Source organism: Apus apus, chromosome 2 (assembly GCF_020740795.1).
Source record: "Apus apus isolate bApuApu2 chromosome 2, bApuApu2.pri.cur, whole genome shotgun sequence".
Classification (NCBI taxonomy): Eukaryota; Metazoa; Chordata; class Aves; order Apodiformes; family Apodidae; genus Apus; species Apus apus.
Window position 1 is genome coordinate 117,996,094 of NC_067283.1, and position 72,089 is coordinate 118,068,182.

The following is a 72,089-nucleotide window of genomic DNA, read 5'->3' on the forward strand; positions in this document are numbered from 1 at the left end:
CATCAGTTCTTTCGTATGTTAATCGCTGAGGTGCATCTATTGTCCCTCTAATGGCTCCTTGGCTGGGTTTGGAGCAGCGGGAGCTTCTCAGCTTCTTACCTGAGCTACTCCTTGGGTCCCTCTGCCACTACCAAAAAACCCACCAAACCAGAACAATATGTAAAGACTAATTTCAGAGTAGACTTTCCTGAGTTTCTGCTAACGTGAACACATGAAAAGACCTTTGGTTGGAAAAGACCTTCAAGATTGAGCCCACCTGTCAACCAAACACTGAAAAGTCCTTAACTAAACCATATCCCTAGTTACTGTGTCTATAGATTCTTAGATACCTCCGGGGTGGTGACTCCACTGCCCTGGGCAGCCTGTTCCAATGTCTGATAACCCTTTTGGTGAAGAAATTCTTCTTCCAACCTAAATCTTCCCTGGTGCAACCTGAGGCCATTACCTCTTGCCTTACCACCTGTAACTTCATTGAACAAACCAATCCCCACCTCTTCACAACCTCCTTTCAGGTAGTTGGTGAGAGTGATAAGGTCTCCTCTCAGCCTCATTTAATCTAAACATGTTAAAAAAATTCTACTTGAGGTTTCATATAGGGTTGAGGTGTTGTTTTTTTTTATTATTTCTCCCAAGCCAGGAAATGCTAGGGGTTTTTCTTTAGAGTAGCATGTTTCAGTATTTTTAACCCATATACCCTCTCCCTGAAGGTATTATCTACAGTTTGCCTTGATGTGCTTTACTTGGGTTTTAGGGCTACTTGAAATAGTTCTTTTAACACCTTGGTTTTTTTACCTCAGGTGCTAAAAATTCATAATTGATAAAAAGTTGAAAACTAATGGGGTCACAAAAGAAGGAAAAAAATCTGCTATAGAGATCCTAGCATTGCTGGTCTATTTCTCCAGCTATATATAGACTCTGATGTGTGGCAAAAGAATTGCAAGCTAATTGCACGAGGAGATACACAGCTTTACCCTAAGTCTGTTTTGATCCAGTTGTTCAGCTTTCTTGTTAAAACAGCATAGGATTTACCCCTTTGAGTAAAGCTTTGATGTTATGCTTGTGTCACTTTTTAATGCCTAGAGATCTAAATAGAACAGATTTCCCCATTTCCTAACTTTAGCATTAATTATGACAGTCTCGAGGACATCTAGAAACAGACTGAAATTTCAAAAATGCCTCTTAGGGAGCAGAGGTAATTGGCAACTCCTGTCTGGTTGGTATTACGTAAGAGAATGGCTAACATATAAGGGTTGTGTGTTCTGTTGCTGGTCTCCTCTAAGGAAGAACTTATTTTCTCCCCCCACCTTTTTTTTCCCCTCCCTCTTTTGTAGGGTATATTTGTCCAGTTAGTTCAAGCAAACTCTCCAGCATCCCTTGCTGGTCTACGGTTTGGGGACCAAGTTCTGCAGATCAATGGTGAGAACTGTGCAGGATGGAGTTCTGACAAAGCACATAAAGTTCTGAAGCAGGCTTCTGGAGAGAGGATTTCAATGATTATTCGGGACAGGTAAAGCCAACTGCAGACACAGGTTGTAATTAATGATCCATCGCAGAGTAATTCCCTGGGGTTTGGGTCTCCCCTTGCTTGAGCAGTACTGCAGGTGTAAGTAAATCTGTTTGTCTGTGTACTTCAATAGTAAAGTTCCTCAGAAAAGTTCCCTTTTGTGGGGAGCAGACAAAATAGCTATTAACTTGTAAATTTGTAGTGCACAATTGCCTGGGTGTGATGAGGCATAAAATTTTCCAAGGTAAATTAATGAGGGATAGCAAAAGCCAAATTTAAACTCTGAATTCAAGAGTTCTGTGTTTTTTGGGGGATACAGCTTGACTTTTGCTTCTAGTAATTGAAAAAGCAATAGAAGATGGTATCAAAATAGTTACTGAATTAATGAATACATTTGCATTTTTTGTTTGGCATCATAGTTTTCTTGTGAACTCTGCTTTTGTCTGAATGCCAATTTTGCTAGAAGTATGCTTGATGACCCAATAAAATTTTTTAATCATATTAAACAAGGAGCTTGTAGCTAATTGTATGTAGTAGTAATGGGTCAGAATCAACATAAGGTTTGTAGGCTATAAGTTGACAGATAATACCTGATAAGACTAGGTGTCAGTCTTGAAGCTTTTTCAATGCTCCTTCCTGTTCAAGAACCAAGTCTGACCTAGTGGAGCCCACGCTGCTTGTATCAGGGCAGCTACTTCTGTCATATATTGAATCAAAATACTGTGGTAGCAAATTCCCTGTACTGTTGACCACTTCTGTGCCCAACTCCCCAACCCTTTGCTGGATTTACTCACATTTTAATACACAACTTAAAGGTCTATTGTCTATAAGGCACTGTAATTGTTCTCAGGAAGTCTTGGGTTCTAGAATCCTGTGGTTTGCCTACAAATGTTAAAACTGCCTGCACTATTTTAGCTACTTTATAACATTTGTAGATAAAACTAAATTGTTAGTGGCTGTTTGTGTGGATGTTGTGTGAGGTTTTTGTATTAATAATAATCAGGTTGGTGGAATATCTGGTGAACAGGGAAAAACATCTAAAATTTAGAAACAAGGTTACAAATGCACTGCAACTTCAGGCTGGAAATAATAGGTTAAACTAGCAAATATTAACACAATGAAGTTAAAGCCAAACTACTTTTCATTGTAGTTGATGTATGAGTCTCCTGCAGTACAATTAATTTTTGTAAATCAAAGATGCTGAAATAGTTTGTGGTCCTTTTTGTGGCTAGCAGTCTGAAAACATGGGGGTTTTTTATATTTTAAATGTCTTTTACTTCTTCATAGGCCTTTTGAACGAATCATTACTATGCATAAGGACAGCACAGGGCATGTTGGTTTCATATTCAAGAATGGAAAAATAACCTCAATAGTGAAAGACAGTTCTGCTGCAAGAAATGGACTTCTTACGGAGCACAACATCTGTGAAATTAATGGCCAGAATGTAATTGGATTGAAGGTAAAATAAGTAGTATGAGGTGGGTGTGGACAGCTTTGAGGTCTTTGTGTGCATATAGTAATTGTGTTTTGGAGAGGAATAAAGGTAGTAATATGTTTAATGTTCATACAATAAGAAAGTAAGTACTGAGAGGTAACTGAATTTGATTGGAAACGCATGTATGTTTTGAGTTTTCTTTGCAGTTTTGTATCTGTAGGCAGGACAACTCATTCTCCTCCTTTCTGTCTGGCTAAGCTGACCCTAACAGTCTAACTTTGCTGGCAAAACATAAAGAATAAGCTCCCCCTGCCAGCTTGTGTCAAATCCTAGTAGCAGTTCTGTGTATAGTATCTGTATCCCTTCTCTAGCCAGTTTGTGTAAGGTACTGATAACCAAGCATCTATGAAGTGGTACTGCAGGTTCAGTGGTGAGGCCTGCAGGTTAAATACGCCAAGCAAGGAGTTGTGGGGCTCTTAATCTGCATTAATCTGCTCTTGAATTGCTGCTTTATCAGTCAGTTCAAGTAATGTTGCTCATATGACTTGTTGTTTAATAACAGGACCCCCAGATTGCAGACATCTTGGCAACAGCTGGAAATGTAGTGACCATTACTGTCATGCCTTCCAGTATTTATGAGTATATAATAAAGAGGTAGGTAATAAACAAAGCAGCCATGGTGTGAATTATCATCAAGTTGACAGTGACTTTTTTTGTATGTTAACGTACTTATGATAAGACCTAATTGTGAACTTAACATGGAGGCTGGAGAGGGTTTGGGGGAAGTCTAAAATATTGCTTAATCCAATGCTTTAGTTAAAATGGTGTGTTCTGGTTTTGTTTTTAAACTATTCATATGTTAGTGATGCTTCTTTGCCTTTTATTCTCTTGAAAAACCCTTTTCTAATAATAATTTAACAAAACTGGAGTTTCTGAGAACAGAAATGTGTGTGTTATCTTCTAGTTAAAATGTTTTCAGTGCAACTAATTCTGGTGACCTAGACATGATTCTTGGCAGGATATAGTTGTTGTTTTTTCCTAATCCTTTGGCAGCCCTGGCTTCCTACAGCTAAATGTCTCCTACAGAAATGTTTTTGAAGTTGCTAGAAATTAATAATGCTTTGGGTAGAACTGACTTTTTCTCCTGCAGTTGGTATGCTTGTTCTACAAAGCAGAGTTCAGTCTAACAGCCTCCTTTCCCCCTGCCCTCCTTCCCTCACACTTACAGTACTACTCTGCTTGCAGACATACCTGCAGCATGAAAGATGCAGATAGCAAAGCTCAGTTAACTACTAAAGATGTTGAGTATTGAGGGCTTCTCTTCTGTGTATGCCATTTGGCACAGCTGCTCTTTTATACCAACAGACTTGAGTAAAAGGCCAATTTTTAAACTGTATTGAAGAACTAGCAATGATGAAGTTAGTGATCAGTAACATTAGCAGTCCTCTACAGTTGTCTTACAAAACTGGATGCCTTTTCCTTTCCTTTAGGATGGCAACTAGCATTATGAAGAGCCTGATGGATCACTCTGTTCCTGAAGTCTAAACTTGCATCGTGTATGCATGTACATATATATTATGATGATTCCACTAAACTTGGGCTATTAAACTCAGTGATTTCTTTCTTCTGCACATGAGCCTTTCTGGAGGCTAAGAGAAGATATGCTGCATCAAGCATCTGCATCTATAATGGCTGGAAATGTTCAATGTACCTTGTTTATTCACAAACTGTAAAAATTGCAGCCTTACATGCTTGACAAATGTGAAATTTCAGTTGTGTTATGACTTCTGTCGTAAGGTCTTTTACTTAGTTTACTACTACTCTAAGCCATTGCAACTAAAGGAACCAGGTATCACTTGCAAAGTTATGTGTCTTTACCTAGAATGATGCTGTGCTTTGTATGTTTAAGACAAATGAGTATTTTTACTGCTTTCTGTTTGCAAGAGTAGATATGAAATAGCATATTAGAAGTATGGCTAGTACTAGTTAGTTTTTTGTTCTAGTAAATACTGTTTACATGAGAATGCCAGCTAAGCTGAATGTAGCTACAGGCATCATTCAGTAAGTAACCATATTAAAAGTAGTGTACAGCTACTCAAATCTTTTTATTACTCATTATAAAAATTGTAAGTAATTTGCTTATCTCTTGCCTTAACCATGTTCTTACTGATTCAGAAATAACCAAATAAATGACTGAAACTTTAGATATCATGTGTGTGCATGGATGCTTCTTAAGATGAGCTAAGATAACCTTGTGTAGTTGAGGTCAGCTTCCACCACCACCAAAGACAAGATAGGAAATGTGTTTTAAAATAGACAAGATATGCTTAATTCTTTGTATATGTTCAGTTTAACATGTGGTGTAGCATGTTCTACAGGACATACTAGTTGCATAGTGGCAGTTTCATTTCCAAGCTGGTTGTAGCTTGCTGGCTGTACTGGGTCTGGCTGGGATAGAGTTAACTTTCTTCCTAGCAGCTGGTGTGGTGCTGTGTTGGCTTGTGACTGAAACAGTGCTGATAACACACCAGTGTGTGTTGCTATTGCTGAGCAGAGCTTGCACAGTGTCAAGGCCTTTTCTGCTGCTCACTGTGTCCCCTGCCAAGGGGCTGAGAGGGGACAGCTGGGACTGCTGACCTAAACTGACCAAAGGAAAATTTCACACCATTTGTCATTACGCTCAGCAATAAACTGGGGGAGTCTTTCCAGAGTAGCTGTTACTTGGAGACTGGCTGGGCAGCAGTCTGCTGGTGGGAGGTGGTATGTGATTGCCTTGGCATCACTTTTTTCCCCTTTTTCCCCCCCCCTTCCTCTGCACTTCATCACCTCTTATCTCAAGCCACACAGTTTCCTAGCTCTCTTGTCCTTCTGAATCTCTTATGTATCCTGCTGTGGGGCAGATGCATGAGAAACTCAATTGGGGCTCTGTTGCTGGCTGGGGGCAACTCACCAGACAAGTTATAGGTATGTTCAACTGAAGCTTTAAGTTGTTAAGTGATCTGAAGTTAAATACCAGTTTTGGTAAGTGACTTCCTTTTTTTTTTTTGTGCTCTGTTCCAGGTTTCAGCTGTGCAATCTAGCATTGCTGAACTTCAGTGTACTGTGAAGTTTAGCAATGTAAACTCAGCTGTGCCTGTCAAGAAGAGTTTGTCTTGTAGGTTCCTGTTTCTCAAGAGTTTCTCAGTTACAGTAACTGAGGGAAAACAATTACACTACTTCAGGCTGTAGTGGTGTTTAAATTCATCTTGGGAGCCATTTTAATTGGGTTGTTTGAGTACTAAATGATAGGTCTCTGGAACCACTGTGGCAAAGACCTACTGGCAGTAACTGGTGATTTCATTTAGCATTGGTATGATTCAGCCTTATGGTCACAGGACCTGTGGCCTGTAGCAGTCACCTCTAAGGTTGTTGGCAAGCTACTTTGCTTAGCTATGAAAGCCCTGGAGCCCTAAACAGTGTATTATTGAAATGCAGATCTCTGCATTTAACTAGTTTTTACTTGAGGAACAGCTGATTCAGCAGGAGCTAGTGGAAATGCACTGGAAATGAGGGGTAGAACTTCAGTGCAAGTTTACAGTATTTCCCTTCCACCTGTAGCATGTAGCAACCAGAAGTGAAAGAACTAATGAAAGCCCTCCTGTTTTCATGCAGAAACTAGCCTGCATTAAAAAATAAGCTACAGTTAAATGTATGTACACAGATAAACTTTAAATTAAGCTACAAGAAAATACTGGTCTATCTGTAATTCCTTGCATGTATTTGATTTAAAACCCCCAAACTAACATACTTAGGGCATAACAGGGTTAACATTTTTTGGTTTTTTAACCCCCTTAAAAAGTCAATGCTGCTTTAGGCACTGAAACAGCTGGCTGAGAACTGTTTTGTGAGCATGTTTTACAACAGAAAGGAAACCTCATATGCACTTAAGAGGTGTATGTTGTATGCAACCATATTTAACCAGAAGAAAGTGATGGGTAGCCCAAGTCAAATTTCAGTGTCATCTTCCTCTGGTTTAGTTCAGTAAAGGCCCTCTAGTGATAGAGGACAGCTGTGCCCAAAAATCAAGAAAACAGGTGTGAAGGTGTATAGTTCACTACTGTTCTGCTAGTTCCTTTGTGATTTCTCAAGCATGTTGGAGTATAACTTGAGTTGCAAAATTGCACACTAGCAAGAACAAAATACAAAAAAAGAAAGGTGAAACAAGTTACAGTGCAACTTTTAAACTCAGGCTGGTACTGTAATCCTGAAAAACTAAGCCTAAGGACAAAAGAAATAGGGTGGCAGCAAACACAAAATGACAGGCACACTTAACACACAAAAACTTTTAACACAGTCTATAAATCACCTAAGACATTTCCAGGCAAGTGTAGAATGTGATTTTCTATCTCTTTACCAACACACAGATATATTTGGGAAATAAATACAATGAAAGGTGAAGAAACAGGATACACACCAAACATTCTCATGCAAGATGAAGGCTGGTAACAGCAGGCATGCAGGATAGGGCTTAATCTATTGCCACATGAGCCTCCACCAAACAGACTCATTAATTACGTAAAAATTCTTACTTGCTAAGCTGAGTAATGCAGCTGAAATACCAGTTTTATTTAACATCATGCCATTACCTTATTGAAAAATTAGTTCCAACTCCAGCATAATAAAAAGAGGAATGAAAAACAGCCTCTACCCATAAACCACTTGTTTCACAGTGCTGAAGAATCAGCTGTGCCCTGGAATAGGTGTTAGCTGTTAAACCCCAGGCAGGATGCCTACAGGCAAAGGACTGACTGTAATTTAGAAGAATGCTTGTCCTGGACACATGGATAAGCCATCTTAATACCAATAGTTCGATAATACCATAAGAGAAATAGATCTTGATCTTGGGTCACACTGGGGCAACAATACAACTGCAGCTGCTTGTTGCTGTAATAAGCCGTTTAAAGACTATTTCAAGTCTTCAGATTCAGAACAGCCCCTTGCAGGAAATCACATCCATAAGCCCTGCAGAGAAAGTAAGCCTAGTGCCATACTGCTGCCTCACTGGGTTAAGACAACTAGGGACTGGATAAACTTGGGAGCAGTAGCTCTGTTTAAATGCTGTATTTAAATTCCATCTCAAAGATTACTCATGTTGAAAACATGAAGACACTGTAGATTATTAAAAGGACAGTCATAGAAATTATGAAAGGCAGTGAGTAATAGGCATAAGAACAACTTCAGGCACAGTATTAGGGGAAGATTTATATCAACAGGTCTAGATAACTGCCCTCTGTTAGGGAATCAGTTTTTTTATACTTCCTTTCAGGCTAAAACACTAGTGCTGTTTCTTAATAGGGAAAAGCTATATAGAATCTTGTTCTTCTGTATGCCTTTGCAAATAGCCCCACTTGTAGACTAGATAGTAGACTCAGGTGACCACTGCTCACCTGCCTTAGCATCTTCGCTAGGAAGAAGGGTTGACTACATGGAAGGCACACACATCATGTCATGGCACTAAGCTGCAACCATCCTTAAGGACCACTGAAGAATGTTTCTTCTTTGAAAGAAGATCAAAGAGCAAGCTATGATGCATTCTATGTAAATCAAACAATGACTGCAAATTAAGAACTCTTTAATTACAGAAAAATAGGTCTTTAATTTCATCTCATATTTTTAGACAAGCATTTTTAGAATGATAGTCAATGAAAAATAAATGCATACACTATGGAAGTTAAGAGCTCTCAGTGAAGTCACCACAACATAGAAAGTTGTAGTTGAACAAAGCTTCCTATCTGGTTGAACTTCAGTCACCTTCATTGCACACAGTTAAGTTTCTTTAAAAGGTTTGGTTTAAAATAAGAGTTCATGTATATGTTTGGAGGGAAAGGCAATCAGTATTGCAGTTTCCAGAACATGATTTGTTTGTCTTCCCCTCCTGTAATAACACTGTTGCACTGTTCATTCATCCACATGGATGTTACAGCACCTGGGGAAAAAAAAACAACCAACCAAACAAGTAAATGCAAATACAAGTGGTACTTGAGATGACTGAACAGATCTTTTTAAGGGTTAGGATTATCTCATCATTAGTTTGGATTACATTGACACCACATATACTCAGAAGACTTTCAATAGGCTTCCAGGTCTAATTCACAGTAATGATCTCATGCTACATTTCCTAAGAGCACTTTGGACATGGGAGACAGAACATCAGTTGCAGAAGGCACACTGGCAAAAGGATTCATGGGGATAAGGGGAGAAGGTTTCTCTAGAAAGTGAAATATTTTACTTTGCCACTTGGACTTCTCAGATTAAAAGCATATTCACATCTTCTAGCATATGCCTAGAAGCCCAGTTCTGAAGATTCCCCTAGCTATAGATGGATCTCTACACAGGTCCAAGTTCCAGAGTACAAGCTTAAAGTAGGGAAGTCTGAATTAACTTCTTCATTAAGGCAGCCTTAAAAACTAAACTGAGCAGGTAATAGCAAATAGGAACCTTCCAATCAATTTGAGAAGAGGAATAGTTCAGGCATACCTGTATGTCCTTTGATTCTTTCAATAATTTTTCCTCCAAGAAGGTCCCAAATCAGTAATTCACCAGACTGACTTCCAGATAAGATGGTATTTCCATCCCACTTGAAGCACCTGTAAGTAGGTCTGAAATCAGTTCACTTCAAGCTTTTGTACAATGAAAGCCAAACACTCCCCAACTGACTCAAACCAAAAATAATTGAAAATGGAGGTAAGAAACTGAAAGAAACTCAACCCTTTAGCACAGGCTTCCTGGAAAGGTTATTCCCAAATTATTTTAAAGGGTCATGACCCAAACTTGCTTCTCTGACTGCCCTAGACCAGGCCAAACCTTCCCCTGGCAGAAAGATGAACCATATCCCCATAACAAAAGAGGATCTTATCCAGCTGTACATGTATATGGCACCCAAGTGCTCTCATGAACCACCTCTTTCACTTCTGTCACTTCACACTCCTGAAACAATAACTTGAAGTGTAAAGAGGACTTTCAGAGAAATATAAATAAATGTATCTGGGTGTGTATATTTATGTGCACATACACACACAAAAAGCCAACAAGTGTGCTCCACATATGACTGTTACATTTTAATGCAGTAACTGCACATGCATTCCATCTTTGCCTGATAAACCATCTAGAACTGTGTGAATTTCAGGTTGTGAAAAAAAAGGATTCAGTCTTTAATTACAATAGCCAATCTTTTATTAGGTTATTGAAACAAAAAGGCAACATTGAAAAAAAAACAAACACAAAAAACCCCAACAAACCAAAACATCTCTTGAATGATCAAGAGATCTGTCTACTTGTTAGAAATTTCAGTAGCTCAGCTGCTGGAAGAGCTGCTTACCTACAGCTCATGTAATCTTTTATGGAAGTTAAAGTTGCTGTTGAAAAAATGTGAATTACCGACTTAGATACTCATTTGGTTTTGTCCCAGTTTGGAAAGCTTGACCATAATGCACAGAGCATGCTGGGATGTCAGCCTTTGCACTTCAAAAAGTAATTCAATAAAACAATGTTGCTGGTATTACTGTCCTTTCCACTCTGCTATCACCAACCATCAAACATTTCCACAGTTAAGTTGGCCATGCAGCTTCATACACTTCATGTTCTCAGAATTACCTCTGTGGCTCATCAGCAGTTACAGAAGATATAAGCATTCCAGTTTGTATGTCTATCACTTTAAAAGAACAGTCATCTCCAGTGCTGAGTAGATGTCTGCTGTCTGTGCGCAAGAAAAAAGCAAACAAAATAAAAACCAAAAAAGCATGTTTAGACATTCAGTTCTTGTTACCAGTCTGCAGTACATCACATTGGATGTGATACTGCCTGACCTGCTTACTTCAGTGTAAAATAAATGTCTAAGCAAGCAATGATAAGCAAAACTGGCTTAGAGTCTAGACGACTGGTCTACAGTCTACTATGGCCTTGTGAACCATTAATAAATGGAGATGTTTGTCAACCCAAAACATCTGGTTTGAGAAATATGGTCTAGTGGGAGGTGTCGCTGCCCATGCAGGGAGTTTGGAACTAGAGGATCTTTAAGGTCCCTTCCAACCCAAACCATTCTATGACTCAATGATCTCACCATCCCCCTTAAAGCAGTATGCCCAATGACAAAGGCATATGACATGAAATAGGGAATAAGATTCCTTTTGAAACTTTCAACAGCACATATTAAAAACTGAATTCCAACTTACCAGGACTAAAAGCAGCATCAAACACAGTCCCAGTATGACATGGCAACTGGTGCAACACTGTAGCTGTAGTAACATCCCAAACACTAATGGTACCCTCTTTGGTTCCAGATGCTAGAATAGTATTTGCAGCATTCAGATTGATTGTATTCACCTAGGAAGTTACACATTCCATGATTTCCATATTGCTTTATGTGAGCCATCTTGATACAGGTTTTTAGTATACACAAAGCAAGCCCGTTATCCATAAGTTGGTATTTTATTTACAAAAAGCTTTTACATTTAATTCTGCAACATCCTTAAGTACAATTATTAAAAATCCTGCCTATAGAAAGTAAAAGAAAGATCTCTGATGATACTTCATAATGTTTTTTTTCTTTGCAGGATCAGAAATGCAAATTGACACTTCAAACTACTTTCAGTACCCATACCCTCCATCTAAATGCAAGACTTCATGCATTAGGGCAAAAACTGTCTTTACTATTACAGAACTTCTAGCAATCAGTTGTTCCAAATTCTCCTGGGTACAGGTCTTAAATGTTACCAGAACTGTTTCAGTAATAGTTAGCTTTTTATCAGGTCTCAATGTTTACAACGGTTTAAAACACGTTAATTCTAAATATCACACTAGAATGACATTAGAGGCTATAAATAGAAGTGTGCAGCTACGCATTATGACTCACTACACGTGATGTATTTGTTCATCTATTTACAGTGAAATTCAGTAATTTATTTTATAGCATGGGAAACAACTCTCATTTGCTTGCCTTTGGCAAAGATACATTAAGAAGCTGTAACAATGTAAATACTTGAAAAACATGAACCTGTTTTCAAAAGCAAAGAAGCAAACAAAAAATACCCAGTACTCCCTGTTCCCCCTGGAACTTTGTGCATACAAGCTGAGCAAAAGAAATTAAGAAATAAACCAAACCAAAAATCTCCTATGAACACTTCCCAAAACAACACACCCCCTCAGCTCCCCAACCCAATCCTTGTGCTTTACCACTAGATCTTGAGTTTAATGAGCAATTAATTTTCATATTGTGAGATACTGTATCCACATACTTACACTAACATCATGTTCTAACTCCGCGAGCAGTTCAAAGTGGTGTTTTTTATTGCTCAAGGTCTTTCCAGGAACACAGTGCCACACCTACAAGACAGATACTTAACTTTGCTCAGGAAAGCAATAGAGTAACTCTGGAAGAGTTTCTTTAGTACTGAACTCTCACATTACAAGAAGGGCTGCCTGCATTACCCGTGGGCCTTGCCTACGTGGCAGAATCCAGCAACAGTAAATGGCACCTGAACTCATTTACCTTAAGTAGAGCCACGTATTACACATGACTGTGCTGCTTCCAGAGGCCTGCGTAAGTATGGGTGTATGACTGCACTGAATGTATACTTACCAAAAAGCCATACATAGAAGGCATTGGGAAATTCTTTCCTGTCTCTTAACTTCCAAATTATCTTTCCACCTAACTGGACACATGCTTTTCAGATGAGCAAGTTCCTGGTTCACTTAGCTGAGCAACATAAGCTACTAAATTATTAAACATTATAGAAGCCTGTTCCACTCAGCAAACAGAATCACTAGTCAAGGTCTCAAAACATTCCAGTTCCTCCAACAAATAGTTTGCCCCCAAAGTCTCCATGTTTGGTGTAAGTTAGAATGAATACAATTTCTTTAAAGAAACACTTCAGCTTTGAAACAGAATTGAGGTAAAGCTAAATTAAGATATTCCAGAAATAAACTTACTGTTATAATAACTTAGCTGTTACAACAGCTAAGTTCTTATGCTGGTACAGCAGGTACATACATTTCAAAGCATTGACTGTATGAATATTAAAAAGTGCTAGCTTTAAATAGTTACTGAAGTATAACAAACTCATATACAAACCTTCACAGTGGAATCCCAAGATGCTGAATATAAACGTCCATCACACCAACAGATCTTACTGACTGCATCATCATGTCCCATTAAGATGTCTTGCTGTCTTCCAAATGCAATTGAGTAAAAATATCTAGCAGGAAAAGGTTATAAAAGCATTAAGCCTTGAGAAAACTTAAATGTTTTTTTCTAAATACATGAAAGTAACCTTGCTTCTACCATTTCTAATAAAAATCTACAAACAAACAAACAAAGTAGAAACATAGAAACTGCATTTTAACAATTAACTACTGTATCATTATCTAAAACTAGAAACATAATGACCAAGGCACTCAATGTAATTCAATACAGTCAATAGGAAGTAAATACACACATATGATTGTCCCATGAAGAACTTATGACAGTGTTATCTCCTGGTAAGATCAGACAAGATGACAAAGCCTGTCAGAAAAAGGGAAAAGAAAGTTCCATTCAATTCCTTACCCCAAATCAAGCAGAAATACATTATCAGGATTTTGGAGAACAAGAAGCATTTTAATCTTATATACACAGAACATACAGGTGTTATATGAACACTACTCAAGGAAAATCCTATAGGTTGGATGCTGAACAGCAAGAACACTTAATCCCTGCTAAATACGAAGACAGCACTTCAGTTCAGAAACTCATGCAAGAACTGATGGATTTCCTTTTTCAAAATACTGGTCATTTCAAGGACATGATATGTCATTCCTCACCAGAATAAATTCGGTCAGCTCTTCATCTTGTCAGCTACTGCCAATTCTAAAAGAAAACAGCTAACAGCAACTAAAAATGAAGGTTTCTTTTAATGGTTGTTCTCCAAGACAGCTACTTATCAGCTCAGCTTTTTCCAACAAATGTAACTACCTAATTTCTACTATTGTTAACAAGAAACATGCTTTACAGACAGCTGCTCAGTTACGTTACCAACACTGCATGAGAAAGAAAAGAAAAGAAAAAAAAATCAGCCCAGTGCTTCTGCTAGTATCATTACTAGTCATGGTTTAGATCTGATGTAAAAAACAATAAGCTGCTGGACTGTAAGAAGAGTACTGCTTCTAGTATTGCTGCAACATATCAGCCCTAAAACTAGAGGAGATCAGAAAAAACAGTATAAAAAGCCTCCTCATGAAAAACTGACTTTTGGCTTAGGATTCAGCAAAGAGCTCCCTTTCTACAGTGCCAAGAAGCAACACAGAAAAGAAAGAATCACAAAAGAATCATGGCTAAAGCATTAGGAATTGCTGTATCTAGATACACCTGCTAATTTTGTGACATGGCAGCCTGCAGGTACTTCCTGAGACTTACTTGGGGACCTGTTAGAATATGCTGTGTCTTCTGTCTGGGCCACCCACTTGCCTCTTTTGTTCCCTCTAGAGATGAGGATACAGACAATACTGACATACCCGAGTGTCATGCCTCAATAAAGGACTTGCAATATGACAATTGGGAGTGAATCTCTAAGACCCAGGCTTGGCCAGTGCTCAAGCACAGAAAACATAATATACAGTATCTTTCCAAGTTCTGTTTCAGAAGTAGGGGGAAAATGTTGTTCAAAGGTTGCTTATTGAGGAAGGATGGCTCAAATTCACCCAGCATAGATTCCGCTGTGCTTGGCTTTCCTCTGTCAGCTGACTCACAGCTTTCAAAACCTGGGAACAGTAAGGCAATGCTGGATGTAAGCACATGGGTGGAATTTAAGCTTGGTGATTCCGGTCTCAATGGCAGTTCAAGGTTGTTCAGGAAGACTCTTCTGCTCATGCCAGACTATCTTTGTCTACTGCAAGCCCTTCCCTGGATAGCAGGGCAACTCAGAACAAAACTAGCACATAAGTGCAAGCATTTAATGACCCCTTCCCATGTTTGAGAATGTACTTAGTCTTTCTGGATGCCTGACATAGTCTCAATTCATCCTGCTAAATTATTCACACACAATACAGTCGAGTAAGCAGGGGAAGACAAAAGGCATTGATGTATGCTAAGAGCCCTTTCTGTGAGGAGTTTTCAGAAGGTTGCCAATACTTTTATTTTGAAAGCAACTTACCATGTTTGAAAAGGACACACTTCTCTGGATTGTTTTTGATTCTTTGGAAAGCATCTTCAAAGTTGAATCTGGGGATAATGGACAAAATAGAAGATAAAAGAACTGTTTTATACTATCAAAGGTATTAATTTTGCTCCTGTTTGAATATTCAAAGATCTTGCTATGAAAAGCAGGTATACATTTCTCATAGTCTTAGAGAAACTAGAAAGCTTGTGACTTGAGTCTTGAACCAGCCTGTTTTGCACCAGTTACAGATGGACTCCCCCATGCCCATCAAACTCTAACTCTGGTATCTAAAGGGAGAAATTACCACCTTCCCAAGCCTAGATAACATTGAAATCCTTGAATCAAAGTGATGCAAAACTTTAGAAATTCATGAACTTAAGTTATTTAATTACAGGAAAGATATCTTTAACTTGATTTCTAAAAGAGATGACTTGCAAAGGTGAAAATCCAAAAATCAAACAGAAGTAGCCTTCATATATGAATACTGAAATTCCCCCAAATAGTGAGCACAAAATGAAAATAAGAATCTCACATTTGGCAGATCAGGGCAGCTCCTTTCATGACTGTAAAAAAACCCAAAACTCTGACTCCAAAAACACCCCATTTAACGTAGTCTTCATTTTGGTGTCAGTGAAGCTAGTAATGGCATTCAATCTTAATTACATTTCAGAGTTTCATGCTGTTTTGTTCATAAAACATTGACCTGCATTTACACTGCAGATTCTAGTAAATACCTCTGCAATAATACTTACCCTGGGATGTAGTGAAAACAGAAGACCCATTGCAAGTGACTGCTATTCCAGTAATTGCCCTGTTTAATACAAGTAAGCTTATAGGTGATTTCATAGATTTGGAAATTTAGCCACCATACTCTAAATTAACTACAGTTGAAATTTGTTATTTGATCTCTGTAAAAGCCAAGACATTCAAGGAGATAAAAAGCACTACAGTGCTGTGTTATATGCCTAGAGACAATTATAAACCTTGATATATGAGAAACACTAGGAACAGGTTCCACATATTGTTCTGCAAGAACTTCATCCTTATCAGAAAGGACATGCCCATGTGAGAGGATAAATAGTTTCAGATTCAGTCATTCTAAATAGTTTCACATTCAGTCTCTTCCAATTTAGGATTAGCTACAAAAACAGTCAGGAACCTGCCTACAAGCAGATACTGAATACTTCAATTATCAGGAATCAGAACGTTCACATTTTTCTCCTCAGGTTTGAAATTGGTGAAGTTGCTATTGTATAGAAATGTAGACATAGAACTTATGTCAGGGAGTTAAGTTGTTAGGAATTACAGAGCATGTTGCACAGCCAAAATTCTGTTATACAGACCTGCTTCTATTTTTTTTCTCAGTAGTCTTCAGAATACAAACAAACAAGAAGTATCAGAAGCTGAAATCTGTCTGTTTTCAGAATAAAGATTTCCCCTAACCCTAACAGCCTTGTAACAGGGGCCCTTTCTCATGACAAATATTACCTTGTTTTCTGGACAAAAGAACGTTTCTTTTCTAGACTGGGTTACAGTCACCAAGAAGGTAATTGCACTCAAGGTAGTAAGAAATCCTCCTACTAGTCCAGCCACTAGGACAAGGGAGAGGGCAAAAGGAAAATCTGTCCTTTAAAATACAGCAGCTGTTTTTCATCTTTCAGTATTTCCAAAGTTCACCTGAAGTGCCCCTGCTGACTCATGGCTCTCCAGGATTCCATCAGAACAGTAGTTTGGTACCTGGATTCACTGAAAACCTGTAGCTGCAGACTCGGCAAACTGCTTATACAGCAGCAGCTCAAGGCTTACAGTAGTTGAACTTAACTGATTTAATCCTTAAAATCAAATTAGATGAAAAAGAAGATAGATCTTCTGGGAGTTATAAATTAATAAATGGAAGTCTTTACCTAGCTGCTGCTGTCACGGGTTTAGAAAAGGGTAAGCAATATCTGCTTCAGGTACTAAAAAGATAATTAACTTAGCTCTAGGTGTACATAAGAAACAAATGAAAAGAAAAAACAAATCTTCAAGCTGACAAATACCTTTTCTGGATCGATAACCCATCATCACACTCCAACTCATCTTGTGTAATCAACTCAGTGAGCTGTCTCACAAAAAAAAGTACATACCTTAAACCCTAACCCGTAATTCAGACTGACACACAGATACTTCTCCCTTTCCCCCCCAATTAAATAAAAAAGTTTTGACTGTGAAAAATAGTACCTACTCTTTGTGAATTTTATATTTCTCCTCTAATTTGAGTTTGGCAATATTGTTCCAAGCAAGTGTTATACTTTCTTCTGTCAAATCTTCAAATGATTCTTCATTTGGAGAAACTGCAATAAAATGTCACCATAAAGTTTAATCAAACACAAAATAGAAAGATAGATTTCAAATACCTAGGTAGCTGAAGTTGCAAAAATTGAAACTGCAATAAGAAAGTATAGAAATCATGCAGAATTCCAGGAATAGGAATTTTCAGTTAATGCAGAGGGTGACATGATTACTACCTTCTTTCCAAGTCTCTTCTTGAATGCATAGGCTTACACAGTCAAAAATACAATTTTTCTCCTAAAACTAGGGGTTTTAAACTGAAGACTTCACAAAATACGTTTCAGAAATTGAAAAAGCAAACAAAAAAACCTCCTGAAAAACAAACAAACAAACAAAAACTTTTCTGGAGCAATGTTTTGGTGTTCCATTGAGATGTCAAGAGCTTTCCAAATGGAAAAGTACCAGAAAAGCCATCTACTGCTGCAATACAGCATGTGCTTTTATATTGCATTCTGCTATAAATGCCATGACTTCATTTCACTGCACCGTTGTAAAGGTTAAGGCATAAAAAATGCAACTAAATTGAGATGATTACATGTCAATTGCACATTATTACCACCATATACAGCCTTCAAAGCCACTCTTGCCATTTGGATGCTACAAGTTGCCATGCTAAGTAGCACTCATTTTCATTTCTCTGCTTAAAAATGAAAGCTATCAAAAGGTAAGTGAACTGAAGACAACCAATTGAGAAAAATCTGTGTGATACCTGGGCTGAAGATTCAGTCCAATTTATAGTAGACCACTACACATATGATGAGGATCATAGCATCTTAAGTTTCAGAAGAATGGTCTAAGTTCCACATTGAACAGAAGCCTGTGATGGCATTACATGTCCTTTTCTTGAAGAAAGTTATTCAATCAACATTGTCCCTACAGTATGTAGGGAAAACAAAGTAATTTCTTTACAGATTTTCATTCAAGTCACAGAAAAGGAAAAAAAAATTCAGATTCTTAATTTAAGCTCATAGGGTTTATTTATACCAAGTTAATTCATCACCCCAAAGACATCCCTGTTCAGAAACTGAACAAATCTTTATATCACTTAGAATGCCTGCAGATACGGCCACTGAAGCTGCTGTCTTATCAGATTAATTTTGAAGCGTCATGATAGGCCAGGGACAAGAACCCTCCCACAGCTCCAAAAGCAGAGGTTGAATAGTCCCAGAGGAGACCACTGGAACAGAAGGCAAAAATTAAGGACAACGCCTGTTTTTTCAAATTTGAAACTGGTCTTGCCAGTTTTTCTTAAAAAAGTTAGTTTGTGCCTTTTTTGAGTTGGCTTGCAGGGAAAGTGGCCAAGGGAGCTGTATAATGAGATCCTGTGAGAAAAAGCTAGAGAACTTCTCAAAATTAGAAATCCATTACATCATCAGTTTATCTGTCATACGTTTACCTGGAGACTCAGTTATGGAAACACTGTGACTAGATGTTCGAGACAAGCTTTTCAACTTCGGCATAATCCTTCGGGGATGAGGAACTGTAAACAACTGCTTTGGCGTCTGTCCAAACTCCAAGATTTGTGTCAGCAGAGCTACTTTTTCATTGGGGTCCATAATACTTTACAAAAACAAGATACGTAATTAAGCCCAGTCGATGAGTACTTTCTTTTCCTCCCCTCCCCTGAAAGCATGGACCTGCATGTGTAGTTACTACACCATTACAGGCCATTACAAATTCTTACAGAAATTATTTACTGCAGACAGAATGGACAGTCATATGACAGCTTCATAATTTTGTTTATGTACGATGACACTTTGCTCATCAATTAAAAAAAAAAACAACAAGCAACAACACAACAAAGCAATTTCACAAAAGCCAGACTGAAGAAATGCTAAAGTAACAATTTTTCAGTACATGCTAAAAATGACACTCTGGTGCTGGTTCTCTGCATATTTGGGAGTATAACATGAAGAGCTACACTGTTCACATACAGAGTGCTTTTACAGCCAGCAGAGAACCTGGGGGGATACTGAGAAATTTAGCTAACTGCTTTAACCCAAACATTCTGATTCTTTTCAATTACCTGTTTAAATCCACTCCTCCTTCGTAAGTTAATGGGTGAAACACTGGAAAAAAATAAGTTTATTTGTAAAATGTAAATATACAAGGCTATTTTCTTTATCTTGCATTACTATTTTAAAAAGTTTAATTTTTTACTCAACTTGGCTATATTTAAGCAAATAAACAATTCAGCAGGCTATAGAATTTGAAATCTTGTGTTTTAATCCTGGGCTTCTTACCTGAAATAAATTTAGGATTTCTAAGAGATCCACTTAAAGTTTCAAAAGAAATCAGTTATTCTAGAAAGGAAGGATGACTTATTTAAGCTTCATCAAATACCTGCCCACCCCACCAGTCCCCAGTAAAGAATGAAAAAAAGCATAGTTGCATAATCAGGCATTACAGATATGTTGTTATTTACCACTCATGCTTAATTAAAGCTTCTTTTTTGTTTTGCTGTTTCTGTAAATAGTATATATTTACCATTGTGAGCTGCAACTGCTTCACTGCCTTTCTGCTTGTAGCCAAATATTATGTCAATCCATTCATGAAGATGTTCTGATACATACTGACTTTCTAAAGCCTCTTGGCTCTTCTGAAGAAAGTCATCAGGACCTGGTAAGAGAAAGGTAAATTAAAGGAAAAGTTATCCCATTCAGTATTAGTGTCCATCTCTGCTCCTCTTCTTTCCTGAAAAAGCAGCTAAACAAAAAAAAAAACAAAACAACAAACCCCAACCCCAACACTCCACACCAAAGCTCAAATGTGCTGAAAAAATGAAATGCAATTATTAATTGTTAATGGTTTGAAGTAAAAATTCCTTCAGAAGAAACTAGAAGTGGCACTTTTGAGAGAAGAACTGCCATCCCACGAATCTAGATCCTCTTGAACTATTCATAACACAGGAAGTTTGATTATTATTACCTGATGCCCAAGGAGGAAGCTCTACATCTTCAACCATTTTTCCACCCTGCCGTTTTCCCAAGTCCAACTTCAAACTGTTTACTAGAAAACTAGAATCATTTTCATAAAATTCTGGAATCAACTGGAAGAAAAAAAAAAAAAAAGAAGAAAGGAAGTTTTGAGATTAGTTTTGATCACCTAAGTAGAATACAGTCAGTAAAAACTGATAAGTTATACAAGTTCCTATGTCAAGCCCTAAAGTCGAGTAGTAAAATTTTCTAGGCTTTCTTCTCTGCCAGTAAAGAGGCACTGGAAACTTCTTCCCATTATGCTTCCAACTACTTTTAGGCTTCTTTACTACCTACAAGGCAATTTTCTGAGCTAAACTGAGAATGACATAAACATTTTTAACATGTTAATGTGTGACATAAGAATCTACTTTACAGAGTATCGTCAGAACACTAATTGCATAGCTACCTTTGCATTTTGAACATATCAGTTAAGTGTCAAGAAGAAGAAATTAGAATAAAACTAGAATGATGGCAAAAGTTTCAGAAGTCTATTATTTAAAGACGACCATAGCTAACCAATCTTAATACTACTACCATTAACTATAGATTTTTTTTAAGGTATCACTATATTAAACTCCTTTATCAATGAAGCATTATTTAACAGCACCCATTATTTGCAATTAATAGTTCTCAATATATTCTACAAGATATGGATTCTACAGCACTCAAAAAACTAAGATAAAACTTCTAGAGTTTAACCTCTCCAGATGTACTGTTGTAATACAGCCAAATCCTTATGACATTCCAGCAGACGATACATAAAATTGCATCTTTTCAGCCTTAATCCACTCTGACAATTCCCACTTATTTCAATAACATTTTCACGATGACACTTCTGTTAAACTAAAGTCAGAAAGCAGACACAGACAAGTAATCATGGAATTACAGAGAAGGAAGTTAAAAATGTTGAAGGATTAATAAAACATATCTAACAGCCTTGAAAAACCCACACACAACTAAAAACCACAAACAGCAAAACAGAAACCCAACCAAATACACCCCACCACTACCCAAAAATTCTAAAATCAGCATAAAACATCAGGGAACGGAAAGCTTAGCACAGACACCAAGGATGACTTGAGTAATTTTCCAGTCACTTACCTCTTTGAAATCTGTTGCACCATCCAAACAGTTTTTCCAGGTTTCTGCAAGACTAGATACCATATGTTAATCACACATTTGTTAAAAAACTATTTAAGACTTTACACTCCCCTGATGCACATTTTAAAACAACACCAACCTAGTTATAGAAACAAACCTGTTGAACATTCTGTCAGCGTGATCAAACTTTCCATTCTGCAGACAGAGCATGTATTCTGGAGCTAAGGAGACAGAAAAAAAATCATCAGCTTGTTCCATACCTTGACCACACCAGAGGTAACTGTCTGCTCAGAGAGAATGTAGAAGCTGCCTTACCAACTCTAACGAGATAAAACAAAACATAACCCGGAGATGAATAATGGCTCCCATACATGAACTTGGGCTCTGGCATTTCCTGATAACGTGTCTGCAACATAGGAAGAAATAAGAGAGGTCTGTTTAAAAATCAGCACTCCTACTTTACTTCAATATTGACTACACTTTTTTTTAGGGACCACTCTCAATTTTTTTTGTGCATTTTTTTTTTCTTCTAACAATAAAATAAACTCTAAGTTCTAAAAACCATGAAGCTTTAATCAGATCTGTAAATTAATAAGGCAAAAAAGTTGTTACATCCTAACATCCTGAATTAATCAGGTTTTCAGCTTTTTTTCCTCTCACTTTCACATGTAACTGCAATGACTCACCTTCAGAGGAGTGCAAACAAAAACTTCCTTTTTCTTTCTCACATGAAGTTTAATAAGAGTACAGAAGAACATACTGAGTTAACTAATCTGGAAGATCCCGTTCTGTCTGAACACTACCCCTAAAATCTACCATTATCTAAATAAAATTACTTTTTCTGCAGTAGTATGAGGCAGGTAATAGCTCGAGGAAACAGTCAGATATTAGAGACAAAACTTTATTTACTGTTCTTGAAAACATAATATTATGGTCTCACCTTAGGAAGCTTTATGGTTTTGAAATATTTAATCTTTCCTTTTTTTTTTTTTTTTCAAGATAATGCAGTTACTCTGGCAATATTATTTTTTTCCTCATTCTTCATTAAGAACTAATAAAGGTTCCAAAACATTAAATACAGCTAGGTTGTGTAAATTATTTTAGAATAATCAACTACCATAGGAGACAATTATTTCATACAAAGTATTAGAAGCCAAGAAACTGAGGACATTCTAATCCTGTAACTATGTGCCTGATTGCTTACAAAAAGAAAGCCTGACTACTTTAGAAAATTGAAAAAGTGTGTGCACTTCTAGCTGCACGTGGAAATTTCAAGTTGATGCACTGATCTCCATGGATCCAGATTTCCTCCCTTTGAAGTACTTTCCCTAAAATTGAGCATTTTTATTAAATGGAAGCAGTTCTCTACTACTTTGTCTTGTTTAATTCATACACGTATTTATGCATTATGCATTTAAAATCACTGGTCTTGAAGTTTTGTATTTCCATGTATTTTTACAGCATCTCAGTGCCTGCCATACAAATGCAGTTAAAGTAGTTAAATGGATTTGGGGGTTTTATTTTAAAAGTGAATTAAAACATTTAAAAGCATATAGATATGAAATGGTATTAAGAGGAAACTGATTCAAATAATTTTAAACTAATACTGACAAAATCAATACTGATGAAATCAAGCTGCAAATAAACGTTGTATGTTTATAGTTAAGATTGCTTCTGATAAGGTTAATAGTTAGCTTTAGACAGCCACATAATTCTCAAAGCTTGCTTGACAAAATTCCTCTTCTTCCCAGTACATACAAGGCACAAAACGAGCAGCACATAAAAAACAAGATATACATACCAATAGCCTATCCAGCCTTTCCTTATTCAGGGCACCAATTGGTTTACTAAGGTCACGGAATGTTTCGGGCTTTGTCAGATCTAAAAAAACCATAGTTAGACTCTGTGCATTCTACTACACAGAAAAGTACTCTAATCAATATTTAAAAACAAAAGAAAAAACATCCTCCATAAAGCACTTACTAAATCAAAAACCAGAATCCCTCCAGTAATTTCCTCTAGAAATGAATAATTTCTTAAGAATTAGTAGTTACATGTACATGACAGTGATTATAGCTACCATCACCTAGTGAATTCAGGTTCTGTTACCTGAAGCACAAAAGCAGCTGGTATTGTCTTCTTCCTACTCACTAACTATTCTGTCAGGCTACAGTTAAGTCCCATCAAACAATCAGGATTCAAGTGTTTGAGTGGGTGCTGATGAACACCATGAGATTTCTCTACTCCTTGTAGAGGGACACAATCCTCAAAAGGACAAACTTTTCAACACAAACTTGATTAAGGCCCTTAACAAAATTTAGGCACAAGCAAGCCTTGTTAGCCTCTTCCTTTCAATTTGCAATGCTAAGAATTGTAAAGAACACCTGGATTCTATACATTTCAATGCATCTACTGTTTCTATAAAAAGCCATTTTCCTGGCTCTTTTGCATTTATTGGAATCACAGGAAGTCTTTGATTTTCAAAGTTATCAAGCAGATGCTTGGTACATACTCTGTATGTGAAGAGTGAAATATTTAACAGAAAAAGGTCGGTATTTTGTCCACTGAACGCCAGAGGAAGGGTAAAGTGCAGAAGAAAACATCCAATACCACTAATGCCAGGTGCATACTGTCATATCATGAACTTTAAGCAGCATGAGACCCCCCCCACCCCTGAGAAATTTCAGGTTGGACATTATGATGCACTAAGATGCCTTTTCATATACACATACCTAATACTGAACTAGAGTAGTCTGCTATGATCCAGGGAAACACAGGATACTGGGAGAGATCATTGCAGCTTCTATCAGCCAAATTGTTGAGATGAAGAAGATACTGGTAATTTGATATATGTCCTCGCTGCCATTGCAACATATAACTTTCAGCTGTATGCTCTGTTATATGATTTTCTAAAAGAAAAGCAAACATTTAGAATTTTAAGGTTTGGAGTTCCACCTCCAAGTTATACTGTGATTAACATTGTGCTAGGTACTATAAAATAATTAAGGGCAAAAGAACAAGTCAGAATTAAGTGGTAACTTCGTGTTTCAATAACTACCATACTTTATACGTTTTTAAGGATCTGTTCAAACAGGCCTAAATTGCATTGGGCAAAAAAGAAAACAAAATACAAAAAGAACATGGCAAAGGAGTGCTGAAAGCACACACAGAAATAATGGATGGGAAAGAATTTAAACATTTTTGGAGGTATACAGAAATATTTACAGACCATGAACAACTCATCTGGCAATCAGGAAACCTTTAAGATTTAAAATTTCTAGAAGCAGTTCTGCTAGATTAAAGAAAAGAATAAATAAATGTTCCTGCTGGACAACTAAGGATGTCCACTAACAATGACTTGTGGAAAGAAGTCATACATGTATGTAAACAGAACCACTGAAATAGAGAGAATAGAGGAAAATGAAACTTGACAATAACTCAGGAAAGTAGGAATTACACCTCTGAGGTTTCTGTATGAAGCATTAGGCAGGGGCTCAAGAAATTCAAAACTGCACTACTCTTCAGTTGACAGCTATAATGCAAAGGTATGCTGCTGGACAACAACATGACCTGGGAATATTGATTTCATTCTGTCTCTCCAGCCTAAATTGAAACTAAAGAGTCTTGTTATCTTACACTGTCCTCTGTATGGCAGGTCTATCAAGAGAAATGGGGTAGTTTTGCACTGCTTGTTGTTTCTTGTTGTTTTTTGTTTAGTTGGTTTTTTATATGGTTTGTTTTTTTCTAAATTGTTCCTTCCATTGCTTCAGTGTACAACTCCTTGGCAAGTGCCTGAAAGCAGAATTGAAGGACTGCAACTGTAGCACAACAGCAAGAAAACATCCAATCATCAAATAATCACAGTGAAACCACATCCTTACCATACAAAGCATTACACAACACACTTCCGTGTCCTTGTTTTACTACATCTCTGTTACAGGCCTATTTAAAAGTCTTTAAATAGCTTTTAACACCACTTGCTGCTGAAGGCTGCAACACAAAGCTAAAGAATTAGGACTTCTATGGAACATCTAATTCTTCCAATATTATCACTAAAATTATTAACTAGAAATGAAGAAATTCAGATTAGGATATGGTGAACCTCTATTTTAGTTCAGCATAGGGTGGAAAAACATACTCCAGTCCTCCCTTCACCTTAGTACCTTAAATTCTGCAAGTAAAATGTGTTAGCATTTTCGTAGAGAGGATTTTCTGCTGTCAGAGACAACTACTGAGGTGCTCCAAATATATATAGAGAAAGGGCTAATCCCTTTTTATTTCTAAGCTCTAACAACATCATCATCATCTGCATCTTGAGTTTTCATCTTTGAAAGTTATCCAGAAAACAAAGTCTGGAGCAGGGCAACAGCATTCATTTTATTCAATAACAAAGAATATCAAAAGAATATCACATCAGAATCTATTTCCTTTTCAAAAGGAAAATCTAACAGTTTAAATGCTTCTCAGGGGAAGTGATTGTTCCTCTGTGGCCTTTGCTTTGTGAAGTGGGGAAAATGTCAACTGATACTTAGGTAAATTAATTAAAATAGAACTAGAAGTCTGGCACAGTAACAAGCTAGTTCAAAATTTACATAAACACTTTAAATATTGTCAGTAAACATGAGTTTCAACGCTTCAGTTGTAGTAACATTACAGAAAAACTATCAGCTTTTCCCCCTTGTTTTTCCAGCACACACTGTAGGGTCTTGAAAAAATTTCTGTTCATGATCTGCAAAATATATGTATAATTTTCCAGCAATTAATGCATACAAGATTTAATAAAATTGAGAATTTAACCATTTCAGAATAGTAATTTTTATCAATCACTGCTAAGACTGAGAAAAGGTCAAATGTTGGTGTCTGCACTGGAAATCCATCTACAAGAACTTTCTTGATAGGATTTTTACTTGGACTTAACCCGGGATCAGGGGGATCCACCCACAAATTGGTGTATATTCTTTCAGCTGAGTGGATCTTACCTTCTCTTTGCTTTGAAGACCAAGCATTTAATGTTTTTTTGGAGGGTTTGTGGTTTGTTGTTTCGTTTTTTTTTTTAAACTTGTTTGCTTTCAGGGTTGTTTTTTTCGGGTGTGTGGGGGGGTGGGGTTGGTCACTTTTTAAATATGAAGTTTCAAATCAGAAGATTCAGTTTCACCTTAATAATGGTATCTTAGCATTCACACTCAGGTCTTCAAGCAAAACCAGAATATACGCGATTTTGCAACATTCATTCTGAACTTTGCTTACATTTATAAAAAAAATTTAGGGCTAGTTCATCTTCCCACAAATCAAGAGAGCAACACCCAAACAAGTTTCCTCTCACAAGGCACTATGGTCTAAATTAATAAATATATACTGCAAACCTATATATGTTGCAATAAGGAAATAGAGCTCATCTCGGTCTTGATAGTTGTAGAATTTCAAGTAGATGTCAGAACATAAATCATTTTCTGTGCAAAATACTTCAAGTCCCTTAGAAGTTAAAGGAGAAGAAAAAGTAAATTAGTGCAATTATTGACAAGCTGTAGTATTTATTTTTTAATGGAATGTTTCATATCTAAAACTTAAGGCTCTGAACTAGGTAGCAGTTTTGCCCACAAAGTCTAATATTTTCATCTTTCCCATTTTCAATCATAAAAGCATTCAGCTTACACCTAACTGAGCAAATAGCTTTATAACTGTCCATAGATTGGCTCTGTCTGGATTGATTAAGCACAGGTAACATACTTTTTTTGTCCCAAGTGAATGAACTGAGGCAAGGAGTTAAACACCTTTTTAGTTTAAATGTGCTTTGAGGCAAAAATTCTGCTCAAGACTGAAATTCCAGTGGAAACACCAAAAGCATACCACTGAGGTTCCACTGCAGCACTCTCATCATCCCTCAGTCATGTACTGGGACTCATCACTCCACATTAGTCTCAATCTGAAACAGTGATCAAGCTCCCTCCATGAATCAATCCAGAGAGAAAAAACACCAGGAGAGAGCAATTCATTCTATCGCAAGATAGGTGTTTGAAATAAATGGAATTAATTGCCCCCTGGAGGTAGTCCTTTCTCCCTTCCCCTACACTGACTGCTTATGAAAGAAATTTTTCATCTTTGACAGGGTTCACTTTTCCTGTTTTTATCTTTTCAACAACACAGGGAACCAAACCACTTAAAAACCAGAAAGGATCTTTGAGTGCTGTTCATTACTTAATCCAGAGTTTTCAAAACCATGTAACTTTTACTTAATGATGCACACAATTTCAGCTGGTCATTTTCAGAAACAATATATACAGCAAGACATAAAAAAAAATAATAATAAAAACTTGAGCTTACCAGTGGCATTAGCCCGTGTCTTCTTTTGTAGATGCGACGCACATTTTGCAGTGTTATTTGGACTACTGGTTTCTGTGGGGCACAAGGGAGGGGAAAGAAAAGATGGAGATATTCTAGAAGGTGTATGTTCTTCTACATTAGCCTCCCCATTCAGTTCGAAGTTTCTTTTGACTAGAGATACTAGCAATATGAATATCCAACCATGTCATTTTGGCAGTGGAACAGTGGTGCTAAGCACTTATGTTAAAAAAAGGAAGCTTATCTTTGCTGTCTGTTCTTGTCTGAGTAGCCAAGCAGTTTAAGAATAAATAAGGAATAGTGTATTATCACCCGAGTCTGTCGCCAGTTACAATAATTATGCAAGAGAGCGGCAGCGACCAAGAAACCCTATGAAAAATAACGAAGTCGTTGGGCTGCTGGGCAAACTGTTTGCCAATGGTGCCACCCGGTGGATGAAAATTGAATGGCATTTTGTCATCAGCTGTGAAAACATTTTCCGTGTCTGGACGTACTTTTAGCATATCAGTGTCTTTGCTAAGACTATCGCTGCTATTTCTGTGACAAAGTTCTAAAGCAGTCTGCGACATGCACTCAGTTTTCCCCTGGAGAAAGAAATGTTAAGCTTAACAGAAAACCTGTTTAAGATCTTTCAGTATAAACTAAATGTATATTAAGCTCTCATTAGGTCAGAAGAGCATCACACAGTAAGATTATGAAATTTATCTTAAACGAAATGTAACAAAAAAGTGATCTTTAAACATTAATAGTGAATGAGCAAAGGACATTTTGTGCTTTGGCAGCAGGAGGTCAACTTCAAGCAAGTTAGCATAGAATAAAGCCTCAGAAGTAGAGATGCATTAAATGCGGCAGAGCAGCACAGATCAAAGGAACACTAAGGAGTTTTGGACTGTAACTGAAAATAGTCCATGTGCATTTAGGAGGAATAATACAGAAAATGAAAACTGTCCACTAGAGGGGCAGTGTGCTCACATCGAATGCAAGACCATCTATGAGGCACTTACAGGATATCCATTAAGAGGCTGGAAGTACAAGTTAGCATCAGTAACACACACATGCCCTGGATTAGTCACCAGTGGTGTCACCATTTCTGCTTTACATTCCATTTGCTGCGTTTCAGAAATGCTTTGAAATCTACAAGTGAAAAAAGGGAGTAAGTTTACCTCCAGCTCTTTTTTAGGTAGACCTACCCAATACTCTTTAGAAAGGTTTTAGGTTAGCATATAACCTCGGGACATCAGAATGGGGAGTTCACTTAGCCTATTTTAGACATTAAGAAAATTCTTTGTTAAGACCTTTAGTTTAATAGGCACTCCAGAAAGGAAAATTGATACATTCTGCACCAGTCTGAGCAGTAAGCCAGTTAGCTTTTCTATACAGACCTTTATTTGGCATATACTGATGCCCAATTTGCAACAAATTCATAGATAAACAGAACAGTTTGCAGAGAAATAAAAAAATTAACACTATCATCTTCACAACACAGAGTTTCCTGTTTTCCATTCCAGATGGTTTAGAATACAAAGAAGCTAATTGTCTGAATTAGAGAGCTTATGCTGCCCCCAAAAGCACCTATTAAGTACTGATGCAGTAATCAACCAACAAGCTGAAAGTAATTTCCCCGTAGAAAGTGATTAGAAAGATACCTGTTTTTATCAAATGAAGTTCTAGCCAAGCGCGATTGCAATATAGCAGTTATCTAATGTGGGGGAGAAAAAAGTTCACATGGTCTATGATTCAAAGGCAATAAGAATTTCATTATTAAACAGTAGTATCAATTTCATTATTAAACAGTGATGTCATAAATAATCAGATAATTACCATGGCAGCTTGATCTCCCATCTTATCTAGACAAGAAGCCCTGTAAAGCTAAAGAACAATGAGCTTTAAGTGAAACAGCACAGAGATCTCCCACACAGCTCAGAAGTCAATAGAAACTGGGAGGGCTTTAGCATTCTTGGTGACAGAGCACTAAAAGAGCTATTATTATTTCTTTTTAAGGTAGGACATGTTTGTTCATTGCTACTGTCACCTCATTACTTTGTCTATATACTACCACACCATACACAGTAAAAGCTAATATGTGTAGATTACAACAGCTGTCAGAACTAGATGCTGTGTTCAACTGCTGCATTTTAAAAGCAGATACTTCAAGATTTTACTTTGAGGATATATTTAAAGAAAGCTCTCCATTAAAGACTAAAAAGATGCTGTGATGCACGTAACAATAGCAATTAACCACATACCTGATGCAGAGTCTGCACAACATCTCCTAGTTTCCCAGCAACATCCAGTTGGAATAAGTGTTCTGTTTTACCCTAAAATCAAAAATGAATTTAATACAAATGAGTTTAAAATAAGGCCCAGTAAAAAAGCCCAAACAATAGAACAAAAAAAAATAATATCCAAAACAACAATGAAAAACAAACCCAAAACAAATATAGCCAAAATACTCTAAAACCTGGTCAAAATATGCTTTCAAAGGCTGCAGCATACCTGAAACATTCCAAAGGTAGATGTTAAACCTGTTTGGTTTTTGTTGTGCTTTTTTTTCTTTACAAATGCTATTTTCCTTGTGGTAAGCTCTTTGTGCAGTATTTAGTCTGTTATTTAAGACAATGCAACCTAATAGCTTCAAACTGAATAGAATAACAGAGTGTAAATATCAGGAAATGAAGAACTAGTACCTGCTCTATTTTAATATCAGGTAAACATAAGTAAATACAGAACTAGTAAATGCTGTGTTACATTTAAGCAGCTACTGCACATCTTTTAGAGACAAGATACATACCCATCAAATCTTTAAAGTCTCGGCTATAAAAGTTATCATTCTCCTCTACACAGTTTTGAGCTGAAAATATCAGCTAAGTGTTATTTCATAGTACACACTTCTGGTTTTGACTTAAGTTTATTAAAAGTATGTCCATGGATCAACTAATATTAATTCTTAGACATAACTCATATATAGCAAAGGATCCCTTGATGTCCCCTGATGGTAGTATAAAATTGTTTCAACACATTTCTGTAGCGTTCTGTAATTTCTCAGGATAAGACTTCAAAATAATAAAACTGATCAGTATGACTACAACAAGACATGGATCACTTGGATTAATTTAAAACTGAAGGAAAGAAGATATGGAAATCTAGATGAGCTTCAGTATTACATGTGTGATTTTAGCTGAAATGAGAGCAATCCAAGACGAAAGCAAACTTCAAAGAAGTAAACACAGCTGGCATTAAGGGAAACAAGAAATTCAGTAGTATTTTAGATAAAAGCCTTGTAACATTTCACCCAGAGCATCATTTTCCTTCAACAGGGAAAGCACAGCTCTCAGAAATCCTAGTGGATAGTCTGCAAGGATTGCTTACTGCCACCAATGTAAAAGCTATTGTGAGCAGCTCTTTCTGTAGCTCTCCAGCCACATGCAAAGGCATCAGCTCAGTATTTTATAACTGATCTGAAACAATAGATGCAAGAGATGGAAGATAAAATATACTACCAAATTTCAGCACCCAGTGATGCATCTGGAACTGGCAACGATTCAAGTACAAGATATTAAGAAGCAACAGAAAAAAATCTGAAATTATTGAAGTCAACCTAGATTTCTTGTTTTAATATGCAGAAACATTGCTACACTTTTGTGAAGTAAATTGTAATGTTTAACTGTCAGGAATGTTCAAGGTATGAATGAATCGTGACTCAGGAGAAAATAAAGTGAAAAGCCTTCCAAACAGCCCTTTTCATTATTTTCTTTTTCACTGTGTTGGCAACGTGGTAAGATATTTGTATGATACTTAGTAAGTCTTGCAAATGGATGCAAAACACGACTAGAAAGGGAAAACAAAGACTCAAAGGGAAAACAGATTCCACACCGGAAGAATTAATGGCATAAAGTAAACAACAAAAAAAATTTAAAATCCTAGTTTAAAGACCAATTAAATCACAAAACAAACCCAAAGCAGTCATCTCTTGCCTCTTTGCTGTTCATTACATTAATGCAAATTTACGGACTCCATTATTCTTAAAATTTCTTACTTGAACAAATACGTTGCAAAATATAATTCTGTCTGTTTCAACTATTGGGAAAACCTGGTGTTTAATGACTCTGTGTTTTCGTTTTGTGTTTCTCTTAACCCACCTCAAATTCCAGGTGAAAAACCTTTACTTCTGTGTTTTGAAGCCTCCAGGCTCAGAATCAGAGCAGACCCACCCCCTCAACAGAAAGCAACCAGAAGTAAGCTCTGACTTCTGCTGTGAGCAGCCTTTTCTGCCATTTCTTTGAACTGTGAAGTAATCAGCTAGGAAACATAAATTAGCAATCTCTCATCTCAGGTGTGAGCAGAACTGAGGAGAAGCTGTTTAGCCAGGATGCAGTACCCACTGAATACTAGCAGCCAACAGTCAGCTCTGACTCTTGAGCCCATAGAGCTGCACACCAAGGTAAATTGCAAGTGTCCGCTCTGCAGCATGTCCTCCAAGAAATATCATAAACCCATTGTGGAAGAATTCAGACACTTGTTTTATCAATATGCACAACTACTTTTTTCTTTTATTATCATATTCCTCAAATGATAATTACCTTACTCTTTCAGAAATAAGAACCTAAATCCTTGCAAAATATTAGTTTGCTACGAATAGCAAAAAAATATATACTTACTCTTATTGTTTTATAGGGTGCAATAACGTTTCTTTCTTTAATGAGAAAAACCTGAGAGAGTAAGAGATGTTAGTTTCAATGCTTGAAATACAATAAAATAAATCAGATGTACTGATGAACACAAAGCTAAAGAACACTGTTTAAGCAAGCAAAACACTGGGTTGCAATATCCTGCTTTAGCTACCCCAGACAAACTGCAGAAAAACAATGACCTTTTATAGCAGCTAATTGCAAGAGGGGCAAGTGTCCAATTTAGTTCAGAGGCTTACTTACTTATTTAGTTTATTAGTGGGTTTTTATTCTGATCGCATGACCTTCAAGGAGTTTAAAGATTAAAGCCAACACACAGAGCCATCAGTACAATCACAATCAAGGGAAGGATCCTCCCCCTTTTTTCTTCTGATGATTCATGCCCTCAGGGTTCTATCCTGACGGGAATTACCCCACAGAGGCAATTTAACTGCTGATTCTCAAATTAACCCCTTTGTCCAATGCCAAACATTTCGCTTCCAGTTCCAACCTCCATGAACACCCAATTTCTCTCTCATACAACAGCTTTTTTTTTTTTTATTAACAATTTTGTTTCTCTGATGCTATTCATACATCTGAGAGGATCTTCCCTCCCCAAAGCCCACATGAAACTATTCTCCTTCTTCAGAACATTCTCACACTTCTTACAGAAAGACTTGACTGCTAGCACATTGTTTTTTAGGTATCATGTGCTGTGTGAAAGATAACTCAGGAATAACTTGTGGGTTTGCTTTTTTGCTAGGGGAGGCTCCAACCTGCTAAAGCTCAGGCCTGAGTGTAAGACTCTACATTTGTTAACTGCACAAGACACACTGGAATGCACTACCAACTGTCTTCTACTTCATGGTCCAAGAGACTTGGCTGATCAAAGGGCCTTTTCCAGTTCTTCAATTTGTTTCCTATGGCAAGCACGCCAGCAGCTATACACTCCAAGGCATTGTGGCAGCTGCCTCAAACCTAGAGCAAATACTAAGCTTGCAAGAATAGATGCTGTATCACCCTCTAGCCAGAAGCCTTCTGGCTGGCATCTACAGCCTTCCCCACTTCCCAGTGGGTGACAACAGAGCACCAACAGACACCTTCACCACATGACCACTGACAGCACCTTCCAGCGAGAAGAAAGTGAGTGGTGTGCTTAGAAGTTTTCAAGATCAGTACGCCTCTCTAAGTGCTACACTAAAAAATAATGGCAATCAGTGCCTTTGACCTGACATCAGCTTGTACCAACTTGTAACAGGCCAAATGAGAATAAGAATCAGAGATTCCTGCTTTACGCTCAGTTTGTTCTTCTGTGTGATAAACATTTCTTTACATTGAGAGCCCCAAATTACGTCAAAAAAAGTAGACAATACCAAAAAAATCCAACAAATGGAAGTTGAGCAAAAAACTTTAGCACACTGTACTAATTTCCTATTCTGGAGAATTTTCCCCCAGTTTTATCTAGAGATAACTGAATATAATTCTCCAATTATTACTTCTGTTTGCTGTATTTTATAGCCATTAGTTTCTAAGTTGCCTGTTATGTGAAGCAAAGCTTCTTACCCAGCTATGCGTTTATTTTTTGAGCCTGAATAAAAGGCAAACTTGTTTAAGATGTTCCAATTATACCCTACATGCAGTTTCCTACAAGGAAGAAATTCTACATATACAAAATATTTATAATTAAAAGGTGATTTGTCAGAAGTACAAATAGAGACTACTTTATGCTCAAAACTCCCTACCCCTTTTATACAAAATACCAACACTTTTGCTGCCCAACTATTTCAGGATGTTCCCCCAGAGGTTGCCCCATTGATCTTAGAGGTCTTTTCCAACTTTAATTCTATGTTTCTATGATCCCCAGGATGACAGGCAAGCTAGACATGGGAGCAGCAGGGATTGGACAGTGCTAACCACACTTGCCATTTAAAAAGTTAATTCTCCCTTCCTATGAAATATTTTTATAAACATCTGTTCTTCAGAACATATATTAATTATGTATGGTGGAACAACTGCATGCAACAGTTGTAAATACCTTTTTTAGAAATGATACACAAACTGCCAACACAAAAACCTCAACTACACAATACTCTTCACAGAAGCACTTTCAGGATGAAATGAAATATACCAAGCACTTCACCACAGTTTGCAAACTTCTCCAGCATAGATAATATTAAATGCTTAACTTTGTTTTTTATTGCAAGAGTACTCTACTAAATAAGGCTATCAATTTTAGATACTGTTAAAGACAGATTTTACAAAGATGCTAGAATGTTCAAAAGGATATTTCCCACCTCATCTCTGTTCTTTCCTGAAATGAAAACACGAACATTTTTTGGAAACTTTTTCAGCTTTGCAACACCTATCACCTGTAATTTATCAAAGTTCGAAGTATCTTCCCTTGGATAACGTTAAATATGAACATATCCAAGTTAATGATTAACTCATGATTGAACTTGAACCAAATATTTCAGTACAGCTACTGATTTTTTTTTATTGTCCAATGTTTTCACAAAGCTGAACTGCAAGGATCAAGATGGCTTTGCCATTACAAGTACATGCTGCAGAAAGTAGGAGAAAGCAACACAGCAAGACAAAGATGATTAATAACTAGTTTAATTTCAGTCTCTTCTCTTTCATTCAATTCTAAAATTGCCCTAAGCTCCGTTATAAAATGCACAGTGCAAAAAGTTCACATTATCAAATTAATGATTTAATGAAGTCATTAACAGCATGAAATTTCCAGCATCAACAGCTCCACATTAATACTAAATCTTTGAATCTAATTAGTTTCATTTCCAGTTAACCCCCACCCTATGAGACACCATTAAAGAATGTAAGTTCTCTTATTTATACATAAAGAACTGGTTATATGTGGGTCTTACCTGATTACATAAAACAGAAATCCTTCCAGCTGTATCCCTAAAATGTAAATAAGATATTTGAAGAGATGGGTGTTTCAGCTTTAAAAAGAGTTAAAGACTCTACATACAGCAACTCAAATTCACATACCGTGTGAAAGGCTTATTTGTTTCATTTTCTTCTGGGGCCTTTATACTAATGCAGTCTCTTAGTGGTATCTGCAGCAGGATTTAAGAATACATACTCATTCTTAAAAGGTTTTAAAAGAGAATCTCAAGTTACCTAGAAATTTTAAGGTTGCACTGCTTACCTTGATAATGGGTTGGGTATTATCATCAGGTTCAAAAATTATTGACTTTGAACAGATTTTTAGAGACCCTCTGAATTTTCTAAAAGGTACAATAAAAAAGAAAGTAATTGTATATATGCTAAAGATACATGAGACCAGAATGACTCCAGTAAATCAACATACGTAAAAGTTTTGTACCTTTCATCTCTGCAACCGTTATTTATAATATGATTAGCTGTGTGCTGTTCAAAGTAATATTCTTCCAGGTTAAGAAGAAGCAGTGAAAACCTAAAAAGAAATAAAAATTATTTATAAAAAAACCCACAAACAAAACCCAAACCAACCAACCAAAAATAACAAAACAACAACCCCACAATAAAAGTTAATACTATATATTATATGAATTTTATAAACTTTTATTATATAAAAGTTTAAGGTATTTAATTGCAGAATCATAGCAATACCAGTGTTGGTACGAGGTACACGCAAATAGGCTAGATGAGATACAACATGAAACTGCATTCTCTAACAACTTAACTTAAAAAACTGCTGGAAGTGATTAGAACTCATCAACTTTACTAACGGGGAGCTCACAGTCACATATGTGTCTCAGCTGTGGGGAATGGCAGTGCCTTCTCGCACAGCAGGAGAAGCAGAAATGCATCTTCACTAGGAAAGAACGACAGCTTCCGTAGGAAAAACTGCTTGTTTGTATGCGGTGCTGGCCCGGTCTGCAGAAGTACTTAATATTTATTCAAATCCACACTTTGAGCTTTTTGTAGCACGTTTGTGATGTGCTCCACCAGAAACGTTCCTGACAATGCTAACAAACCTCGTGTCCCCAGAGCAGTATTCAAATAGAAATAAGTATGTCGAGAGTTCACAAAAAGAACTGAATGTATTGAATAGTTTGCTTGTTAAGAAAGCCTATTTCACAATAGAAAAGACACCTTATTGGAAAATACATCTTATTCACATAAGATATGTGTCTGTGTTACATTAAACAGAACATAATAAATGTTTACAGTAAGTACAAGTAACCATGAGTCCATGTACTCAAAAATGCTTGTGTATTCAAGAGACTTCATCCTAATGCTCTGCTACTTTCTCAAAACAGCATTCTCTTTACCTCTCCTCCACTGAAAACATGTATTTTATTATGCCATTAAGAAACAACTGATGTGAAAATGTTAAATGTTAAAAATGTCAGGAAAACATTAATAAGGACAGTATATCCCATATGACTCCTTAAGAAAATTCAACCAAAATCTCAGTCTCTTCAGCCTCTATTCCAGCTGCTGTTACTGTACAGTTCTTGAAAACCTCTATAGTTTCAACGGCGTTTTAGGGACCTTGCCTTTACACATTCCTTCTTAGAAGACATAACTTCAGTTGTCTTCTGTTTCTCATAGAAGTCTATTCTTCAAACTTACTCCCACCTATGACAACATATCCTATCAACAGGTGTAAACTGAATTTCCAACTTTCTGAGGCCTTGCTGCCTTTGAAAAAAACAAATAACTATTTTCATATTTACTTTGATCACTCACTTTCACAAAGCTAAAACTGAAGGTCTAGCTCTGTCATTTAAGGAAAAACAAAAGCATCACCAGAACACTCTGCATGTTAAGGGGAAAGAAGAGTATGAAACCATAAAAGCTTCCATGCAGTTACCATTAAATCCCATTTTTCAACACAACATCCAGTTGAAATCATCTGGGATAAACTTAAGATTTCTGGGATTTTGCAAACTCAGATCTATCAAGTGCTATCACATTCTAATTGAAAACTTCTCAATAAAGCTGTCCTTGGATACATAAAGAGCAATTCCCCATCACAATTTTTTTCTTTCTAGTACATACAAACATAAATTCAGCTTATTGTCCACAAGCCAAAATATTTAAATTTTAAAAGTTAATAACAAAGGTAATACCCAGATATGTTTGAAAAATACCCTTCCACTCTATTTCATCAGGTAACAGGCACTATTAACATAGGGAACAATCAGATTCATAGCAATGATGTTCATAGTCCTACAATTTTTCTTACAGGTAATTTTATCGACACCTGGTCGATAAAACTAATCCCTGAAATTCTTCATTCTTTAGCTCTTTCCTTTGTTTCCACCTAATCTTTCAACAAACTCCTCACATTTTTACTCTTTCCAAATTCACTTGTCAGCACTGTAAATTACTGGACTTTCCTTTTAAGTTTTTGGTAAATGTAGGAATCCATATGTTCAAGTCAATCCATGTTTTTACATTAAAACATTTACTCTGTTATTCACAATAACTACATCATGCTTACATAAGATAAAACACATAACACAATAGAACTGTCTTTCAAATTTTTCAGGATAACCATCCACTAGAAGCAGTTGCATCTTTATACTCAACCTTTATACCTTAGGCATTGATTCATCTTCCCAAAATCAGAAGCTGTGGGCTACCAGCAAAGATTTGAGGTACACCTCCCCTAGCATCATCCTTAAACCTGCTGCATCAGATGACTTCGTCAAAAAATAACGTACAAGGTACATGCAAAACCACAATGTAAACTCTTCATACAGGCTAACTAGGTACTGTGGGAAACTGCAGGTTTATTCCTTTTTAAATAAAATATTTATCAGCAGTATCCACTTTACCGTTTTGCTATTAGTCTCTGTGTCTCTTCCATGTCTACTAACTATCCAGTTTTACAGAGACAGCCTTGCTGTAGAACTGCTTGCTGAGCACAAACAACCTCCTACACTGTCATCTCATGCTCACTTTCTGATGTCAGCTGTGCTGTCCCAAGAAAGCATTGTACCACTGGTTGCTGTTACAGCATTTTTGTCCAAACATTGTATGTTGTACAGGGCAGGTGCATTTTCCGTATTTTATCTTTCCCTCTGGGCTCTCCACAGAGCTCTCCAGAAGGTTCTGCAGCCTCTTCCAAGCATTTCTGTACTTGTCGCTGCTCTCCTACTTGCAAGTTCATTTACTCTGACCACATTTTTCTGTAGTTTCAGGCTGCAATGAGTCACTTCTGCAGGCAGACAGAGACAGACATCACATCTCCACAAATACAATCCCAGTCTCTAACCTTCTGAAGTACCTACTCAAAGATTCTGTCCCAAAAATCACTGTACCTTTTAAAATTCCACCTTTCTTGGCCACACGGCATCCCTCAAGCTCCATAATGTCATTGTTTGCTTTTTCACCAGGACAAAAGAGCACTGTAAGCTAAGAAGAAGTATTGCTGGTCTTTTTACTGGAGTCCAACTGCTTGTGTACACAGATCAAGCTTATGTTTAATTCTTTTTTATGATGCTGCCAGAGTGCTCCAGCTCCATGGAGCTCTGCATTTATTTTCTCTTGCTGTTCTAATCAGTTGCTCACAAGAATAGTCCCTCTTTGCCTTTGTTCTACAAATAAGTTTTCAAGTCCTAGTTACAATACCACAAGTGGAATCAAAACTCTTAAACTTACATCTCGACCACTGGTTATGTTTGGCTAACAAATCTAGACCAGTTCAAGTTACTGACAATTACAAAACCTGAAGATTATGAAAAACGGTATCTTGAATTTCTCTACTTATATATCAGTCCTGACTGCATAATTAAATTTCATTTGTCTATGTAAATGATCCACAAAGTTGTCAAAAAAGGAAAAGTCATTTCACCACGTTACTAGAGTACAGACAGAGCTTTTTATCTTCACAGAACAGGCTTCCTTGATGTAAATAAGTAGAGCCACTGATAGTTATTATATCAACAGGGTCCCTCTGGAGAACCACCACTGCACAGGATGATACTTCAGGCTTGCCAGGAGGTCTAACAGGTATCCACAGATAGCAAAGGAACAGATCAGTCTTTGGTATTTTGCATCAGTAGCCACACACAATGTTGTGAAGCTCTGAAAAAAATAGGAAATCAATCCCAATAGCTATATGATTAAAGCAATGGAGATCTTCAATACATAACTAAGCAGCTGGACTTTAGGTTGATTGTCTTCCTAAGAGCGAAGGTATTCCATAGACACTCATGATACCCAGCTGACTGACATACAAAATTTATAATAACTGCTGTATAGTCCCATAGTAGGAACTTGTAAGCATGCTTGGCATAGCGCTAAACATAGTTATTTAATTCTTCCGCACAACAGAAATAAAAAACAAACACTGAAAACACCCCAAACCTAACAAACCAGCCAGTAGGAAAGGTATGTACGATACCCCATAGGAGAAACTGATTAAATTTGCAGTAGAGACCCATATTTCAGTCTTAAGCCATTGAGCAGCTGTATTGTTCCCCATACTGTGTAACGAACAGGAGACACTGTAAGCCCATGACTTATCCCTGAAGAACAGCTGGATAAAAAAGTCAATGCCAAATCAAGTAAGACTAAGCAAATCTGTTGCCAGTCTACCCTCCTTTGCCTTCAAGTCTGACCACAAGACATCAAAAAAATCAACCTCTGCAATTAGTCAGACAAGCTGGTGTTCCAGTGAGAAGGGCTGGACAACTTCAATAATGCAACTGGTTTTCCAAAAAAACCAAAACAACACCCAACAAAAAACAGAGAAGAAGCCTATAAACAAATATAAACGTTTTTCCCCATAAGTATGAACAGGAAAATATACAACAATGCTATCATATCTAAAATTTAAAAATAATAATAAAAACATGTTCTTTTAACTTATTAGCAAGAGCTAGTTAAAACAGTTAGAATTAGCTAGAATTAGCTAGAAAAACAGTTCTGGTTCTAATGTAAACACTTGTGTCCTTAATAAAAAAGGAAAGGATCTTGTGTATGTGCCTGCTACTCTCAAACCTCGTATTTCTATAATACAGTAATAATTGAATAAAAAACCCCCAAATTATTCCATTTCAGGGAAACACAAAAGGATAAAGTTTGATATTTTTCTTAGCATCGGCTGGTGGCTCATTTTAATCCATTTTCAAGATGTATAACCCAAATGTTATTTGAAACTTCTTAAGTATAAATTATTTAACTAGCATTTAGTAAAAATCTACTTAGAAAAAGGTAATGCTGTATCTTCTCTTGGAAAGCAACTCAAATATCTGATGGTGCAAAATCCTTTGAAATTAAGCAATAAATCCCACACCTTACAGTGTATTACAGGATATTTTTATGTCAGTTTCCCAATAAAGGCACATTTCACAGGTTTTGTTCACAAATTTTGTGGTCAGCATGCTACTTAATGGCTCACAACAGACTGATGAAGTCACTAAACCACAGTCATGTCTTCAAGGATCATTTACCATTTTATTTTGTATATTGAACTTGACATACTAGACTACTTTTTAAAAAGCAACCTATTACTCAAAAAATGACACAGACAAATCAAGCAAGATTTTAAAGAAAAGGAGAAATGCGATGAAAGTACTTGTAAGAGTTTGAAAGATGTTCAATGACTTATAATATAGCTTCTTAACAGCATGATCTTTATCTTCAAAGTCTCCCCAATAGCAAACAAGATTGCAGAAAACTTCTGAGAAGAGGATATTTACTTAATATATGTGATAATTTGAAAACTGGAACTTGGCGGGGGGGGGGGGGGGAAGCTTCAGCAGCTTCCAGCTGAGCCTACCAACTAGCAATTATTAAAAAATTACTTGGAGTTGAGGAGACAATTCACTTCCAACTGAAGAAGCTATAATTAGCAGACAGATCAGAAAACAAGTTTATATTCAGAGCTGTGGAGTTTCCTCAGAACGGTTCTGCACAGCTTAGTGACCTGAGTTGGTCCATGGAAAGGAACAAGAAGTACTAAAGTCAGTACAATGGGAAGGGGTCAGGGCAAAGATCAAGGTGTTCAAGAATGAGACCGTACCCCTTGGAAAGCAGCAAGCCTGTACAGCAGCTCTGCTATCAGAGATGCTGAGAAAGAGGCAGTTTCACTTTAGGATGACATCCACTGGTATCATCACTGCCACCATTGGTAGCACCACAGCCTTGAGCTTTAGGATGGGTGGAAGGGCATTTAAGCAGTTACACCTCTGGTTTAAGGCACATGGTATATCTGAAATCACCAGCAGAAAAAACTGTGGAGGGCTGTGGAGAAGAATACACTAGGAAAGGGAACTCTGTAACAAGTCATAGAGTTGGAAAAAAACAGACAACTTTAAAGAACACAAGGATTTTTGCAGGTCTGAAATACAAGGAAAACTGTTCAAACACAGCTGTGTCAGTCCATCTGGGAGAGCATGTTGGGAGGGTAGGGAGGAAGCTGTACATAAGTAGTATAAATTGGTAACACCCATCTGCCAGAAAACTTTGATGAAGACCCTAAAAGCTTCTGTGTTGGAACATTTTCAGCTCCCACCCAGTGTTAGAAAAGTACAGAACCTGGTTAAGTAAAGAGTTTATCTTTTAATAGTGTATGACAGAGCTGTTGGAGCTTAAAAGGAAAGCAACTACACCTGAGAGGTAAGTTAAACCATGTTAATATAATTTTGCTTGAAGACTTTTTTCCAATTCTTGTTCTTGTATTTTCCCAGAAAAATTATATTAAGAAAATCTAAAAAAATTATATGGAGGTGATGTGGAAGGTATTTTCTTATGAAGGGAACTAGCATTAGTTTGAGAAGCAGTTTCAAGAAACAAACAAAAATAAAAAATAAATTATTAAAAAAAAAAAAAATAACAGGCACCTTGCCAAGAACAGAAGGTACAGCAGCAGAAAGCTAAGGTTACCACAATAAGACTGGTAAATGAACAAAGCAGTGAAGAACTCTGCTTGCTCTTTTCTAAATACAAAGTTGAAAGTGTCTTGTTTATTTTTGCCTTTTTCAAAAAGCTCCCATTTAATTGCCACTCAGAAAAAGGCTGAGCAATGAGTCAAGAACACACCCAAGACTCATTGGAAAACTAGGCACCATCCTAAGCAGCAGGAAAACACTTGCAAAACTTCACCTCAAATGATGTAATCTTCTATATACGAGGTTTGCAAACCCAAATGACACCTGAACTTCCCTAGCATTGTTCAGAGTATGCAGCAAAGAAGCTAATCATACTTTACCAGCTAAAACCTGGAGTTTATAAATCCTTCCAAGATGCTACAAAATATCCTCCAAAGAAAGAGTGTATTGTATCAGGCTTAGTCTACTCGAGAATTTTACTGTTACTTTGCTTGATGTGCATGTCCTTCTGTATATTTCAGTTCAAAAACATCTCATCTGAGACTCAATAACATGGGGAGGTGGGGGGGGAGGGAACCAAAATCCCAACAAATCCACAACTGATTGTATATACCAGTGTCACCTGCCTAACAACCAGGGCACCAGACTTGTTCAAATCAGCCACAGGAATCAATGTGAAGGGACCTTATTTGTGTCTTGGCAAAATCCCATCTATACCACCCAGCAGAGAAGGTACCCCACTAATCCTGTTTTAAATTCCTAATCTGTGATTGAATTTTTATTATTTCCATCACTTAATCAGAAAAGTACACACTGGAAACCTACAGGGACACAAGGATTTCAAGTGGTTTATCTGACATACCTTGCACAATTACTTGGGCTGGTACTGAATGACATAGCCAGGGATGAAAAAGCTGGCCAGCCCAAATAAGCAAACAGCCCACAGCTATGTAAAACCAATCCTGGAATCAAACCTCCTTCTAAGAAGAGAAAAGTATCTATAGGCCAGGTGTGGGACTCATTTACTGATGTTTGAATAAAAATCTTCATTATGTATACTTTTTCAACAGAGTAAGATAAGGCTAGAGATGAAAAAAATAAAATAAAATACCCAAATGCCCAAGCAACACTCAGACAAAAGGCCCACCCCCAGGACCTACATGCTGCCAGTAGGTTGCTTCTTGTGAGTGATGTTCCCAGCAGAAGTGATAAACCCCTTGAAAAGAAAGCCAAGCAGCAACAAAGACAAAGCAGCAGAACTATTATATGAAGAGCCTCTGTATTGAGTGTCAGACTTGGTCTTGTTTGGGCACACTGCCAACAGAACTGAGAACTCCGTTTATAAAGAAACAACCTGAGTCAAACATCACATCATTTAATTCAAATTTTTTGTAACTAAAACAGTTTGTAAAAAAGGATTCCTGCTCATGAATGCTGAATATTTTAGGGATTGAATAGATCGGGTAAGCCTGCACACAGTAGTAATTAAAAAGGGATATAATAACTTAGCTTTCTTTACTCTGAGCACATGGGGAAAACGAAAACAGATATGAACACAGATGAAATAGAGATAAAATAGAGATGAATTTGAAGAGAAAATTCCAGCCAGAATGAAACCTGCTAAGCAGGAACACAGATTTGTTCTATCAAATGTAAAGTAAAACCCACTCCCTTTGTTCTCAGTGTGTACACACCTGTAATTTCAGTATTTTCCTGTGGTTTTTGTTTGTTTGTGTTCTAGAAAATGGCATACAGTCAGAAAAGTAAGTTTATGTAACCAGATATTAAAGTGGTCCAACTAGTTAAGAGGAAATATATTTTTCAGATCACTTAAAACCAGTCTGATCTTCCTTCCTCCCAAAGCAACTATGCAAGATCAACTTCTATCCTAAGTTCCACAGGACTCTTAGCAAGAACTTTTATAGCTCACATTTTTTGTAGAATGCAATCTACAAAAAAATCACAAACAAACAGAAAACCAAATCACACATGAAATGTAGTTGCCACAAAGTTTCAAAAGGTTCTAGTCATATCATCAGGATGTATCTTCACCAAGATCAGGTGAATCAAGAGACGTCTTGAAGCAGAAGCTGGTGTTTCTGCAACAACTGTCCAGCAAGAAGGGAAAGAGAAAAGCTCTGAACGGCTCTCCCTTCGATGAAGCAATAAAGAGCTGGGTTTTTTTTGCTGCTGTTTTAAGGTAGGACTATAAGGAAAACAGGAGACAAAAATCAAACATTTCTCATTTGCTATTTCAGAGCCCCAAATCTTTTTAATCACATAAATGTTATTAAGATTTCCTAATTCAGAAAAGGACAGGAAGGGAGGGAGCAGAAAAGACCTAACACAGCATACAAAATATATACAAATTTATTTTACGCAAATATCAATTGTTAGGCAAGGGGAACAATCAGAGAACCGAGTTTGCAAATATTTAGATAGGAAAAGTGCAAATGAGAACAAGACTCAACTTTCATGAAGTACTCAAATTACAAACTCATTATAATAAGATTCTAAAATGCTTCCAAATACGAACAAATTTTTCTCATTAGAGACTCTCAGTAACTCCAGATCAGTAATACTGACAGACATAGGTTGGGTTTGTTTTCAGAGCTTTTCTGAAGAGATTTAGATCCCACTTGGGTTCTTTGGGACAAGTCTGATGAGTTTTGGCCTGTTTCTCAGCTTAAAAAAAAAAAAAAAAAAAAAAAAAAAAGGGACACACACACACGGACTGTTTACAATAAATCCTTAACAGAGCTTATCCAGCGATTCTTCTAGCTTTTCCTTTTAGGTTTTCCTATACTTAAGATGGCTTACTTCAAAATTATACGAACTCCTCTTTTTCTTCTACACAGGAAGTTTGTCCACTCCCCTTGCAGGCCCTCGGTACCCAACTGAAACCACAGCAGCCCCCGAAAGCAACACGAAGATACACGAGGCAAAAAGCAACGCAGAACGTCTGTACTTTGAAAACATTTCAAAAGCTGTAGTAGCTTTACAGGCTAAATAGCTACGAATCAGAATTTATATGGACAAAGTGAGCCAAGCTCTTTGTCATGTGGTTTTCTCATCAACAATAAACAGCGCTGCGTAACCAGCAGCATCAGGAGTTTGCACGGGACCCGCCTGGAACAGCCTGCTGTGGGACCCCCGTGCCTGCTGTGGGACCCCTGTGCCTGCGTGGATCCCTGGTTCCTGCAGTGGGAGGCAAGTCACGGAGCCCGGCACCCCCACCACCCCCCAGAAGGCACCCCTGTCTTTCCACTGCCTGGCCCACACTGATCTACTGCTGCCACCTTACAGAAAGTTCCTACATGGTGATATTAAGAATGCAAATAGGTCTGAAACACTGTGACAAGCCAGATGCAAACGAGCCACCTAAAATAATGCAGGACGCTAGCTGAAAACAAGAGATTAAACTCAGGACATGCTCAAGCACGTGTAACAAACCTTTCCTGTATGTTTAGTTAGCCACAGGAACACAAAATAGAGATCACAGTCAGAAAGCTGGCACGGGGAAATTGCATTTAACACTTTAAAGAGGTGTCACAGAGTCTGTAATTTAAGGGCTGACAATACACCGAATATAATTGTAGAAAAAAAACCAAACAACACCCCAAACATCTTCATCTACATTGAAGCACAGCTGTAACTCCATACCATTAACACAACTGAGGAAAAGCAAATAAACAAAAATCTACAAGCACTACTACTCTCACGCATTTTATGCAAGTACCACTGACATTTCCCCGAGTCTGTTCTACAACGTTTTCGGTCTTAGCCCCGGGGAATCATTCGCCACCTGATTAAACCAGTGACAACCAGGAGGGCGATGCCCAGCACGGCAGCTGTCCCCCGATCCCGGCGCCCCAGCGGGGCCAGCTGCCCCCTCGGCCCGCCGCCTCCGCGCCCAGCGGCTCCCCCGCCTCCGCCGCGGCGGAGGGGCAGACCGGGGAGGAGGGAGAGGAGGGCGGATGGAGGCCGATGCACCGGGGCCCTCTCGCCGGCGAGTGGGCGGGCTAGGCCGGCTCAGCCCCGCGGGACGCGCCCCTACCCCCCGCCTCGGGAGCCGAGGCCGGGCGGGGGTGGCCGGGGTTGCCGGGGCAGGGCCGCTCACCTCTCCTTGGAGTACAGCTCCCGCTCCAGCCGCCGCCTGCGGATGAAAGCCATGGAGCCGGCCGGCCCAAGTGCCGCCGCCGCAGCAGGCCAGGCCAGGCCAGGCCAGGCCGCGCCTCAGGGAGGCGGGGAGAGCCGGTCGGCCCGCTGCCGCAGGCGAGCAGCCGGTCTGGCGGGCCCGGCCGGGGGCGCCCGCCCAGTTTATCCCGCCGGAGAGGCGGGGGAAGGCAGCACAAGCAGCCGGGGACGGGAGCCAGCCGGCACCGAGGGCTCTGCGCCCTCGCTGGGGCTCCGGCGCCTCTGCGGCCCTTCAGGGCCTGCGGGGCCCGGGGCCGCCCGCTTGCCTCGGGGGGAACCCGCTCCACGGCAACGCAGCCGCCCGACCACACCCCCCCCCCTCTAGCCCCGTCCTCAAAGCTTCTGTCGTTTTGTTTTTATTGTTGCGAGCTCGGAGGTGCCACCCGTGTCCAGGGCACGCGGGGGCGGGGTGTGGAAGGGCGGCCCCGGGGGGCCAGGGGCAAGGGCAGGGCCCGGCCTCCCAGCTCGGGAGCTTCGTGCCTGGGGCGACATCGGGCTTTGCGTGCGGGGGGAGGGAGGGACGCTCTGCTACCTAGAGAAGGTGTCTTGTTTTCTATCATTTCTATAAAAACTGCAAATGCAATGCCGTCGTAGTGAGAGTTCCTTCTACCCATCGGGCATGTGGCAGATGCTGCCCGGGCAGGGAGTGAAGCTCTGCCAGGTGTTGAAAACCTAAAAAAAAAAACTTCTGTGGAAGGGGGAGATAAATAAAACCCCTTAGTTCATATGAAACAGTTAATACAGCCACCATTGTGTCTGAACAATTCGTCATGTGTTTACTGACACCATCTCTTGTGAGGTAGAAAAGTAATGCATTTTTAGAAGTAAAAGGATTGATTCACAGGGGGATGTAATTTTTCACATAAAAGAATTAAAGGCTTGTAGGCCTCAAGAGGTTGCCTAGTTAAATCTCTGTTCTGAGGCTGAATCAGGTAAATGTTGATCAGTGTTACTCAAACACTTTCAATCTGTGGCCCCATAAACTCGAATCTGAAAAGTGTTGTATATGCTAGCAGGAGGTTTGCATTTGTTTATTGTCTTTCAGGGACCTCTTAGGAGTAGTTCAACAGAATTTAGAGAGGTGATGATCACAATTTGAAAACAAGTGATGCCATCCATAAGAACTGTTTGTCTAACTGGTTAGTAAAAGCACCAGATTGAAGGAAATCTGCAACACTTGCATGTAGCTTGTACAAATGTCTTAACAGCATTTCTTAATATTTGTCCAATGTCCAACCTGAATTATCTTTGCTTCATTCCTTGTTGTCATATTCCCAATGGAAATGGACAATATTTGCTATTTTCTTCACCTAGGCATTAGTGAATATGTGTGTGGAAATATACATATGTTTATTCATACAGTTATTTGGATGTGTAAATATGTGTATCATCTTCTAACTGACTAAACAATTTGTTTCTCTTTCCTCCTATGCTGCACTGGTAAATGATTTATTTTTTATTCTTTTCTCTGGCTTCTTTCCAGTATGACTCTTGGCTTTATCTTAAGGTGTAGGGGCCCTTACAGCAGTCCAGTTAAAGCACCAGTGCAGTAATTAAGTTCCGTGTATTACACAAGAGGAACATCTATAAATAACATCCCAGAAAGAATATTCTATTTCTCTTGTGACAGAAAATTCTGCTCAGAACCTTTTTTTTTGTTTTTAACAAATCGCCATCTAGTTCTCATTTTAGTTTTTATGTTTGAGTTCATTTCAGGTGCAATATCTTGTCTTAGCCAGATGAATCCATCCTGCTAACTCTAGACATTTATCCAAGCTATGAAACTAGTTTTGAAATCTGATTCTGCTTTCTAGCTCCCCTTTCAGAGCACTAATGGAAACACTGAATAGAACTGAAAGGACAACAGATCCTTATGGGATCTCACTGCAAATGCTCTCCAAGTTTGATTTTTGCAAGCAGCATGCCATTTGGTTGGTGGTTTAACAAAAACTGTATTTCCTTTGCTTTTTGTTTTAAGAAAATTGCTATGGGACAATGTCTAACTTAGATGAAACTCAAGATCTATGATACTTACTCTTTCTCCTTTGCTGCTGAATTAGTGAAATTGATTGTAAAAAACTGACATTAGATAAGTGTGAGAGATTCTGGTTTTATTTCTGTTGACCTTTTCATAATGGAATTACTTCTAGAATATCCCTCGGTATCAAAATTAATCCAGACAGCTTTGGATCCGCTTTCCTTAGGTAGACACACCCTATGCTTGTCTAGTTGCCTTGGATGTAAATAGTATTTTAGCACTTCAGAGATTATTTTGCTGTATTGCTAAGTAAAATTTTTCAGGTCCTATTAACCGGAATATATGTAATCTCAATACTCTTTAATCCATTCTTTCTCTAAATTCTAGAGGAAGATACAGTTAACTAAGTATCTGGGAACTTTGAATATATTTCCTGGACGTTTTCTTGTTGCCCTTTATACCCCTTTTTACTTGTCACTCATTTTGTTCAGTAGACTTTGTAATTTTATTTTTTTATTCATATGCTTTTATGTTACTCTTCAGTTATATCCTCTTATTGTGACTTTTTTTTCAAGTCCTTGAGGAGCTCTTAATGTGATGTTAACACAGTCTACTTCAGCTTCCTCTGCTGCCTTTTGTTCACATAAAGATAGCTTGCTATTGTATGTTTAATTAAAAATAGTCTATTGTTCTCTGTAGAATATCTAGGTTAGCTTTAAATGACTGAGCTCAGGCCTGGCCCATACAGAAAGGAGGTTAATTAACTCATACAGAATGGCATGCTCTTATGATGAGCCTGCTTTTAGTACCCAGACTACCTTGATTAAAGCTAGCTTAACTATTTCTTCATAACAATGCAATCTGTAGTTGGCCATGCAGGCGTGCTTTTTCTTCCTCTTTTTCTTAGAGTAGGGAAGCCTATTTTGTTAAAATGTGTCATCATCACTTTCACCCAGTTTACCTTCGGCCTTTAAAATCACAATGAGCTCCTCCCTGCTTGTCATACAATTCGAACTGGTGATGCCTCTTGTTCCTCTGTCCTGTGAAGCAAAAGATCGTCCCTAAAGTGTTACAAGAACTTGATGGACATTCAGTGCCCTGCCTTACTGTTTTTCTAACTGGTATTCAATTAAATGAAATCTACTGATATCTCATCAGGCTTTTTGAATACCTTTTTTAGTTGCTCAGCATAAGACAGAAAAAGCATCAACTTCCTCTTTTTGATTATGACTGTAATCTAATACGAAAAGTAGACCCAAATCAGTACGTACTTTTACTTCCTCCTTTTCATTTTCACCAAGAACCGTATCTTTTGTCTCTTCCTGGATTGGCTACAAAACTAATCTTCCTCCAGTCATTTTGTGTACCCATTTTCCTTAGCATTCTCATACAGGACTATCACTGAAGTGTGCCACCATATCTCTGGGATACTACTAAAAGCATTTTTTTTTTCCATAGGTTCAGTAGATCCCTGACATTTGACTTCAGATATCTCCAGATGTTTTTCATTACTTTCTTTTCTCTCTTAATACCTACTGCTTTCTTCTCTCTTCCTCTCTAAGATTACGTATTTTTAGCTCTTTGTAACTGACCTCTTTCAAAGTCCCTTTTCTAATGTTGTTAAAAGGCCACCTCCCCATGTCTGTGAGTCACTGTTCTCAAATGCTCTTTCCTGTCTGTTGAATGAACATAATTTCTTCCTAATAATACCTAGGGATCGATACCCCATGGTCAAGTAGTTCAGACCTTCAGCCAAATCATCCACAAAATGGTGCTATTAACCCCAGTATTTGTCACACAGTAACCTAAACTTGATCCTCCCCATATAGGCACTAGTCTGTTTTCTGTCAAAGTGTTATAATCTTGTCTATCTGGCTAATTCCCTCCATTCTAGATTTGTCCTTGTCTTTCCTTGTATTTTCCATGTAAGAAGCCCTGCTCATTTTCTTTTTCCTGGAGAAATGAGTGGAGAGCAAATAATTGAAAGAATCAGAATTACAAGGCCTGGGGCCATCATTTAGTGGTTGGACTTGATCTTAAAAGTCTCTTCCTATAGAAACTATTCTGTGTGTCTATTATATTTTCATACTGGTAGTGTCACCTTAAATAAATAAAGGGTTCAATTCAGGCAATGGACACCTATCAGCACAAGCTTAAAGATGTACATAGGTTTTTCTCTCAGGAACAAGGGAGTAAGTAGGAATGTTTTTCACCCAATATATTCATTAATGCCAATGTGAATATAGAATGTCTCAAATGTAGTACTATACTTATTGTGCCATCAGTTTGATTAGGGAAGGATTTTACAATAGTGGGTTTCTGGCAGATATTCTTCAGTGTACTTATCCAATAGAGCCTTGCCTTTCAGTTACCTAAAAAGCTTCACAAAATACAATGCTCAAGTGTTCTATGTCAATCTGTTCTATTATATTGAGAATTTTTAGGCATGTTTAGAATAGGCTTAACCTCAACGTTGAAGTCAGTGGTGAAATTCCCACTGAATTGCTGGGAGCATAAAAGACTCCTGAGTGTATCTCAAGGATTCATCTAATAATATGTTTACTCTGCAAGGTATGTCAATGGCCAACCCATGACACATTAACCAAGAGCAAAGCTAGTAAAGAATTGTTTAGCTTATTGTGATTAGAGCTAGTCAGAAAACAGAAGCTTTTTTTTTTTTTTTTTTTCCCCTAGAAAATAACATAGTCACTTCTCATTGTGTTTCAATGACATTTAAACTATTTAGAGTCAGTTTATGGTTTTACAAAGTTAACATGTTTTAAAGGATACAAATATATAATTTTGCTTTTAGCAGAAGGTTGGGGCAGGTTAAATTCTGCAAATTAGATGCTGAGTCTTAAGTTATATGTGGCATGTGCTGTTTTTCATTATATGTGTACTCACAGCCTAGAATAATAGATCCTTAACTGGTACATCTTGCTTCTACTACAGTAACAATAATAGAATCAACAACATCCGGGACAACAGTGATTAGCTGTGCCATAGCTGATCTTTTGCCCATATCTGACTGATGATTTGGAGGTACATGCAGAAATTCCACTAATTTAACAATAGTACAAAGTTTACTCTGATCATACCATTGGAAGTTCTGTTGTGAACACATTTAGACTAGTCTGTTATCATCTTATTTTTACTAAATTCTGCTACTTTTTTATGCTAGTTGCAAATCAATTTATATGTGTACACAAGGATTTTCATGTTTAACTGATTTAAAATAAATTTTAATTAATTTTTGTCAATAAAAAAAAATCATAATTTACCATTTTACCTGGAGCGAAACAATCCTGTAGGTAGATTTGCAGTGTCAGCATTTATAGCTGTTCTGTAAGTAAAACCATGGAGGCAAAGAAGAGAGAATTTGTACAAGTGTTTACTCAGCAATTTAAATTGATTTTTATCCCAAAGTAATGTGTCTAGTGAAATCCCTCTGAACTACACGCGTGATACACTCAACTATAAATGGTTTTGATTTTAGAACTCATTGAAGGATTAGGTACTTAATGCATCTCCTTTAGGTCTCTATATTCCTTCTCTAATACTAATAACGGCTCTTTTTCATAGGTTAAGCCATGTAGAATATGAGGGCTGGAGTCTCTGCCTCTGGTTTGGCAAACACTGCTCAGACAGATCCCTTCACTTCATTATGGAAGTGTCCTGAAGAGGACTCATAAAATAGTGCGGGGTATATGGTACTCCAGAAACAATACAATGCAATTTTATATATCTGCATTGCTGGGGTATACCAGCAACCTCTTTAAAGGCATATAAGATTTAAAGATCAGAGACAAAATTCCAACAGAAAATATTATATTTACTTTATCAAAACAGGTTTAGAACTCATACTGACTATACAGGAAAAAATGGCTGATTATGTTCATGGAGTAAGATCCGTCCTCACACCTTCAGTGTTCCAGCTACTTTATGAAGCTGATGACTTGGCTCCCCTCCCAACATCCATACATGCTTCATGTCATTGGATGTATAAGATTCACTCTGCTCTGCTGCATAGCTACTAAATATGATACCACAAATGTTGATTTGAAACAGGCCAGTATAACCAGTGTTTTAAGGAAAGGCCTTTCAGTTAACTTGTTACATATTATTAGTAAAGTTCATAGACATGTTAGATACATTGCCACCGGACAGTGGAGCTGTATTTCATATAGTAGTATTGAAAATAAGTATAGTGATGGTGAGAGAAAACCCAAGAAGTCATGGGGAGGGAGGGTACATCTATTGAGGACAGATACATTATAAAGGTAGTATACAAATACAACTTTAGAAATTCAAGTCTGGTTTCCATTTTATCTACAACCGTCATACATAACTTAAATGGAAATTCAAAAAGTAACTTGTAGTGTCATTGGCTTTCCCCTATTTTTGTATGGGCAAATGGCAGAACATTAGTGTGCAGATTTGTACATTCCATGTGAGCAAGTGCATGTGACTATGTTTATGAAAATATATGTAGAAAACCCTATGGCAAAAGGAAGTTTAAATCCCACTTGGTAAATTCTAAAATCACAACTCTCCCTTTTTTGGTCATTAGGTTCAGCGTTCTGCTAGGAAGTACCTTCCCTGGCAGGGACTTGTTTGCTTGGATGTGGACGAGGGAAAAGAAAGCCAAAAAAGAGCTGAGGTACGGGAATAAACTGCTTAATTTACTTAGGTATGTTCCTTTTAAAACTTTTTAAAAGTTTCCATTAAGAATATTTTAAATGCCTATATTTTTTCTATAGGTAAGAGTCCCAGGTATGTTAGGACATTTATTTATTAACTGCTTCTACTGTATATCTAACAGCATTCTTGCTGCAAAGAAGAGCTCTGACAGAATAAAGTCCATGCTTCCATTGTAGTCCAGTAAAACAAATCCATAATTTAGATTAATTTTCAGACTTCTGTGCAAGTATGTAACATTTCTTTGATATGTATGCTAAATTATTGGTTGACTGTGTTGTACTTTCTGTAAGTCAGAACCCAGTAAAGATAAAGAGCAAATCTATAATAATGTAAGTTCTCTATAAAAGCTAATAAATACTGTGCGATGAACTGAGGGAATAGAAGATCAGCTCAGCCAAAGCCTGAATAAACAAATTAGGCTGCTTACCCTACATGAAAGAGCACACAACAAATGTATAAAGGCCCTTCCTTCTTCATTCTGATCTAGAAAACCTGACACATTTTGTGTGGGTAATACAGATGTTCTGTGAGTATGTTTCTGAATGCAAGACCAGATTTTTTTCTTAATTTGTAAAGCGCTGTCCTCTCTGTCTCCAATCAACAGAGTTATATTTTATTTCAGAGCAGCTGGAGAAGTGAAAAATGAATACAAACAACTTTTCTATTCAATTGTTTAGGACAGCATTTCTTCAGGAAATAATTGTACTTGAGGCACTAAGGATGGATTCTTCTCACCTAAATTTAGCCACATATGTAAGTTAAGCCTCTTGCTTGAGTTAGTCTGCCATGTTTCTACGGTGCACCATAGAGAATGGTGGGTAATTTACCATTCTGTCTCAGACATCACACCTAAGAAGAATGAATTGCTTTCTATAGGATCTCCTTTCACTCTGAAGAATGTCCAGGCAACTGTTTTAAATTTTAACTACAGCTGGGTAAAATGAGCCATGTGCTGCAGGAGGTGCTTTTTGTTGAAAAGTCATGGATTATTTTAGATTATTTGTTAACAGCAACCCCAAAATTGCCCCACAGGTTAAACTCAGTTATTGCCATATCACATACATACACGAGTAACTTCTAGCACATTTTAAGCATGTCAAAATCTCTGTGGCCATGCTGATCTCATGAGTTAAAATGATTAGGAATGCCTGGACAGACTGTCCACCAGGCAGCATTACGGAGGGAAGGTTTACCAGACATAAAGCACACTGCTTTTATAGCTGCTTTGTCAGTTATGCTTTTAAGTGTGGTGGAAACATAGCCGCTGTTAGCTGACTTGTTAGAAGGAGAGAGGAAAATCAGTCTTTTGCATTTTAAGAGAATTGCTTTTAATTCAGGAGCAGAGGTGAAATTCTAGGGTTTTGTGTGCTCTGAAAAACTTCCAGAACCAAGCTAGCACTTCTGCTCAGTACTCATAAGCATATGGTAATTTTTACAGTATCACATTTAGAGTTCTCACTTGCTATGATATGAAAGAAAAAAAAAATCAGTATTTAATATTGCTGCCTCATTTTAATAGCCTGACTTCAATAGCCTTCTTTTCAAAGAACTGGAACAGAATAAGGTGTGAGAAACTACTTAGGACTACATCACTCAGCAATATGCAGAAAATAAATTGAACAGGTCCTCATGTTATATGCCTTCCAATATTTAAACATTAAAAAAAAAAAAAAATCCTAAAGGGAAAGACCCATAAGGGAAGAAGCTGTTCAACTTCAAGTTATCTGATGACTTCCTTCAAGAGGATACTGGAAAGATGGTTTAGACATTAAAGTGGAAGCAGTATTTGGCCTGTCATTCTTGGGTGGTAAAGATTAAAGAGTTCATTTGCTTCAGTGGCATACTTTAAGCAACTAAGAATGTTTAAAATTCTAAAGCAAAAGGCACCTACACTTCTTAGGTTTTGAACCTAAAATACATTACTTCAAAGGAGACTCTGCTCAGCATCTCTAGTGGTCAGGCATTAAAGGATGCAGCATTTTGGTTGACTACTTAAGCAGTAAGCTGTCGTAGTTTGGGAAGAAAGGAACAGAAGGAAAAAAAAGGATTGTAGCAGGATGTTGTGGTCCATGACACTAAATCAATTTCAACAATAGAGCTACATTAGTTTTTGATGGTGATGGCAATTGGACCATAAGATAGTCAAGGAAACCAGCAAGTTAGAGTTGTTATAATCAATTAAGTTATAGGACTATAAGCAGATGTCATTAGCAGAAAAGAGATGCTATGATGGACAAGGTAAAATTCTACCTGTAAATTGCTGACAGCATTTGGTTGACCTTGTAGTTTTCCTCTACTCTTATCACAACTTTACAGTCAATCATTCTAGCAGTAACCAAACCCTTCCAGAATTTGAAGCCTTGTAATACAGGGGTGATGTTTAAGTGAGTTTCTCTCTTTAGAAATGTCATATATGCCAGCGTATGCATATCTTTTTGCAGCTGGAACAAAGGTCTCTGCTGCTAACTGTGCTCTTGTCCCTGTCACATGTCTCCAGATACTGTAACAAGCTCTTTTCTCCACAACCTTTTTGTTGAGAGATTTAGAAACTTTATTAAAGAAGCAAATAGTTTTTAAATTATAAATTTTATAACTTCTTATAAAATAATTTTGGTAACTTCTTATAAAATAAGTTATAAAAATGACTACAAAGTTATAAATTATTACTTTTATAACCTTATAACTTAGGAAAGTGAGAAGAAAACAGGAAGAATGAAAAGACAGGAAATTATCACACATTTAAATGTCCGTTTAAAACGTATGTAGTGTCTAAATATATGAATACTAGTTACACAGCTCCCAGTACACTTGGGACACTCCCAGCCAACACATGAAACCACTATAAAAGTGTGGAGAATGGCTCATCTTCTCCCCTCACATAAGAATAAATAACGAAGCTAGAAATTATGTGCAGAGCTTTCAGTTCTTTCAGGCTTTTCATAAAATAGATTCCTCTGTAAACTATAGGCTCTTATGAAATGGCAACACCACAAAAGTTTGTTCTTCCACTGTATTTCATCAGAAGCTGTAACTGCAAGTACTAACTGTCTACACACGAGACAGGAATTAATTTGTAAAGGTAAAGATGTGGTGAGCTATCAAGAAAAGATAAAATCAGCCTTGATAATATTTCTGCTTTTGGGACTGGCAGGTAACAAGCATGATTTGTAGTGATACTCTGCTCTGCTCTTGACCACAGCAAGCCCTGGCAGACCACTATTGTTTAAGCTTGCTCAAGATATGACCTGGGATTTTTAAAATGCTTGTATTTAGCATCCTGTCTGTGAATACTCAACCCTGCCAACTTCTCCTTTCACTCTCAAGTGTGTTTTAAAGTGTTTGCCTTTCTCCCAGTCCCTGGGGCTCAGATCTGCCTGGAGGCTGATGCAGGGCTCTGTCTGCTAGTGGAAACATCAGTACAACAGGCTCAGGAGGAAACTCACTCACCTCAGAGAATGATTCTTTTGAGATTGGTTCCACCCTAACAAATTAGTATTTAGTTGCTACACTAGTGGGTATTTTGAAATGAATTTACCTCTATTTTAGATAGATAAAATCTGGAAAAATAATTTGTATACATATATTCTTAGATGTTTACATAACATATGCTTGATTGTGCAATATGGGATTGTACAGTAAGTGTACATACTGCAACCTAAACACCCTAAACACTTTCCTTGATTCATCCATTTCAAGCCATTTAGGATGTTTGTTTCTGACAGAGTTAGCATCTGCATTTCAGAAACCAAAATAAGAATTTATGCACCCATTTTATGATTAACTTAATTTAAAAACCCTGTATCAGAGCCTCACGACAAAAATTGTGAGTTTTCATCTAGGTGAGAAGTCTCCACAGCAAATATTTTAGCCAGAGAAGTGAGTGAAATTCATCAAACCTTATAAACTGAGAAAGAGAAAAGGCCTTGATTTATCAATGTATGCAAGAAATTTTGAAGCAAACTTTGGGATTCTGATTAGAAATACACTGGAAGTTGACTATCAAAAGCCTGTGAAGCTTTTTTCCTATACTTATATCAAAAGGATAACAGGCCAGCTTTCCTTAGATTAAAAAAAAAAATAAATCTGAAAAAAAAACCAAACGCAGAATAGAAGTGCTGTTTCACATTTTTGGTCACTTGATGGCACTAAACTAACATGGTATACATATTAATCACCAATAGCATAAGAATATTTCTGTGCCAGTATATATTTTTTTTAAGGATTGGCCTGATGAAAGTGCTTTGTTTTGCTGAGGACAGATTTCAGACATAAAAGAGATTGAAAAATAAACAAACATAAAACCAAGAAACAGTTGTGAAACCTGGCTGATTGTGTTCCGTCCATCTTGATAAAGTTCATGACATACTACAAATACCACAATGTAGTAGCATACATAGCATTTCTGAGCAAAGCAAAAGTCAGTTTTCCAGAATAGCTAAAGACCAAAATGAGCCTTCCAGCATAAAATGTGAGAGAAATATCTGCAAACCCTGGACAGTGGCTCTTCCACCCAAATGTGTGGCCATCAGGTGGCCACCTATGTGAGGCAGAGCATGTGGGCATCTTGGCCTTTTACATTTCTCAGTATCTACAGGGAAACTGCCAATGTTTCAGGGCTAAATGTTGGATTCATTCTGTGAACAGAGAGGTGAAGCAGGGAGAGCTTTGCTTGGATGGTCTCAGTCATGAAATAGGAAGCTCCTGGTGTGATAGATGACTGAAGAAGGGATTGCAGCCCACCACGTCTCCCATTAAAAGCACCTCCTCATCATCTGTCCAGCAAAATGTCTGTATTATCTTTATTTGTACTTGGAAATCCAAGACTGAGGAATCCTCAGCTAAATTGAGCCTTTTTTTGGACTGTCCTAGGATGTTATTAGCATCATAAGGGAAGATTTGTATTTGACTGTCAGAAGTTTTGACCTTTCAAAATGTTTTCTCCACCTACAAAGGGAGGAAAAACAAGATTTTTGAAAATTTTCACAGATCAGTGGTCAAAAAATGCTTTTGCTGGATCAAATAAAATTTTTTTTTGTTCTGATAATGCCTTTTCTCTGGATGTTTTTGACATCTGTTTCAACAGGAAGTTACTTAGATTTCAAAAGCTCTAAGTTTGGGAAGATTTTTCACAACCTCCAAAGCCAGCCTTTTATTTTGGAAATCTAGAGGAGGATTATTAGGCAAGTTGAAAAGGTGGGCAGGGGATTTTTTTTTTTTTTCTTTTTCAAATGAGGATTCCATTCAAGCCTTTCCCGTAAGTAGGTTTTAATGTATCATTAAACACAACAATTTGTAGCACAGAGTATCCAGGCAGCTCTGTAAATGATGTTGCAGATTGCAGCCACCCTCCTTTCTTGTGGTGCTCCTGAAAGAGCATTTGTGACCAACCCAGTAATGTGTGCACAGAGGGACTTTCATAGAGCTGGGTATGGGAAATCCCATGGTGTCACATGTGCCTGTCCTAGCTTAAGGGGAAGGAAATGTGGTCATTGTATCTTAAGGCAATCTTTTTCCTTTTGGTAATGTAAAATGTTAGAGCCTTTAAAAAATGTGTTTCCATTCTTCTTTTATTACCTATTACATTTTCATCTACTTGCAATATGGGAGACTTGGATATTACTCATCCCGAGGGGAAAAAAACTCACCACTTCTGGAGCCTTTATGTGCAGGTTTTTTCATGTTGTTGTTGTCTAACTGCTGCAGAGAGACATGGACTTCACTTTCTCATATCTTCATAGTTTACTATTTTCAATGATTCTGCAGCTATTGAGAGGTATGGTGCTTTCTGGGATTTTTGTGGACTTTACAATGGCTTCAGTAAAATGGGAGATTTGCAACTTTCCAGCCAGTGAATCCATTGTCAAAATTTTGGTTGGATTTGTCATCTTGTGTATCCTTAACCGTATTAAGTTTGAGAATAAGGGGTTGGCCAAAGTACTGCAGTGATTTCTGCAGTATGTAAAGCCAATTTCTGCCTTCCCTTCCACTCATGAAGGTTAATGCCTTTCCACAGGAGGTAAATGAGGACAAATTTTGCTTTCTTGGCTTAAAAATACCTGTTTTTCATGTCTATCTGATTATGTACTCAGTAAATTTAATCCAATTACAACAAACTGTGTCTGTTCATGAAGTTGGATAAATGTTAGCAAAGCTAATGTAAACCATGTGAAAAATCACACTGTTCTATGCAGTACCAGAAAAACATTACTTGAAAAATAGATGGAAATATAAAAATAGGTATAAAAATCTTCTCAAAATAATAGATGCAGAACCAGTTTTTAGATGCAGCTCTGGTTTTTACATCACAAATAAAAGCATAGGACCTCAAGCCTAAATTCAAACTTGCAAGCTTACTGCCAGAGAAGCAAAGAAAAGAAATGAGGAAAAGCTCAAGAAATCCTCTTTTCAGTATCACACACTGTCATATAGTTTTCCCACTATTACATAGAACCATATAATCACAGAATCATTAAGGTTGGAAAAAACCTTTGAGATCATCAAGTTCAACAGTCAGCCCTACACCCCCGTGACCACTAAACCATCTCCCAAAGTGCCATGTCTACCTATTTTTTTAACACCCGCAGGAATGGTGCCTCCACCACCTCCCTGGACAGCCTGTTCTGATGCCTCACCACTCTTTCAGTGCAGAAATTTTTCCTGATGTCTGATCTGAACCTTCCCTGGTGCAACGTGACCCCATTTCCTCTTGTCCTATCGCTAGTCACTAGGGAGAAGAGGCCAACACACCCACCTCACTACAACCTCCTCTCAGGTAGCTGTAGAGAGACTACATGTCTTTGTCTTTTATGCTTCCTATATATGTGCTGGAATCACATAACACAAAGCCTGATTTTTTACAGGCCTGGTAAAAAATTATCATAATTTTAATTACATGTGTTTGATTGTGGTTGCACGCATGTAGCTCAGAAACCACCCTCTCCTTATGTTGCTGAACTGTGATCGTTTTTCAAATTGTCTCTTGATCACAGAGCACAAGTTATTTCTTCTTTTATAGATTTCTAAAGGGTTTTAACAACACTGCATAAGTAATCAGTCTGTTAATATCTGAATCAAAAATCTGGCATTTGAAAGAACTACTAGAGGAGTTTTCAGGAAGACAGACACAGGGACACTCAGTGTCTGCCTGGCTGAGGGATGACTGGTGCTGCCCAAATGACACGGGCACTGCTGCTTTGCCCCTCTGTATCTTCATGGAACATCATGATCCTTCCTCAAACAGATTTACATTACTTTTCTACATGAATAAAATGGGATAAAATGCAGAGATGACTGTGAGTGAACCAGAAACCCTCCTGGAGATTCCTACAGAGTCCTCTTATGTCCACTCACTCCGCTGCTTATGCCTTTTAGTCCTGATCAGCTATCTTTCCTAAGAGGGCACACCCACAGGCAGCTCTGCTGTATTCAGTTCTGTCTTTTCTCCTATAATTGTGTACACTCAGATATGCTGAGATTTATGCAACAGACAGATGTTTACCCAACTGTCTCTTCATTGGAACAATTTTTGTTTTAGGCCTTCCTAGTTGGAGGATGTGCTGGTCAGAGTTTCATAATAAAACTAGAAGACAGAATCTTGGTCTCAGTGCATAGGTCCATATTGAATCTTGAGGGACAGCCCTAGCAAGGCTCAAGTTTCCGGCTCATCCATCCAGCAAACTTGGCTCCAGCAGTGGCTCTAGCAGAATACACAGGAACTTGCATAATATTTGGTTGCTCATTGGACGCAAACATTAAATACAATTAAATATAAGAATTTAATTAATCATTACATTTAGGAAGTGGATGGCAAAGGGGTCATCAGGGAAAGCAATCCATGGATGTCAACAGTTAGGGAACAGGCAGATCAGGGAGTCTGATGTGGCCACAGGCTGATCTTGGGAGACATAGACATTGAGGTTCATAGCAAAAATCACATTGCTGTCAACTTCTAATTCTGAACAGCCTTGTGTAGGAGTGCAAAAGAGGGAAGGAAATAGCTGCATCTTCTTTTGCCTTGCAGGGACGAAAGAGACTGTCCATATGATTTTTCTCATTCTCTATCAACATTTCCGCTGACTTCAGATGAAGACTAAATCAGGGAAGTCTAGCTTTAATATCTTTTTATGCCTACAACATTCTTTTCACAGAGTCTACTGGCTTTCACAAATTCTCAGACTGTATTTTTAGTGGTCATAAGAGAAAAAAGCATTTAGTTACAGACTTCAAACAAATTATTAGTGCACAAGTACGGAAGGCTGAATTCAATACAAAGAGAAGAAAGCTGTGAAGCCAAATACTAAGCTAATGCAGCTTGGCATAAGTCCCTTAACATCAATGGTGTTCTGCTGATTTACTCAAAATGAGAAACTGGCCTACTAAAATTTAAAAATAAAACTACAAGTACCTACTGAATTTGAACTCTCTACTTTGGAATATAAGACAGGCACTTTATCCATGGGTCTGTGCAGTCTTTGGTTAAAATCCACTGGGATTTAGACATGTTAATTTTGGCCACTGAAAAGTGCTGGTATTGTTCCCTGAATGAAACAGAAACATGTTGTGAATTCAAAAGAAAAATTAATTTAAAAGTTTTTTTTAAATAATTAAAATAAAGAAGGCTATGGAGTTCACACAAGGTACATTCCCTTATCCCAAATTAACATCTGTCCGTATGAAGATCTACTCAAGAAGTCAGACTTAATTTAGCTGTCTTCCCTCAGCAATTAAATGTGGTAATAGTAGTGAAGACTTTCTTTTTCCGTCTTCCTAACTGTTAATTTTCCTTTTAATTGCTTAATCTCAGTCCTTAATAATGTGTGAAATTTTGGGAAGACTTTGTCTTTACCAAGGGAGTGCAATTAGAGTTGTGTGTGTGGATGGCACAGTACCTTGATGATACCCAACCTCTCTGCCTTTGCAGCCCCTTCTCTGCAGCCCTATATACCAGCTGTGTGGGAGGCTGCGGGGTCTGCTGGCAGAGACCACAGCTGAGGGCAGACAGGCACAAAGGCTCCCTAAAGAATATATACCTGGAAATGTTATACAGGTAAGATGAACTGACCTGCCAGGTCATGGATCACAGATTGGACACGTCTACATTTGAACAAGCTGCCCAGGGAAGTGATGGAGTTACCAATACTGGAGATATTTAGAAGATGTGTAGATGTGATGCTTAGGGACATGGTTTAGTGGCAAACTTGGCAGGGCTAGGTTAACAGTTGGATGTGATGATCTTAAAGGTCTTTTCCAACCTAAACCATTCTATGATCCTGTGAGGCCACGCACAGCCCTGTAACTCAGGGCTGAAAAAGAGGTGGTTTTCTAGTTATCATAGATTAAGCATGACAAAATGGGAGTTTTGAATTTGCAGTAACCGGTGGAGATCAGGAATAAAGTTAATGTTCTCAGGTGGAAAACTGAACAGAGGATGTCCACATCCAGATAAACATACATGCCTGTATCCTGCCCTCTTCAGGCACAGGAAGCCACAGAGGTGTTTTAACACATGTAGCCGGCTACATGACAGGATTAATGGAGGAAACTCGTATTCTGATCACCCGTGCTGCTTGATTACTCAGTAATCCTCTTTCATGATTTTGTCATAGAATCATAGAATCATAGAATCATAGAATCATAGAATCATAGAATCATAGAATCATAGAATCTTAGGGGTTGGAAGGGACCTCAAAAGATCATCTAGTCCAACCCCCCCTGCTAGAGCAGGGTCACCTAGAGCACATCACACAAGAACGCATCCAGGTGGGTTTTGAATGTCTCCAGTGAAGGAGACTCCACAACCTCCCTGGGCAGCCTGTTCCAGTGCTCTGTCACTCTCACAGTAAAAAAATTTTTTCGTATATTCACCTTGAACCTCCTATGCTCCAATTTACACCCATTACCCCTTGTCCTATCACTGGTCATCACTGAGAAAAGCCTAACTCCATCTCCCTGACACTCACCCCTTACGTATTTGCAAACATTAATGAGGTCACCCCTCAGTCTCCTTTTCTCCAAGCTAAAGAGACCCAGCTTCCTCAGCCACTCCTCATAAGGGAGATGTTCTACTCCCTTAATCATCTTTGTAGCTCTGCGCTGGACTCTCTCAAGCAGATCCCTGTCCTTCTTGAACTGAGGGGCCCAGAACTGGACACAATACTCCAGATGCGGCCTCACCAATGCAGAATAAAGAGGTAGGAGAACCTCTCTTGACCTACTAACCACACCCTTTCTAATGCACCCCAGGATGCCATTGGCCTTCTTGGCCACAAGGGCACATTGCTGGCTCATGGTCATCCTCCTGTCTACCAGGATTCCCAGGTCCTTTTCTCCTACACTGCTCTCCAGCAGGTCAGCCCCCAACCTGTACTGGTGCATGGTGTTTTTCTTCCCCAAATGCAGAACTCTACACTTGCCCTTGTTGAACTTCATCATGTTTCTCCCCGCCCAACTCTCCAGCCTGTCTAAGTCCCTCTGAATGGCAGCACAGCCTTCTGGTGTGTCAGCCACTCCTCCCAGCTTAGTGTCATCAGCAAACTTGCTGAGGGTACATTCTGTACCCTCATCCAGGTCGTTGATGAAGATGTTGAACAACACCGGTCCCAGTACCAACCCCTGAGGGACTCCACAGTTGTCCTGTGGCAACTAGCACGCTCTGTCACAATGGTCAGATTCAGATTTGGGGTCTGGAAGCATTAAAAACTATTCCCGAAGTGCAGGATGAACAAGAATGACAAGACTTGGCTCCCTCCACCGTTCTCATTTCTCAAAAACTGTATTAGCAGCTTTTGTACCTCAAACATGTCAGCATATCAAACCCAAGGCATGCAACGGTAATTTTACTTTCATGCAGCTAAAGCACTCTTTTGGTGAGCTGCAATGTACTTTTGTATTACTGTGAACATTTTGAGCACACGTTCTTATAATGATAAATCTTAGAGCTTCAGGGATACCACACGGGGCCTGAAGGAGACCTGAAGGACAGGTGGTACCTCATGTAGACAGGATCAGGCCAGGCCACTTTGCTTCAGGGGCAAATAATGGCTCCTGAGCAGGTGTCATTTACCAGTCCAGCCATAGTCACAGTGACTGCAGTGCCAGGTTCAAATTATAAATGCTAGTGCTGCAGAGTAACGTCTTCTGTGAATTGAAAGGCCACCTCACAGACTTAGCAGGTATAAGCATAGGAAAGGCTTTTATCATGTATGTGCTTTAGGTAAGCTCATTAATGTAAAGATATAAAAATAAACTAAAATATCAAAGTATGAATCAGTCTGGCATGTGTTTTCCATTGCAGTAATTATTTTAAATAATGTGTCTTAAAAAAATACCTTCAATTTTTAGACAAGTGCAACTCATTGATATGCTGTGTGACATCTAATAAACCAAAACACAGTAATAATAAAGCCTCATGTTTTGTTGGGCAGAATGCATAATGCAACCTTCTCTGTCTATAGAGGTTCCTCTTTTCTCACTGGGATGAAGTAAGAATATGAATAATAAACTAAGCTGGGAGTTCTAAGAGACTGCTGCTTTTTCTCTCTTGGGGAAGTAGGAAAGACAGAAAATAGGAAAAGTATCTTGCAAATGAGAGATTACTATTTTTGAAAACATTATGTGAGAGGACATATAAGTCCCAGGATACTGAAGTCCGGGTAGTCATTACTCAGCAACACTCACACAATTCCTATTGTCTTAAATGTGTATTTAGTGCTGATCTGAGTGCTACAACATTTATATATTTGTGTTCAGTTATTGAGAGTAAATATTCTTGAGAGAGACTGCTCAGGACTGACTACAGAAAACCCACTTCAGGCGTAGATGACCAAACATTACAAATCCTGGACTAGGGGAGATACAAAACATGCCAGCAATATATTCAGAATGGCCTTAAGTTACAATGCTAATTTGAAATTAGTTTCTTCTGTGGTGGACATTAAACTCTAAAAAGCTCAAATTTTCTTCAGAAATGGGAAACAACCTGAGACCACAGGACTGCTTCACATAGTGCAAGCCTGGTGAAATGGTGTTGACATTAATATGGAGCCAAAGTCACATTCTACCCTTGTAAAGACAAAGGCAAAGGCTCACTAGCTGTGTTAGACAACTGGTTTGGGCAACAATCTGGGTAATTGCTACATGTATATTTGGAAATCTGCTTAGAAAATGACAACATTATGTTTGACATTTTATCAAAGATCTTCTGCCACGGTGCAAGAAAACTGTTCTTAGGACTACTGTCTGCTCTCTCCATCTGCAACCCATATACAATGTGAGATGTATGAGGGAAAGTGCAGAGGGAAAGTAAAACTTGCTGGAATGCTTTCTCACATTAGGGACAAAGAGGTCTATGTTTTCAAATATTGCTACATCAAGTTAGGCACCTGAGTCCCTAGTTCAGCATCTAATTTTAAGATTCTTAGTCTTGGTTCCCTCAGTGAATTTGAGGAGAATTGGTGATACTGTCTAAGACTTAGGTTACTGCTCCTTTATTAACCTTGTTTTAAAAATGCAGGCACGCTTCTTCACTGAAGCATGGATCACTACGGATTATGCATTTGTAGCAGGTTGCATTTGGCCTTCAGTTATTGATTACAAAAAGTTGGAAGCATGTGAGTTTACATATATAGGTTTAGCTAAAATAACAAAATATCTTTCTTGATACTGTAAAAGGCAGCAAATTTTAACTTGAAAAATTTCCATTTGCCATATGGTCTTCAGGTGATTTGATGTAATTCAAAACAGGCTTTCAGTAGCCTAATAGTTTTACCATACCACAGATGTGTGCATTCCCTTGAAATATATTTTTAGTTTGCTTCTCAGACCTTGGTTCTTCTGCTGGCATTAGAATCCCAATTACAGAAGCAAAGCAAATTCCAAATTCAGTCCACAAGCCTACATTATCAAAACCCTCTCCACTTGAAAAATATTCATGTCAGGCTTGAAATACCTTAATCATATTTCTTTTCTTCATCCCCCCAGTACAGTATATGAGGATATGATGTAGAAAAGCTAGAAGCTACTCAGAAAAAGCTCTTCCCTATGTTTTCTGAATCATTTGAGAGAGCTGTGATTTGAGTCTGAGCTTAGGCTCATGGGTTTGCAGTTTTAACATGATTATGCATATGCATGACTAGTACCCAAACTGAAGGGCACATAGCACAGATTTTAAGTTGGTTTCAAACACATCTTAATTTATTTTGTTGCTGTGTCTGAAGCAGCAATCATAGCTCTGTGAGAGGCTTTAGAGAAAAGGTTGTTTTTGTTTTCTTTGCTGCTTTGATTTCTTACAATAATAGAAGTATTAGCGTGCAACCTTTGAGCTCAGATAGGAAAATTTCAAACCAAATGACTATGTATTCATAGACTGATGAAGTTTATATACCAATGAAGTATGTGTCTGAAACCTTAGATGAGTAAGTCCACTTCCCTTTGCACATCCATTTGTTTGGGCTCCTTGTCTAGCAGTTTGAGCATGATCTTTTCCTCTTCAATTTAACTCATGCAGATCTGAATGAAGATTAAATAGGAAAGGTAGTAATTCTAAAGCATTAACTTCATCTCTAAGAGTGGCCAGTCCGAGCTAAGCAATCTACAATTGACAAATGCAAATGTTTTGTTCTGTTTTAACCATATGGAGGTGGTGAGCATGAGGAAAAGCTTCTTTACTTTGAGGATGACAGAGCACTAGAACAGGCTGCCCAGAGATGTTGCGGCATTTCCTTCTGTTGAGATATTAAAAACCCACCTGGACACAGTCCTGTGCAACCTGCTCTAGGTGAACCTGCTTTAGCAGGGGGTTGGATTAGGACATCTCCAGAAATCCCTTCCATCCCCTACCATTCTGTGATTCTGTGATCAAAGATTAGTGTAACAGTCATCATAGCTGGAAAACCCCTATGAAATAATGTATTTTCTATCAGTTGCTCAAGACTTTTTCCAGATTATGTCCATTTACATCTAGGATATACTTTCGGTGGTTTTGTTTGAAATAGCTGGATTATAAAAAGGATTGTTTCAAATGGCTGGAAATAGGAATGAGCCACTGGTCCTTTAAAAGGTTTTCAGATTCCTTCCAAAACACTTCCAGAATCACCACTGGTGAAGTGGGACATCCCACACACTAACTCACCAGGGGCAGCAGAATACACAAACCCCACTTATTTTGTTGTTAGCATGGTGAAGGACTGAGCATGCTTTAAGAGAGCTAGAGACTGCCAGAACAGACACAGCCAAAGTGGAGTAGAAGCAAAGGACATGTTAGCGGAACAAGGGGGACACATTTCAGACTCGTGTCTGAAATGACATCTTGCTCTGCTGAGTTGCAAACCCTGATAAATTATCAGTGCTCTTTTTTCCTTAGTTTTTATTTCATTAAAGCTAATGTGGGTAAGGCTAGTCCTTCTGTTAATTGTACTGTCCTGTTGCCATGCTGTCACACCACAAGAGCCAGCATATTTTAGACACTCATAGTGGGCACAACAATTTGTTTGGCCTAGTGGCCATTCTCCTGGAGAGGCTGGCCAGGAAGAGGGTGGTGCTACTGTTGTGGTTTGGGACAACAGGACAACAAAAGGAACAGCCCCGTGGCTGCTAACTCAACTCCCCCCTCCCCACACACACATTGGGATGAGGAGAGCAAAGCTCCTGGGTCGAGACAAAGGACAAGGAGGGTTCTTCACCAATTAAGGTGCCGTGCAAAACAGACTCAACTTGGGGAATATATAATAATTTAATTTCACACTAATCAAACACAGGACACAGACAACACAGAGAGCAGTGCTTGCATATGTTACCCCCACCCCTCCCTTCTTCCCAGGCCCAAATCGCTTTGTTCCCAGTTTCTCTCCCTCCTTCCCCCCAGCGGAACAGGGGGACAGGGGATGGGGTTTAGAGTCAGTTCACAGGCTGGTGGTTCCTGCTGCACCTTCCTCTTCAGGAAGAAGGATTCCTTACAGTCCTTCCCTGTTTCCCCACGGGGTCCCTCCCATGGGAGAGAGTCCTCCACGAACCTCTCCTTCCTGAGTCCTTCCCACGAGGTCCGGAGCTGCTCCAGGCTGGGCTTCCCACAGAGTCACAGGCTCCTTCGGGAACAAACTCCCCTGGCGCTGGGGTCTTCCAAAGCTGTGTAATCAGAGTCCACTGGCAGCAAATCCTCTGGCCACAAAATCCAAGTCCACTGGCCAAGTTCACCCCTCCTGATGCCTTCATGGAATGTTCCACCATGTTCCTCCATGAGTGCAGGAGGACAGCTGCCATCTCACCATGGGGTGCAGGGAAACTTCTGCTTGGGCATCTTCTTCCTCAGCAACCAGCAGCACTGCTCTCCTTCCCCAGCACAGCTCTTGTCCCTCAAGTGTTATACCTATTCTTTCGTATGTTAATCGCTGAGGCGCATCTATTGTCCCTCTAATGGCTCCTTGGCTGGGTTTGGAGCAGCGGGAGCTTCTCAGCTTCTGACCGGAGCCACTCCTGGGGCCCTTCCCCTGCTACCAAAAAATCCATCAAACCAAACCAGAGCAGCTACCATCGTCTGCCCTCTCTTTGCAGGTTAGGAAGTACCACCAAGTGCATCTTAACTGCTGAAAGGTGCCAGGATAGCAGTTGTTTCTGTGCTTGCTGAGCACAGAAAAGGGAGAGCCCCTTTGTTCTTTCTCACTTTTGTGTGTGGGTAGTTATAAAGCTGTTGACTTGGGAGAGGCATTAATTGTGAATGATCATGAATGCTACTGCTAAGTATCACACTCTACTTTTTCAGTGCTAACACAGGGATACTTACCGGAATTACAATGAAACTGAACACTGTTTCTAACCTTATATTAATGAGATCGCAGTTCCTAGTTCAAAGCAGATGAAACAATTAATACTTAGTCTGAGCAGAGAAAGTTAAATGGCGTATGGAACTTCTTATTAAATACAAAGTAAAAAATTATATCACAGACATGTTGCCTCTTCTGAACCCCTTGTTGGTGTTCCAAGAAAAATTAATAACTGACCTACTATAAAACCCTATTCTCTTATTACTTTCTTAAAGCTTTAATAAAAAAAATAGGTGTCTTGAGTGTGCTAGATATTTCTGGTTCTTTTGATGATTTGCTGTAATGTTAATCTCGACAATATGGTTGTGTTAACACCTTCCTGCTGCTAAACCAAATTCACATTCAGACACAGGGGGAGTGAGTTTTTAGACAGGGATAATCCAGGACTCAGCAGTAGTGGATTTTGGAAAAGTGAGTGAAATGTAACCCAAGCTGGGCTGACTCAGTTGGCAGGCTGAAGCTGAGACAGCTTAACATGAAATGAGTCTTTAAAGATCCTGTATGTTGATACTTCAGTAGTATGCTACTTTTCAGACACTTCCAAGGGACACTATGAGGACTAGAAAGAACTATTTCATGGCTGCAGAATAACAGATTTTTTTCCTGAGGAACTGGGGAAGTCTCTTTCAGTCACTTCTGGCCCATCAGCTGCTTTGACACCATTGGTCTTTTAACCCATTAAAATGGCTGCAAATTCTCTTCCAGAGTACATAGAAACTAGAGTTGAATGTTTGTTCATGTATTACAAAGTTACAGGTACCACAATCTGATAGATGGATACACAGGCAGATAAACACAGGAATGTTTCCAGAATCTAAACAAGACCCTCAAAAGCTGATGCCATCTGTATGTGCATGGCATCAACTTGAGGTAGGTGAACCTCTCCTCAGGCTGCAGTCTGGTTAAGCAATTGCTTGGATTAGGCTCAACTAACAGAGCTGCAAGATGTTCACTGGATAAGAGCAATTCCTGAAGGGCACAAGGGAGATGAAATCTGAGCTGTGGTTTTCTGTAGCCATTGCAAATGTAGTGTGAAATCTGTCCAGTTGCTGGTACCTTAGCTCTAGTTACAGGAGTAAACTACTATGGTGGTCCATTGTCATGGGAATGTAACTTTTTCTTTCAGCTCTTGGAACAGTTTGTTGTGCTCATACACACCTGTATATGTGTGGATGTATATGCAATATATGGCAATTTGTTCTGTGTCAGCCTCTGCTTAGAAAATAATCTAGGCAGAAATTTCAACTAGCGAATATTATAATGATCTGTTTATTTTGTGTACCTTGTTTGTGCAAAAAGGTTCTTATATTTAGTATTTTAAATAACTCAGACTAAAAAGCTCTTTGGCTATACCTGCATTAGCAAATGTGCAGATGAATAAGAGTGGATCTGCCGACATTCTTATTATATGTGTTTCAGAAGGTGTTACTTTGGGCTAATTCTGTTCTGGTAAGATGAGCTGAATGCCCATCAGTGACTGGAGTGCACTAGGTGTGCTACTGGAGTTGTTGTTGCTTTGTTTTTGTTTTTTTTTTTTTTTTTTTGGGAGGTGGGTTGGCTTTTTGTTGTTGTTTTTTCTCTTTCTCTTTTTGTTTGTTTTTGTGTTTTTTGTTTGCTTGTTTGGGGTTTTTTGTTTTGTTTTGTTGGTTTTTCATTTGTTTTTAAATAATTTTTACAACTGTCCACAGTTCTGAATGTCTAAGAATTATCCTTTAAGTATTTGAGAGCTGGGTCTCAAGGAGCTTTATAAATCCTTGCAGTTTCAAAGCATTTGAATTAAATACTGGTATCGTTTCACAGCTAGGGAAAACAACATACTGAAGTATTGTATAATTTGCCAACAGAGAGTCTTTATTTGAATCAGAAATATATGTCTTGTCCATTGGCTTCCAGCTAATTTTTTAAACTTCTCTTCAGCAGTCTAAATACAGTCTCTTTCAGAACAGCAGATGACTATAGATTTCTACCTTAATCTGTGCAAAATAATATTGCTTATCGCCTAATGGACACAATGAGGAAGGAGTACCCAGGGTACATCAGGTTTGTTCTTTGTGACCACATCATATGACAAAAAATGCCAAAATAGAATGGTATTTCAGTCAAAACATATTTACTTTGTGGTACTGTAACTATTTATGCAAGATGCAGGGTTATACAAATCAGGCATGCAACTTGTAAACAAAGGTATTCGCCAGCAAAATGTTGTAACTGTCTTATTTAAAAAGAATGAATAAATAAGAACCAGACTGTGCAATATATTAAAACTGATTTTCAGCTTTGTAAACAGCACTGACATATCTCTGATTCACACTTATTTTTATTTAAAAATATCTTTTAGATCTTGTCTAGGTTAAAATTATTCATAGAGCAAGTTTCTGTCTTCTGCCAAAAAGCCTGCCCTCTATTAGATCAATGACATTTGCTGTGAAAAACAAATCTGGCTTCTGAGACTATAGTGTCCATCAATGAAATTCCTGATTGTGAAAAAGCAACAAGGGGGTGATGTAGCGGACAAGGTTACTGACATATCTCCAAATAGGATTTCCTCCGTGGCAATTTTGAATTGTCAATTTTGAACACTTATGAAGAGTTTCACAAATAGACAGTGAAACTTTATTATCTTCAACTGCTAAGGAGATAGGGTATTCTAGAGTAAAACAGATGGCTACCCCATTCAGTCTATCATTCTGCCTACAGATGTGTTCATTCACTGATTGGAAAAGTTTAAGAAAAAGAGTCTGCACAACAAAACCAAAATAAACCTGGCCAGTTGTGGAACGCTAATTTCCTAAAACATATTCCTTCCTGGCTTCAGTAGGTAATCAATTTATCCCAAGAAGCATGAGGTTTCATTACACTTAATTATCTTAGCGTGATTATAAATGCTAATAGCCACATAATTATCTAGATCTTTTAAAAATCCAATCACTCAACTCACTATTTCACTCAAAAGATCTCCTGAGGCTGAAAATCCCATATTTTGCATGAAATTATATTTCCTTGAATTTATTTTTCATTTAACTGCCATTAATTACAGCATATAACCTCTTCTCATAGGTTGGAATAAAGACTGGTT

General features: G+C 38.1%; 2 protein-coding genes across 3 annotated transcripts in view; one reads left to right on the forward strand and one right to left on the reverse strand.

The window, feature by feature from the left end:
- Window positions 1-5,143, forward strand: part of SDCBP (syndecan binding protein) — a 16,791-nt gene extending 11,648 nt beyond the window's left edge. The window contains exons 6-9 of the mRNA XM_051612741.1: window positions 1,332-1,507; window positions 2,792-2,963; window positions 3,502-3,593; window positions 4,430-5,143. Of these exons, the coding sequence (XP_051468701.1) occupies window positions 1,332-1,507; window positions 2,792-2,963; window positions 3,502-3,593; window positions 4,430-4,484 (495 nt within the window). The 3' untranslated portion in view covers window positions 4,485-5,143. The remainder of the gene's footprint in view (window positions 1-1,331; window positions 1,508-2,791; window positions 2,964-3,501; window positions 3,594-4,429) is intronic.
- Window positions 5,144-8,533: 3,390 nt separating this feature from the next.
- NSMAF (neutral sphingomyelinase activation associated factor) lies at window positions 8,534-46,583 on the reverse strand. Of its 2 annotated transcripts, none has more exons than XM_051612739.1 (31): window positions 46,443-46,583; window positions 35,875-35,964; window positions 35,698-35,776; window positions 35,538-35,605; window positions 35,411-35,447; window positions 32,517-32,567; window positions 30,105-30,176; window positions 29,680-29,727; window positions 29,505-29,557; window positions 28,863-28,992; window positions 27,841-27,912; window positions 26,883-26,991; window positions 24,252-24,428; window positions 23,321-23,400; window positions 21,835-21,925; window positions 21,677-21,740; window positions 21,520-21,571; window positions 20,369-20,489; window positions 19,928-20,059; window positions 19,467-19,509; window positions 18,837-19,000; window positions 17,334-17,442; window positions 15,862-15,920; window positions 15,104-15,171; window positions 13,412-13,479; window positions 13,048-13,171; window positions 12,216-12,299; window positions 11,150-11,300; window positions 10,572-10,674; window positions 9,456-9,565; window positions 8,534-8,904 (listed from the first exon to the last, which is right to left on the reverse strand). In XM_051612739.1, the coding sequence occupies exons 1-31, from the start codon at window positions 46,493-46,495 to the stop codon at window positions 8,810-8,812; spliced, it is 2,757 nt and encodes a 918-aa protein (XP_051468699.1). In that variant the 5' UTR covers window positions 46,496-46,583; the 3' UTR covers window positions 8,534-8,809. The 2 variants fall into 2 exon arrangements, with proteins under 2 accessions (XP_051468699.1, XP_051468700.1); XM_051612740.1 differs by lacking the exon at window positions 46,443-46,583 and adding an exon at window positions 38,807-38,856.
- Between the last annotated feature and the right edge of the window lie 25,506 nt (window positions 46,584-72,089).

What these genes read in the sequence shown, in the direction of transcription:
- NSMAF (XM_051612739.1), bottom strand. Translation starts at nt 46,495, where the DNA reads ATGGCTTTCATCCGCAGGCGGCGGCTGGAGCGGGAGCTGTACTCCAAG. An exon ending in TTTCTGTTTTATGTAATCAG is followed by an intron (nt 32,568 to 35,410) that starts GTAAGACCCACA and finishes TTACTCTCTCAG; the next exon opens with GTTTTTCTCATTAAAGAAAG. An exon ending in AAAGGCTGGATAGGCTATTG is followed by an intron (nt 21,926 to 23,320) that starts GTATGTATATCT and finishes CCTATGTTGCAG; the next exon opens with ACACGTTATCAGGAAATGCC.